Source organism: Chenopodium album, chromosome 16, assembly GCF_948465745.1.
Source record: "Chenopodium album chromosome 16, dcCheAlbu1.1, whole genome shotgun sequence".
Classification (NCBI taxonomy): Eukaryota; Viridiplantae; Streptophyta; class Magnoliopsida; order Caryophyllales; family Amaranthaceae; genus Chenopodium; species Chenopodium album.
In genome coordinates this window covers 33,391,287-33,463,375 of record NC_137849.1, presented here as the reverse complement: position 1 = coordinate 33,463,375, position 72,089 = coordinate 33,391,287, and the positions used below count along the sequence as shown (strand labels likewise).

General features: G+C 33.3%; 3 protein-coding genes across 3 annotated transcripts; 2 read left to right on the top strand and 1 right to left on the bottom strand.

Moving 5' to 3' along the window:
• The first annotated feature begins 29,092 nt into the window (after positions 1–29,092).
• LOC145586389 (protein VACUOLELESS1-like) lies at positions 29,093–40,013 on the top strand. Its single transcript, XM_081643222.1, has 15 exons — positions 29,093–30,011; positions 32,050–32,340; positions 32,925–33,064; positions 33,923–34,028; positions 34,124–34,216; positions 34,875–34,964; positions 35,042–35,155; positions 35,265–35,372; positions 35,508–35,581; positions 35,763–35,817; positions 37,437–37,618; positions 38,199–38,328; positions 38,457–38,559; positions 39,303–39,400; positions 39,543–40,013. Exons 1-15 carry the CDS (start codon positions 29,220–29,222, stop codon positions 39,696–39,698), a joined length of 2,532 nt encoding a protein of 843 aa, XP_081499348.1. The 5' UTR covers positions 29,093–29,219; the 3' UTR covers positions 39,699–40,013.
• A 1,523-nt stretch (positions 40,014–41,536) lies between these two features.
• Positions 41,537–45,699, top strand: LOC145585136 (ras-related protein Rab7). The gene is made up of 7 exons (XM_081641872.1): positions 41,537–41,731; positions 41,860–41,886; positions 42,070–42,169; positions 42,281–42,427; positions 43,964–44,044; positions 44,113–44,255; positions 45,495–45,699. The coding sequence occupies exons 1-7, from the start codon at positions 41,679–41,681 to the stop codon at positions 45,556–45,558; spliced, it is 615 nt and encodes a 204-aa protein (XP_081497998.1). The 5' UTR covers positions 41,537–41,678; the 3' UTR covers positions 45,559–45,699.
• A 15,225-nt stretch (positions 45,700–60,924) lies between these two features.
• LOC145584096 (protein FAR1-RELATED SEQUENCE 5-like) lies at positions 60,925–66,404 on the bottom strand. The gene is made up of 7 exons (XM_081641025.1): positions 66,206–66,404; positions 64,957–65,025; positions 63,839–64,353; positions 63,423–63,736; positions 62,387–62,950; positions 61,344–62,091; positions 60,925–60,966 (listed from the first exon to the last, which is right to left on the bottom strand). Exons 1-7 carry the CDS (start codon positions 66,402–66,404, stop codon positions 60,925–60,927), a joined length of 2,451 nt encoding a protein of 816 aa, XP_081497151.1.
• Positions 66,405–72,089: the final 5,685 nt, after the last annotated feature.

Genomic DNA, 72,089 nt, shown 5'->3' with positions numbered 1-72,089 from the left:
ACTACAAGAAATGAAACTGGCCTCCCAAGAATTTAATGTAGATATGTATCTTCTGTCCAATCCAAGTTTAGAGCCTGTTCAGCTCTCAGAGATAAATACTCCTTCAAGGGAAGCACTTCCAAGTTGGACTCAGCTTTCACGCAAACGTAGCCCACCAAAGAGCAAAGAACCTACTGCCTTCACTACAGAACCAACCAATGTTGTTGCTGGTGTTCCGCCTAGGAAGAAGGTTAAGACAACACTGTTTCAAGAAGCCAGTGTCAAGGACAATGCTGATGAATTTGCCTCTCCTACCAGTCAGCTTGACAAGCCATAATTGTTTTCAGGTTATATAATATATAGTCACCACCTTTTGCTTCTACTAATGGTAAATTATAAATGAAACTAGATAGTTCTATAAGTGTAAGTCATGTATTGCCTACTATATAGAAAGGCATAAATCTTTTGGGGGTTTAAAAGGAACAAAGTGCTGTGAAATTGTTCCCTATAAACACCAGTTATCTAAGTAGGAATGTTGGTAGAAAGTTAGGGATATATGTAAGTATTTTGGGTAAAAGCCAGTAGACATGCAATAGCAAATATGCATTGTACAGAGCAACATCAGTGTGTTCTGCCTTATGCTGTAGCACTGTTCTATGTACTGATATCCCTAAATCAGGATATTTATATATAATATAAGTAAGTTTTAGTACTTTGCCTATTTTGCTTATTCAAAATTCCAAGTTTATCTTTGAATGACTTATGTGCAGACTATTACAATAAACAGCCTAACAGTCACTCCTTAATTTATGTTACCACTTCAACCAATTTGGATTCAAGAACACATCTACACTACATTTAACATTGTCACCAGACATCTATGCTTGTCCTGTTCAAATTAGCTAGCATATCTTATAGCCTAAGTTTATATTATCATAACAGCTAAGTTCAGATTACAGATACATCTTTAATTAACTCATTTATGGATTCATACGTGATTCAAATTCGGTTGTCATACGAAGAGATGTTTAGCAACTGTGACCAGTTTAATGTCTAAAATATCAACACCTAAGCTTTAAAGCGATATCATAAATACATAAAGGACTCCCAATAGCATTGTATGATATAACTCATTTCACTTTTTACCATTAATGTTTACCACTTTTGTAACACTTGCATATTTTGTACTGTGAATATCTCAGAAAATGCAACTGAGCTTCAAACAATTAAGTTAAAAATGAGAGTACAAAAAGAAGGAAGTTCCTTACAAACTCAATAGCAAAACACGGATAGATTTTCCAACATGAAACAACTACAATAACTTAAATAGAAATACAATCTGGTGAAATTTGAACTTTTACTTCCTTTTCAACTTCCTAATCACATCTACATTGAACCAAAAAAACATCAAAGTGAAGCAAACTACATTATTAGCATTTCCACCAACGACATGCCAACTTATAATAAAGAAACAGAAGTAAGCCACCATTGCTTTCATACTCTGCTCCTTCGTTAATGGCTCCTATCTTGAAACCATTGCTACTTATCATTAACTGAATCTACACTTTGCTCTGACTCTTCTTGTATAGCGTTCTGACGACGGATCTGCCCATCCCTCCTAGCAGCATTCACAGCAGCCTGTACTTCTTCAAGCCTTCTACCTATCTGCAGGATATCCTCATCTACCTGCAGCATAGAATTCTGCATTTGAGCCATTTTGTTCTCCAACTCATTCTTCCGCGACTGAAGATTCTTTAATCTACGGCGTAACAAAGTTATTTGCATCCAATCAGCATAACCAAAGAAAGGGATACTTGTAGGAGTTCTAGATGAAGAACCTACCCTGTTGTTCTTACTTTCCATTCTAAATTGGAAACACCTTGAGACAAAATGCTATATAACAAGAACAAAAGCAAAAAAACAAGTATTCTGCAGCTCAGACAATATGAACAATTACATTACAAAGACCTTGTCTTTTAAAGAATCAGTAGCATTTATTGTTATAGAATTCGACCATGTACAAAGTAATGACAGCATTGCATTGGAAAAATGCAATAAATCTTTCACATTCTTGATGAAAACTATATTATATTCCATCTGTATACTGTGCAATAAATGTAGCTTACAACTGTATCTTTGCTCATGTAATTACAAAATACGATTCCTTTTTATTGGAAACATGCACACTAGATACTTCTATTACAAAGTATTTCTTCTTGCTAAGTTATTGAATTACATAGCATGTATCATAAGAACCAAGATTCATTGCAGCATTTCTTCTAAAAGATGTAAAGTCAGATCAAAACATGCAATGCACCTCTGTACAGATTACAAAATTTAAAACAAGTAAGACAAACATATAATGTGACTTAACCTACATCATTATGAAAAATCTAAGAATAGTTGCACAGTTTAATCAACAACTTAACTTATTTAATAATGCATACAGCCACTAATAATATCATAACTACGTTACATGTCAAGTGCTACCTTCTTCAGTGCGAAACCACCAATATCCTTCAATGAATTAAATCCAACAACAATTCAACACTCTATTACAATATAGAGCAGCATTGCTGATCCATCAATCTACTGTACCAGCCCCTGTGAATTATGGCTAACCCAGAAAACAAACAAACCCAAACACAAAAAAAAATCCAAAACAGCAATACAATGATCTACACCATATTTACAAATACACATGGTCCTAAGAAAGGCTTACAGCAGAGTAAATCACAAACAAAGACAATATATTCCATATCAAATTTCTTGCAAATAACTTAACAATATTCCATGAATCTTTTGAAAATTTGATACTAATATAGCCGATTACACATATTCTAAAACAATACCCCAATAGGTAATCACACTAAAACCAAATCCACGTCGAAAACTATAGGTTGACCTTCCCTATATTTGAAAAGTGCGGCTTCATCCACCTGAACATTGTAATAATCAATGAACTCTCTGACTCCATTCTTCAAAGAACACTGAATGATCTTGTTCTTCTTCTTCTTCACAACTTTCAATTGCACTTCAAAGTGCTTATCGAAATTCTGTAAAACTACATCAGTTGTTGGAGGGAATCCCATGAAGTGAGCTTTGACAAAAGGCAAAGGAATATTCTGTCAAACACAAAAATAAATCATTACAATCAGCAAACAACCACAAGTACACATCAAAAAAACATCAGTATACATAGACCCATGGAATAAGCTACTAAGGGTCTACAAATCACAATAATTAATTCAATGGCAAACTTACAATTATATTCTGCTCGAAGTACTTCTTAGTGAAAGAAATTTGAAGAAATCTTCACCACAAGCATCTGCAAGCTCATCAAGCCAAGCATTTGCCTCCATCATTTTGTCTGTCTTACTTTCAATAGCTGGCTTACGCCCACGCTTTTTACCAGTGTCACCAAATCCATGAACTTGCCCTGTTCCTACATTATGTGGGGCTCCAGTGCGGTAAATAATTCTAACCGCGAAAGTGTTGTTCCTGTGTACTTAAACATCAAAACATCCCCAACATTTAAAGCATTATCATCCATAAAATCTGAACACCCTATGTCGAGATACATCTTCCAACCATTGTCAGATTCCTCATGCAACAGAGTAACAAACCAAGAGTCATCAGTACCATCTACCACTAATTCAATATTGAGCAAGCCATCTTTTAGCACCTCTTCCAAAGCATCAGGGACACGCTGTTACATAACGACAACTGATCAACCAGACAACAACACACAAAACCAATCCAAAATTCCAAACCTTACATCTATTATACTAGACAGATCTACCAGCAACTCCCCTCCCCCATAAAACCTACTTGACGATTAGAATAGCACATATGCTCAATAACAGCCTCATCATCCATTCCGAATACAAAAGAACGGCTACAGTTTATACTACAATATTGCTCAAAATGCACATCATAGCGTCAAATATATCAATTCTCATTTCAATGCAATGAAACTCAACACCAGATTACACTATAAACAAACACAGTCAATCTATGTATTCTTAGCATAACTACTAAAGCTGATATATCCGTCAAACTCCTTTATCCTTCCTCCATCCCGCATAATTTATACATTACAAGACTAATCACTCAAATCATACTATACTATGCCCAATTTACAACAACAGGTTTATAAGAAATTCAATAAATCCTAAAATTCAGCATTAGAAAGCTTAATACATTTCCTCAAAAATACAATCACTACATAACCCTTTTAGATTGCAAACATTCAATGCATAACTAATCAAAAAACACAAATAACAGGTATGAAATATATCAAATTATAAAAAACCCTAAACTTTGCCTTACCAGTTTGTCTCGAATTTCTGTTTCCACACGAATTGTGAATGACAATGCAAACTCACCCATTTTTGCTAAAATGAAATAAAACAGCTACAATAACAAAGATATATATAAACTCATAGACCTTAAAAGTCTCAATATACAAGATCATTTAATGAGTAGCAACCTAAGCAAAGAAACGCACATATCTCAATGTGTATTTTTGTAAAGTTAGACTCATAATAAAACACTAATATTACAAAAGATTCTTTTACTCAAAGTTCAAATTCCACATGATTAATATTCCTTCTTAGCACTGATATGGAATAGTATTGCATGGTTCCCAATAAAATGTATACAATTATCAATGATAAGATGCATCTCTATTCTGCAATATTCCAAGTTGAAACTTCTTCACATATAGCCCTTGTTTCGTCATATCATTCTAAGCTTCCAGAACCCTTATCCCTTTGTGCTCATTACAAATGTCATATACAAGAGGTACATCTAACAACTGATATAACCTTCGGTCACACCATCTATATACACCAAACCTGTTCTACCACACGTGACCCTCCATACAAATGAACTATAGTGTAGCCTCGATATTAGAGTACTACAATGCCTTTAACTCAAAACTACATTGCATAAACGTATACTCAGCAATTGTATTGTTATACTATAGTGTGCTAATATACACATAGTAACACCCCTTAAATCAATACATCCAAACATCACACACGAAAATCTTAGCATAGCGTTGGGGGGGGGGCGCAGCGCGCGCACCAATAACTAGTTTTTTCTAAAAAAATGGAAGTTATACCACTAAAAACTTGACTTTTTGCCCAAAAAGGGGCATCAATGAATAGAAATATGGAGTAAAGTATGAAAAAAAATGGTACCATCCTGGTGATAATCAATACTTCACCTGGTACCATTCTGGTGATAGATGGTACCATCCTGATGATAATCTACTTCACCATCCCTGGTGATAATCAAGAATTAATACCAGGATGGTATCAGATGGTACCATCTTGGGAATAGATGGTACTGTCATTATACCACCTAGGACATACTAATACCATCGTATGTACATATGATTATTGGTACCATCCTGGTGAAGTTCGTTGATTAATATTTATGATTAATTATACCGTCATGGGAAGTACTTGTTTACACCTTCATGGGAAGTACTTCTAATAAATATATAAAATAGAGCATACCAACCTGGTACGCTAAGTATACCATTCAGACTATGAATCGTACTTTATTTACACTATTTAGGTACAGATCGTCTTTGAATAATTACACCATCATATTTGTACTTTAACTACAACCGACATTAGATCACACCCTAGATTTTATTTTCGAAAAGTTTTTTGTTACATCATGGTGTCGTTGGTATTATAGATGCTAAAAAGTGGTACCTTGTTGGTCCTATTCAAGGTTTTGTTGATTTTTTGTTTTGGTTTCATGGATGTACACGTTCGACCATAATGACTTTGCCTTTTAGACGTTAGAATTGCATTTAATGCGACTTAAGGTTGTATAAATAAGAAGTGAAGGAAGGAGGTTGTACACTTGAACTTGTTAATTGCATTTATAACTCCCAATTTTTCAAATGGCAAATTCACCAAATATTTGTACTAAATTAAAATCAACCAAATTATCCCTATCTGCACGAATTTCTTACCATCCACCTTATGTTATGTATCTGAAGCCTGTACAGACTTGTGAGGCCGAGTTTAATATAAACAACACATTTTATTACAAGAAGTACGATGATGTTGAAGTTAGTGTTGCGGTAGGAGAAGTTGAGTTAAGGGTATCTTTGTTCTTGTCTACGGTGTACTGGGAGCCTTTTCCGGGAAGGTTCATGTTGATACCCTTAGGTGAGAAAATCCTCCCTAGTCACTTACCTTTGTTGTGCGATTCTTATGGTATGCATAGGGGTTGGTGGGATTATCTTGAGTGGGAACTACAAAAGTTGGAACATGGGGTGATTCCTGAAAATTTATTACCTATTTTTGATCCAAAACCATAATACCAATTTGATGACTTACCTGTATATGTCGTACCAACAAAGACATCTCCCGTCTTTGTTGGTTCTTTCACTAATTCTATTCATGTGATGGAATTGGCCACCGTGGTTGTGGTTTTGCATGTCCAAGTGTATTACTCATATTTCAAAAATCAACAAATGCATTTTCATGTCCACAAAATTAGGGCCGCCCCCACTTCCTACTATAGCTCTGCTCCTATCATACCGAAAGGTAAAAAAATTGTTTATTGGAATGCGAGAGGAATGAACCGCCCTTGTTTTGTCTGGCATTTCTATGAACTTCACCAACGTCACCAACCTTCTATTTTGGTGGTTATGGAGAGCCGTAACCGTCATGAAGATCTACTACTAATTAGGCTAGCACTCCCCTTAAGTTATGAAATGGAAGTGTTTGGTCCCATTGCTTCACCGGGTGGTGTTGTTGTGTTTTGGTGCAAAGGTGAAGTTATCCCTACGGCTAATCCACTTAAACAACAGGATGAACCCGGGATGGTTCGGCATATTGTTGATCTTTCATTCCACGTAAGTTTGGTTGATAATTATTTAATTATGTACAGTAAAACTTCAGCGTCATTTTGTTGAAACCATCCGAAGGTGTCTGATATTAAGAAGGGTTGTATTAGTGTCAATTTTGGGTGTCTGAATGTCATTTATGGTGGTGCTTTTGATGGAACCTCGTGGTGCATCACCGACTTGCAGGAGGTTTCTTAAAAAATTATTGGGCTACCCAGTGAAAGGGAAAAAGACTTTAAAAAATGTCTAAGAGGAAGACCTTTCTTTATCTAATATTAGTTTTTGGGATTTTCAGATTTACGATACACCCCTTCATATTATCAAAACCTTTGTATATAAGTTTGACCTGTTATTTATAGACTGTACCATTCAGTTGTTGGATGGTACCATCCTGACGCATGGTAGTATTTTTATTAGGTACAATGGTTTTTAACTATGGGTGTTTAATACTAATATGGTTTTTGTTGGTATTGCGTAATGTTTATTGGTAGTGATGTTAGTATTGAATAAACCTTCAGCATAATTTTTATGTTCGTGTTTATGTTATGTTAACAAAAATTTGAAGAAACTGTTACGTACATTTCCATAAATGAAATTAGTACAACCGTGTTTTTGATTACATTACAAGTCGATTTAATTGCCATAAATGAAATCAGCGGAACCAAAATAAGTGAATTACAATATTATTCTTTGAATAATACAAGCCGCGATCAATCTTTTTCATTCCCATAATCATAATTAGTAGATTCCCATAATTTAAATAAGTATCATTCAAATTATCAAACATAACCTAGTACGTAAATTAAAAAAACTATGATGAAGACCGCGATCATCTTTTTTATCACCCTTACACCGAAGTTCACTTCTGAAATAGTTCCAGTCATCTTGTCCAAGCCTAACCATACAAGCTTTCCCGGAACCATGTTGTCTGATCGAATTATGCCATCCTCTTCAACCCACTTGAAGAAAGAGCAGTGGCGACACTTGTAGTATAAACGTCCAGGGTTAGTCGAAGTGTCTGAAACACGAATTTCAACTACCATGGACTCGCAATTCGGACAAGTTACCATCTTAACCCACGATATGGGTGTTTGTTGTGGCTGGCGATTAGGTGCCCTAATCCCAGTACTTTCGGAATCCGAAATCCTAGACATTTGATCATATAGAGAGGGAGGGAAAATATGAAGGCCGGGTTTTGGGAAAGAAGTTGAATGTGCCTTATTTGGGAAAGGCTCTTCCTTTATATTAATTTCATAGTACCACCTTCAATGAATATCCAGTTTCAAACTTTTATTGGGAAGGGGAAACAAAGGGGTGGGAAAATTCCCTCTAAAAAATTCGAAGTCATGAATTGTCCATTACGAGATACTAACTATGAAGTAGTTGGTATAATTGTGCACTAAAATGGTATATTCCAAACCACTTTTGTTATTGTAATGTTATTAGTATAAAATAATTATTTTTAGGTCAACCTAAAAAGATTTGAAAAGATACAACAGTAAGACCTTCCTAAAAAGCTAGGATTAGCTGAAGAAAGAATAGAGGTAGGTGAACACGTAACCCTTGACAGTTGGGAAACAGTATTTGTAGTGTCCAAATTTCGATGGTATGTGTTCTACGCCAATAAATGGTAGGAAAGTATAACTTATTCTCCCCAAAAATACCATCTAGTATGTACTCTACACCAACAGATGCTAGGATAGTATAACTTACGTTAGGATACTAACCAAATAATGAAATGACTATGTGCGGATGTTATTTGACAACTACATAAGGTAGACGTGCTCAAAATAAATCAAATTCATAAACCCAAACTCAAATTCAAAAACTAAACAAAATCAAGGTTTCACACAATGTTAAGAAGAGTATTTGGTCACCATGGTAAAAACAAATCCATCACCTCACAAGCCTCTGTGAACGAACTTACATGGAGGCAAAAGATCATGTATCACCCACAAGCTATGATATACATCACACCTCAATCATCGATGACGAAGCCAGAAGTGGATTACAACGACATGTTTTGCTACAACGATGGCATCGATTACCAGCAAGGCAGACCAATCCCATCTGTGCATGTCAAAAAAGGCATACGGTCACAGGAGTATGACAGAGATGGATTTGAGTCGAAGTGGATGGCAAAACCAGGCAGCGGGAGGCCTGTTGTGGCACATCTCCTATATGCGCAAGATCATCCCAACATGCATCTTGCTTTCTGGGATTTTTTGGATGGTTGTCCTCGAAATTGAAAGAATCAAACTCCCCCAAGATGTTCCCCGATGAACTACTTGATGTTATAGATCCAACGCCCACTATTTGAAAATCACCTCATCTACAGCTTCCCGGATTTCCTCGCCCCTTTTTTTGTGGTCGAATACGCTGACTCCATTCATGTGATGCGTGTGGACTCACTTATACACTACTTATGCTTTAAAGTCACCTCCAAGTGATTTTGGTTCCGTAAAGGAAAATATCATGAGGTAGACATCCACTTCGAGCGAAGAAGCTATGAAGCGAACGACAATAGCTACATTCCAAGGGGAACGGTAGCGCTCCATTGGAATGCCCTTGGTGTAGATCGTCCTTCATTCATACCCCATTTCAAGGCCCTTTACAACACCTTCGAGCCGTGGGTTTGGGTTATCATTGAATCTCGAGTTAGTAGAAACACGTTGGTGAAAGTGGTGGCTGAACTTCCAGGTGATTATAGGGTTTTGGGTTTTGGGCCACAGGGATGCACTGGGGTTGCTGTTCTAATGTGGGATCCAAGACTAATCCCCCGTTTTGCTGCTTCGCTCTATTAACAATTTTGACATTTTTAGTTTTGATTTCAGACTAAGATAATACCATGCAGCTGTTGGATGGTAATTATTGATTAGCAAGTGTGACTTGAAATTATTTATTAGCAATTTAAGTTTATTTTTATTTAAGTTTAATTTTAATTTTAATCAATGCACGGTTGGTTAAAGTAATATTATGTTAGAGTTTAGTAAACAAGAAGCAGGTGTGTTGTTGTCCGATTATACTAGTTGTTTATTAATTACCATTACCGTCGTTTGCCACACGTTATATGTTTATATGTTTTTAACACATTAAATTGTCATCAAAAAGAAATAAAAAAATACATACTACTCCTCATTTACTTTAATGCAATAACTGTTGATGGGAATAAAAACATTTTACATCTCCTCATTCATTCACTTCCATTAAATGAAGACAAATAGAGAGGCTCGCTTTTTAATGCAATTATGGGATGACTAAATAATTGATTGTATATGAGAATTAGAATAATCACCAAGTGTGTTGGTGTATTTTAAACCCAACCTTAGCTACGATGGTATACATAAGACGGTAGTTGGTATTACATAAATTCCAATTATGCTAACGGATGATACTTTTGCTCATAAATGAAACTGCGCAAAATGAATTTTTTGATGCTTCAGCCGTACATAAAATTAATGAGTTACCACCAAACTTGAAACAAAACACCAAGTTCCTCTGAGTAAATTCATTTCAACTAAAATTCGTACTTCCATTACCTAATCAAAAACTCAACATCATTTTCAAGTGAGGGACTAAATATCAAACACCCATCAGCCTAAAGAAACACTCAACACCCCTTCAAAGAACAAACCTAGTGAAATTTGTTCCATATGGAAAACAAAAACAACAATCCTAGTTCATCCTCCAACAACAAGACCACAAGAAGCAAAACACGTCGTTACACGTACGCCGAAAAAGGGAAAGCAAAGGTTGAAGAGTTTGATATTTGAAAGGAGCTTGAAGAACCCAGAGAAAGAGATGTGAAGGACTCCATAGGCGCGATTGCTCTAGAAAAAGATCAAGGGCTCTAATTCGGCCATTCCAATTAGCCATTTATAGCGGAAAAGATCAACATCACATGTGAGTGGGTGAACTTCTCCCATGGCAATTTGAGGTACGAGCTTGAAGACGATGACAATAACTTCCTTACGTTCAAAAACATGATGATAGAGGCCAACGGGTTGGATGCCATGGTGAACATGGATATCCTACTGACTAATCCATACATCACTGATCTCTATCCTGAAGATTACAAGAACCAAATGGATTTGGCAGTGAAGAAGCTTGCGGACCGGCTGTTTTGGAATTTGGATATCAGTTCTGACTCGGACTACACCACAACAGACGCGGATGGAAGTAAAGAGATATGAAGCAGTTGGTTCTCCTGATTCGGCTGGTATCGTTCTAGTAATAACATTGATGTTGTTAGTGTTGACTGTATCGTAATTAAAATACCATAAATCTTTTAGATGGTATGTAATAGAAAAAAAAAGTATCAAATTCAGTTTTGATGGTATCAAAAACACTATATTATGGGTCCTTTTGGTAAGTTGTAGTGCTTTTAGTTATTCAATGTTTTAGTTTATTTATGAGAAGATTCGGTGTAAGTTTATTTGGTAAGTTGTAGTTTATTAATCTTTTGTGGATTAATATTAGTTTGTTTATGTAGTGTAACTAATTCCTAATGTTTTTCTCTTATTTCTTGAACAAACTAAAATGGTTGTTGTAAAGTAATCAAACAATATAATTACCGCATAATTATTAACCAACACTGCATTGGTAAAGACCGAATGCCTTCGGAACCTTGGTCACCTTTTTCGCATTGGTAAAGACCGAACGCCTTTATAACCTAACACCCCCCATACATAAATACTAACAAAAATACATATATGGAACCTAACCTAATTTAATAATAAGATACATAATACTAACAAACACTTTGATGGTATTTTAAAGACAATCATAACTGGTACCATCTACGGCAAGGATGGCATTCAATAATTGATATCATTCTCGGACTAGTAATAAATGGTACCATCCAATAGAAGAATAGTATTTAATCTGACAATCCCGCGGCTGTTATACTAAAAGCACATCGACGCCCTTGTAGGTGGGAAGTACTGCTCTTTATTACCATCCACTCCCGGTACCATGATTGACTGTCTCTATTGAATTGCTTCGAAATAAACATCTTATTCGGAATCAGACCTTCCCAAGTAGTCCCCAAGGATGCTTTCACCTCCCGGCCTGAAGTAAAGGTTTGGAAGGTGCTCCCTGAAGCATTTGGTGACTCAAATCGGTTACCTCGTTCACCACAATGAATGCAATTCTGTAACTCTCAGCGATGTGTTTCATTTTTCTCGCCACATCAACTAAGATCCGGTTACGTTCTAAATATCCTTTTGGTGTGTTGTCATGTTCATGCTAGAATAAATGTGCTATAGAATCAAGCACCACAACCCTCATGTGCCTACATCCTTCGTGAGAGTTCAACACCATTTGCTCTACTTGGTTCAACACTAAAAGAATTTGTTGAGGGTTGTCTATTTTTTTTACTTGAACCAAACTAAGTGGATTTTCATCAATAACATGATTTTAAAATAAATGTGTACTAAGCTGACTAAACCTGTTGACTGGAAACACGGGACATGCTTGTATTTAAATAGAGGATCCATGCAAGCCTCCATCTTCCGGAAGTAACGCACAAGCCAACAGCAACTGCAAACATATTTGTGTTTTACCCACCCCACTTTCACCGTAAATTTTAGTAACCTCACCGGTACGTAAACCACTGTCTAAGAGCAAGTCTAGTCTTTGACACTTGGTCATACATTTTTGATTCATTTTTGGTGAAATTTTTTCGTATTTTACTCTTTGGTGAAAATACACCTTTAGTAATTTCGTTTTTTTTTTTTTTGTGAAACTATCACCTAAACCACAAATATGTATTATATATATATATATGTATATATATATATGTATATATATATATATGTATATATATATATATATATATATATATATATATATATATATATGTGTATATATATGTATATATATATGTATATATATATATATATTATGTATATATATATGTATGTATTGTAAGGGCTAGTGGGGTAGATATATAGATAATGCCTTGGATTACATTATCCACAAGTACATGCAATACAAGATAAAACACACACGTGACTCCCTATTCCTTGGATGGTACGTCTTATTGTTTATCCATAACTATCTACCTCCTGATTGGTTTTCATGTTCACTATAGATAAATACAATCTATCCCTTGGGATGGTATGTGTTATTGTTTTGTTGCATACCATCCAAGGGATATATGGTATGTCTTCCATACCATGGGTAAGGTTGTTGCATACCATCCTGACTAACGTTTGTATTAAAAGCATACCACTGCTAGAAAAAAAGTCAGACCATATTATTTCAAGGGAGTCTATAAGTAAAAAATAATAACACGTTACACTAAATATTTACAAAACCCCATACTAAATCACAACCAACATGGTCACTAAGTCTATAATCAAGTATTAGTTAATGAAAATTTGGGATGTGGATTACGCATATGAGGATTTTGCATATGAGGATGCGTATTATGTTGTATGTTCATGTTGGGCACATATGTCGGGTTGAAAAAATGGCTACCATCCCCAAACTGCAGTTGACCATGGTACGCATTTTTGGCGGTGAAGTAACCAACTGCCTCACTATGCTGGCTCATATGAATCCCACCAGCTAGCACCCTTCTGTTAAACGCTGGGGAAGGGCCACTCCCAGTTCCGGTGAACACTACCGGGTCACCAGCGTAATATCCATGGTTGACGTATATACCAACATATGTGAATTCGGTATTCATTATCTCAAAACACCAAAAGTTAGACACTCAAAGTGCCACTCAAAAATTAAACGCAAAATTTGAACTCAAAATTTGAACTACGTATACCTGACTATTGGGAAACATATCCCCAATATGATTATGGTGAGCATGTACAACATTTGGGAAAGCAACCTGCACATATATATTTTTACTTAACAACTACTAAATAGTCAAAAAAACATATGTTGCCATATACATGAAACACTTAAATCAGAAAACCTTACTTGTTGTCGCAGGAACTCAGCTGGGTGTTGGGTATTCCCATGAGCATATTCTATTTCATTGTCATGTCCCTTGGCCTGTTTCTTCTTACCCCCTGTCTTCGCAACCTTAGCCATGGCCTTTTCCGCTAGGGATACGAACCGTGTTGCTCGAGGTCTAGCCTTCTTATTATTACCCCGAGGTTTAGGATCTTTCACACATGTAGAAGAATTTGGTGTGTTCGCAAAACCTACAACACTAGCTTTATTAACTGAGCTTGGGGTTTTGGGAATTGGAGGGACAGCATGTTTCACGGGCTCCAGTTCACCACTAGGCCTTTCATCCCCACCCGAACCTTGGCCTGATCCCTCAGCCAGCACATGTAATTCATCAACCTTTAAGCTCATTAGCTGAATCAAGTCCATTAACACTTCTACAACTTCATCCGATGCTGAAGCGCGCAGTACAACAAGTTCAAGGACTAACATCAACTTATCATATCTTCGAACCTCTTCTATTTTTGATGCGTCATGATACGCAACTTTAACAAGAGTGTGTTTCCTACTAATATCCTTTCTCCATCTGTCCAGAATGTACATGGAGGGAACTTTAGTGACTCCACTCATGTCTAAAACCTTAATTATATGCCTACAAATAATTCCATGACATTCAAAGTGTCGACAGTCACAGTTCGCCTCTTTTCTTTTTGTTATACAAAACAGTGTAGTCCTTCAACCGACCTTTGAGGGGAGTCTCCTTCCTCTTTTTCTTGTAGTAAATCCATACACAATCTGAAAACACATACTCCTCCTCGTTATGTGACACTGACTTTTTTGACACAAGGGTCACATATGCAACACGGTTGCACTGGTTTTGTACTTCCACAAACTTCGCATCCGTATACAGCTTCTGAAATTTACGTTCCAACGCAAATTCCGATATTAGAGGCCTAACGAAACGTGCACAGTTAGCATCCGCTACCTTCTCATCATTAGCTCAGCTTTCCATCGCCTTACAGTAATTAGGAGCAAACTCACACAACAGGGTGTGCTTGTTAATATAACCATCAAAAAAAACTATTTATGCTCTCAGCACGTTAAGTAGTCTGCATTCCTGCTCAAAATACACCTTTAACATATGCGGGGATCTACATCTCTCGCTCCTCGTATAGGCCTATCCAAATAAACAAGGAATTAGCCACAACAATAATAGCATGGGAGCATAGCACACCAGCATTAACAGCGGCAAAGCAGCAACAGGGGGGCAGGAACAACAACAGGGGACACACCAATAAATAAGCAACAAACCACAATCAATTGGAACCATAACAAACCAGCATATCAGACATGGTTTTAATATTATATAAATCACCATTAATCTTCCTAATCTTCGTCAATTATACTAATCACCTAATAAAGAACATAAATTCAATTCATCATACATGCACATTTTTGCCACTTTAAACTTCATTCACATAATTCAGTTTCTACTTCATGATCTCCCCCACTCCTTGTAACAATGGCTATTCATTATAAGAAATACTAAAATAATTGAGTACGTTCTATTTAGTTCAGAGCTATGGCCAAGATCCTGTCATGGAGCAGTAAAATTAATGATAGAGGATCATTAAAAAAATGAAGGTTAGAAACATAGATGCATGGCATGGTTTTTTATGAACCTTATCACCAGTTATGATTTAAGTAGGTGGTTCAGCTATGAGCAACAGCAATAGCGAGTTTGAATTGGCTTAGTTATGACCAACAGCAACACAAATAACAGCAACAAACCAGCATCAATTGCAACCAAAACAAATCACCATTAACCTTCCTAACCAGAATTATGAGATTGTTATCCATTAGTCGATGTAAATGCTTATGCTAAATACAAAAGCAGTCCAAATACTCAGTCAACAGTACATAATTAAGAATATGCTAGAATTAATTTTATCAAGTTGTCTACAATTATTTCCTTAACTAAAAAAATTCAGGTTATCTCCCCAAATTAATAAGAAACTAGAATTAAGAATATGTTAGGATTAAGAATATGCTAGGATTAATTTTACCTGTTCATTTCAGCAACAGATAAAATGAACAGATATAAATTTTATCCAGCATATTCTAGCATATTCTTAGTACAGACAAAAATCACAGCAACAAACCAGATACTAACTCAACTACTCACATGCTATTACATAACCCAAAGCTACTCACCTTCCAGCCACTCGTAGCATTCATACTGTTCTAGCTTGAACTTATTCACTACTTCCTACCAAGATTCAACAAACTTATCTGGTGTAATGCTGTTGTTGATCACATGCTACAATGCATCTTTTACATCTTGGTAATCAGATAGAGCACCCAATTTCTGACCAAACTTCTTCATGATGTGCCACATACACCACTAATGGCGTGTTTCCAGCATTGGGAATACGGCTCTTATTGCCTTCCTCATCGCAGCATGTTGATCTGTCTGGCCATGGTGGTTGACCCCAACAAAGTTTGAGAAGGGAAGTTCGTATTAGTTTGACAGGTAAGTGGAGTCAAAGCAGACAACATCTCCAAAATACCGGTACGCCTCCCTGTTGTGAGCATCAACCCACATGATGTCTTTCAATCAGCCCTTGTGATCAAGCCGATGCATGTGAAAAAAAATTTGATTATCGGCAGTCATTCTATCAAAATACTCCAGCATAGCCGAGGCATCACCATTTTTAACTTCAATCTCCTCTTCCTATTCACCAAATTATGAATATCTTTTTTGGTAAAACCAACATTCTCCACACCGTGTCTTTGGCCCACCATGTTGTTGAAAATCTGACCAACCGAGGCGCCAGATGCATGGTCAGTTTCAATCCTATGCTCCAAATGCTTGGTAATTTTTTGCTTCCTATACATTACAATGTGCCTTGACAGCTCAGGAGTCACATTGTGATTGTGCTCATTAACAGCTTTCTTAATCTGCCACACACCTTCACTGTTGCCTTGCCCATACAACATAACTGGACAGTCACATTTTTTACTCTTCTTCTTCTTGGATGGCTCATCATAAACCATAACCCTCTTCCCATTATCCCTCCTCCTGTATGCTGTAATTTCGTAACACTCGCACTTCCAAACATAAGTGCTATATGCCGCTTTGTTGAAAACATCATTATTTCTCCCACCTTTACACACAACCCCAAATCCCTCTTGCTCTCCATATCTACGATAGTAATTATTCATGTCATCCCAAGTACTAAACTCCATTCCTACTTCTGGATGAGGTACTGCAGCTGCCCCTATACATCTACCTGTCCTGAACTATATAAGTGTACACAGTCGTCGTTCAACTCAACACCATCCCCTGGAATGCTACATTCAGCAGGGTCATTATTCAATTGGGGAATGCTACAATCAGCAGGGTCCTTATTCAAGTCAAAACTCTCCCCAACATTAATTCAAATCATCATTCAAATCAAACTGCAAACTATCATCACTATCTGAACAGCTATCTGAACTGCAGTTAACATATGTGCTCCCCTCCATAACCTGGTTCTGGTTCTCAACATTATAATCCTACCCATACCATCCAAATATGAATCAAAACAAAGTCTTCTCCTCGCATTATAATAAAGTACAGCAACAATACAAGAAAATAACAACACTTCTTCCAACACATAATTCACACAACTACAAGATGAAATACTTGTAATCAATTCAAGTTATTAGACAATCTTTAATCATTTTCAAATTTCACCAAACAAAAACAGAACAAGTTCATATCAATTTAAAACTTCCCCAAACAAAAACACCCCAACTATCAGACATAACAAAACAAAACAAGTTCATATAATTCACTATTATCCACCTTCTCAAATTCAATAATTCGGTTCAATTACACCTAGTCTTTTAAGTGTAACATAGGAAGAGAACCATATATAACTAAAACATGCACTTCCATCTCACAAGTTCAATTGTGCTTTGCCTTGGTTTCGGTGGGTTAAATACCAAAGACAGTGAATTTTTAGTAATTCATGCAAAGCTATAATTCAGTTCAATTAGCCCCAATCACCCACTACCAATAATTCAGTTCAACCACTAACAACATTTACTAAACCAATCCCTCAACAACAGCTACCTCAATCATCTCAATTTCATTGTTCGCCACGTTATCATAATTCATTTCGCCTACAGCAAAGCTTCTTCAATTCAGAGATTAATTGATGAAAGCTGACTAAAATTACATGAATTAATTTATCGCAAAACTAGGGTTTCTCACAAAATCGGGATTTCAACTCTTGCAAATACAACTCCTCCCAGCTCTTTAATACTGGTTTGTTCGTTTTTGTTGCTCGGTCGGGTCTTCAAAATGAATTGGGGGGACTCCATTAATTTTTTCCCAAAATTTTAAGAGGGAAAAATTTGGGGATTTTAGAGCCCGCTATGTTTTGAGGGGAAAATTTGGGATTGGAATATCTGGTACAAAGGAAAAGAAAGAAGGGTCCCCTTCTGTTGTACTTATTTCAGTTATTTTGTTTGTAGTAAGCTTTTTCAATTTTTATTGTTTTTTTTTAATTTTTTTAAATTGTGGTTGAGTCCAACTTGGTCTCAAGTAGGTAGAGACCAAGAAATTCTGGAAAGAAAATGTGATTGGAAAAGATGGAGAGAAAAGGTGTTAGAAATTGATGTCAAAAAGTAAAAAAAAATAAATAAATAAATAAAATGATGACAAATCATCAAAAAGAGGGTAATATTTTTAAAAACCTATAAATAGAAATAGGCTTGTGATTTTGGTTACCCAATAAGGAATATTGGATTATAATAAAAGAACGGAGAAAGTACATTAAAGAAAATGAGTAGTAGTCAGGTTCTAGAAGAAAAAAGTTATTATTCCCAAAAGCTGAGAAGAATGGACAAAGGCAAGATACAGGACATTGAGATACCTCATAAAAGAGTTAAATATTTCTATAAAATTGTCATATTACTTATTCCGAAAAAATACTTTTTTCGTTTCTTTGTAGACACATTTCTTTAGTCACATTTTCCAATGCACAAATTCAACTATTAATATCTTTATTTACTGATAAGCAAAAATTATAAAAGTTGATATTTTGAAAATATGTATTTCATGATGCATCTAACAAGATTCTCTATATGAATATAAATTCATTGCGTATAAATCACAAAATACGGTGAACAGTGCTATAGTTAACACGTGTCAACCACAAAATAAAAAATAAAAAATGTTATTTTGGATGATATACTACAAGAGGGGGTTAATTGTAGTATTTTTCTAGTGCTTACTTTTTGCAGAATATAAAACTGATTGCTGTTAGGAACTTAGACAATGCAAAGAGGATTTTACTAGGAAACCATCCAATGCCTACTTGAAAGTAAAACCTCGACCTTCCAAGGGATTTCAAGCCAAACCAATCCACTATAATAGGCCAAACACTCCTAGTTACAACCTATTACAATAAGACCTTTGAAGGAGTTATGTTTTCGATAAGTGCAATTACTAGATATATCAAGGATCACTATTATGGAGATAATAAGTTCGTTCTTTTGGGTCGTCATTATCTGTTGCTAGACTATGGTCAATGATCTTTGGGCTAGTCAAATAGTTCAAAGCCCGCTAGAATGGATCCTATGTAGTCACACACAAGAGTATTGGTTCAAACAAGTTAGAGGCCCATTATTGGGTCTCATGAGTTTATGACATGCTACATTGATTGTTGGGCTAGAATAGTTAGAAGGGTTTAATGTGTTTTGGGCTTGATGTGGATTTATTTAGAGATGTGATCTATAAATATAATCCATGCCTAGGGTTGTATGATATAACAATTAACAGTTAATTGTGAATCAAGCAACCAAGACCAAAACCCTAATTCTCTCTCTCTATTCGGCCCTCTCTCTCTCCTCCCTGTCCGTACGGCCCTCCTCCTTAGGTGGCGAGTGTGGTGGTGTCGTGGGTGGTTTGTGGTGTGCTCGTGACTCACATCTCTTTCAAAGGTTGATTGAAGTGTTCGATCACGACTAACTAGCATTAGTGGAGGTTTGATCCGTGCTCGTGGACCAAGTAGAGGAATCACGCTTGGGGTTCTTTATCTCCCTTTGTTCTTGCTTGATCGCACGTGGAATCACGCTACAAAGGTATTAATTCTAATTCTTTATGTGTTATGCATGATCTTGGGATTAGGTGCTGTATGAATATGATTCATGTTTTCCGCATTCGTACCTATAAACTCCTACAACCTTTACTCACAAGTTCCTAACTAAACTTGCTACTCGATAGGACCCTATCCTACCCAACCTAAATCCCGGACTTAGATTCTACTCAATACTCAGAGTACTATTCACTCGGCCTCTCACTAGAAGCTCACTCGGCTTCACCCTAGAAGCTCACATTTTGCACTCATACAATTATGATAACAAGACTTCTCACAAACTCTCACACCCCAATACATAAAACACTCAAAACCCTTTTTTCCAATTACAAGATCTCAAAGAATAACTCTAAATACATATAAATGAATAAAGAGATAAAACTAATATGATGGACACTCAAAATCTGTCTGGAACTTACTGGATGAACTGAAACCAAATCCTGACTGGAACTTTAACCTGGAGGTTTGACTTAGCTTCGTGGTGAAGGATTAAACCATTAAGCACGACCACTGCACTTCGTCAACCTCGACTTTGAATGAATACATATGAGCATATTTATAGTACACTCAAATCATTCTTTTCGTAAAAGATAAGTTTTATCAAAAGATATGTTTAAAAGATATTTTCCAAATATAAATTTTTCAAAAATATATCTTTTTTTTAAGAATATATTCAATCAATAATAATAGGATATATTTACTATAAAATCATATTTTATTTCAAACTTATACTTTCCAAACATACTAGCTTATCTTTTTCAAAAGATATACTTATCATAAAATCAGATTTTATTCCAACTTATATTTTCCAAATATACTAGCTTATCTTTTTCAAAGATATACTTATCATAAAATCAGATTTTATTCTAAACTTATTTTTGCTTAAAATACTTTCCAAAAATAACTTATCTTTTTCCAAAAGAGATTTATTAGAAAATAAATATCTTTATTCTGGAAAACCAAATCCTTAAAAGATATGCATGTATTAGGTAAATATTTATATCATTGAACCGACCTTTAAAGACGTGAAGACTTAAGTTCCTATTAGGTTTCGGAACTCTTACAGTCTCTGAGTTCCTTACAAGTCAGTAACTCCAATTTCATTGACTATTAGGAGTTCACCTTGGTTTTATAGACTTGTTTTAGACTGACTTTTATGTCCAACATACTTACATGAATCCTAGAGCAATATACTTCGATTTCTCAGTCTTCATGTTGTTTCTTTGAAACTCTTGTTCTGGAATCTTGTATTATTGACGTATTCTAGATCTCGGGGCAATATTCCACATCTGGAATCGCAGTCCAAGTTCCTAACTGGAACTTGCTGTCACTATTGTTCATTCCTTATTGGAACTCGCAGACCAGGTTCCTTTCTGGAACTTGTTGTCATCTTCGCAGTCCAAGCTTCACTCTTTAGCTTGCTGTCATGCTTCTGTTAGGAAGCTCCTTGTGTGTACCTATTAGGGAACACCTCATGTACTTGTTAGGGAACATGCTCAGACTCTCGTGGGAAAGCCTGCCGAAGGTTCCTTCTGCATCTCATTGGAGAATATCTTCAGGTTCCTTCGTGGTTTAGTTCTCGTGTGAGAACCTGCTTTAGGTTCATTCATTCTCTCTTGTTCCTCTTCAAGTCTTCTATGTTCCAACCCATTAACTTCACCTAAGTCAGTTCATGTCTTCACATAAACACTTAAGAGAACATTAGATTGAAGTTTGTTTGTCATAAGCAAACTTCAAGTGTGAGAACTAGTTAAACATAAAGCATCATAAATACTCCTACACATATACAACTCATGTATGCATGGAGTACTTACCTCATGAAGCTAACATATGCAAACACCTACTTACATATATAGTTATCTTCATGGTTCCTTCGCCATCATCATGCTTATCAACCATAACACTCATCATTGTTCTTGTTCCTCTATTGCTTATCCTATATTGCCCTAAGTTCCTTATATATATACTTGTCAATACTTTGGTTCCTTGTATCTTGTTCCAAGCATAACTTGTTCTTTCTATGCACAACTTAACAAACATGTTAGACAGATAATCATCATTAGTTTATAATCATCAAAACCTAATTAATCAACAAAAAAAAAAAGTAGTATAATTTAATAATCACTAGCAACTTAGTAAGGTACATTTAGAGAATATATCAGCAGAATTAGAAAAGCTTACGGTGCTAAAAGTTCCTTCGTGAAAGGTGAACCATTAGTCATAAGAAAGCAAACCAAGGTTCCAAGTAGGGATGTCAGTAGAGTGGGGCGGGGCGGATGTTGACATTCTCATCCCCATCCCCACCTAACATTTTCAACCCCATCCCCATCCCTGCGACGGATCTAAAATTCATCTCCATCCCCGCCTTGGCGGGTACAATTCCAAAACCATCCCGCGCCTACCCCCCACTTGGATATCCACCCCCACCTAATCCCCGCCAAAGACCCACCTAGTCCCCACCCAAGACCCACCTAACCTCCACCTTTCAAATACACAATCCTGCATAATTTAACATAGATTACATTAATAAAAAATTAAAAAAAAAAAAAATCATTCTTAATATTACACATTTTTTTGTTTATAATATAAGTGTATTACAAAGTATTATAATTAATATTTTATTTTAGATAAATATTTTATAAAATAGTGTATAATTTTATTTTAAAAGATATACAGATGTGGGTATGAGGTGGGGATGAGGCGGGTACGAAGTGGGCTGGTGGGGCGAGGCGGGTACGAAGTGGGCTGGTGGGGCGGGGCGGGTACAACCTAAAATCCACCCCCGCCCCATCACCCATAGCGGATATGGTTTTCATCTCCATCCCCGCCCCACCATCCGCCAAACCCAGACCCATCCCCGTCCCACTGGGACGGGGATGGGGCGGGTCTCCTATTTGATCCGCCCTACTGACATCCCTAGTTCCAAGCATAAGGCAGCCACGAGCAGTGAAAATAACTTTTGCAGAGATCAAATGAAGCGCACTTCCGCTAAATGTATCTTTCCTATTGAGAAACATATATAGAGAATTAGTTGCTTAATTTCTTGAACACAGCCAATAGCTGAAATAAATAAATAAAATAAAAATACAAAAGCCACAACTTCACATATATAGGAGTATTAATAGCAATTCCACCTGTTCATAATGTATATTTCCCAGTAACATGTTTCGCAGAAATGTTATAAAAAGTATTCGACTGTTAGATACCTTAAGTGGGGATTAATATTGATTATTGAAGATGGAAAAAGATATAGAAAGGGGGTATAATAACAGAGAAAATGGAGAGGATGAAGAATAAGAACAGATTTAACACAAAAAGTACAAAGAGATATGAATGAATTGAGGAGCAGATAGGAAGAAGCCACACTAATACGGTGATACTTGATGTCCATATCCAATCTAAAGCGGAGTACTAGCTGCCTGGAAATAACATTTTACATGAATTCAAATAGGGCCAATAACTACAGGCCAAGTCCATAATAAAATTCAATATCCTAAAAGAATAATCTAAATTTTAGCCAGAGCCAAGGTTAATATTAGTGGCTGCAGGATAGAAAACCATACATATTTCCATGGATTCTGGCAATGAAAATAAAAATAAAACCCTCAAAGTAAAAAAATGAAAAATAAAAATAATAATACTATTTTCTTTATAGATAATAATAAAAAAAAATAATAAAAAAGAATTAGCTCACTTATCTTGTTGTCGCAATAAAAGATGATACGTGTATTTTTTTTTTTTTTTTTTTTTTTAGAGAGTAATATAATATTGTGAATGATTGAATAAATTATTATAGTAAAAGTAAGATAGGGATCATGAAAAAGAAAATATGTGAGAGAGGATAAATATTTTAAGCAAAATGATAAACATAGCGCTTAGGGCTATGTATAAGGAGCTAAAAAAGAAAATATTAAGGTTAAATTTACATTAATCACACCGATTTGCGCGTGATTTTGTCATGAACTCCCAACTTAATTCCATTTTAGGAAGTTTATTTAATGCTTATATATAGGCCTTAGCCCTAAGGGCTATTTATATTATTACCTATATTTTAATTATTTTAGTGGGGACCATAGAAGAGAAAGAAATGATAAAATAAGTTGAGTGGGGTTTAAAGTAAGAAAGAGAAATGATAACATATAGTATAAAGTTACCAAATATAGAAGTGATGTATTTAAAAAAAAAAAAAAAACACCCAAAAAGAAAAGTGATGCAAATAAAAAAAAATTAAAAAAAAAAAAAAAAAAAAAAAGGAGTACATAGGATCATGAGGAGATTCTTCAGCTGAAAGCTTGAATAATTGAATGGCAATGTATGTGCAAGTAGTAATACTGAAAGGAAAAAAAATAACACAATAGCCGCATATTAGAATATTTGTGTATATATCATATCGCTAAATATATAAAGTCGGTCTCGTGGCTAGACGACACTTGGCATTCCAGTTTTTTGCCTAGTGTTGCGCCACGTAGGTGAAAAAATAGGTATTATTGTGACATATATGATACTAAATAAGTGATTTTTGGATAGATTTTTTAAGATAAAATTGTTGTATAGAGTTTTATTATCGATAGAATTATAATATTCCATATATACAAAATTAATCATTACTTTTAATAAATATCCTATAACTCTGTTCTATTTCCATCATCAAATTCATTTTAAAAAGTTCTTTAAAATAAAATCCATTTATAATATATTTAATCACAAACATTTATAAGTAGCTGGCCAAACCGTGTCACTAACTATTATAAGAGTTACTTTGTTAGTGTTACAGCGGTTACTTGGTCAGTGTTATAGCGGTTACTCAATCAGCGTTATAGATGGTTACTTAGTCAGTGTTAGAGGTTACTCAATTAGTATTATATGGGTTACTCAGACAGTTTTATATGTATTACTTTGTTCGGCCAGATGGTGTGGTTAGCCGTATACAAAATGCATTGTTATTTAATTTATCTAAGAAAACATTAGAGATAATATAAAATAAGTTTTAATTAGTAAAAAATAATTTTAGTTTGGTGAAAATGCTTTCAGTTAAGTGAAAATAATTTAAGTTCAATAAGTACAATTTCATGTTAATAATGACATAAATATCTATTTACAAACAAAACCACAAAAAATACACTATTATATAAATATAAGTCATATAATATCGTAATTCAAGGATTATGAGACAACTTCACAAAAAGAATTGAAGCTACATTATAAAGAGAAACATAAAGTAGTCAAACTTAGTAGTTAACATAAAAGCCAAATATTGTTTCACAGGGTTCTAAGTGGACTTAAAATAAGGGTTGAAGGGAGTAATGAATTTTCAGCCAAATTGAATGTTTTACAGATTAACACTATGTTTGGAAAAGAATATGTGGAGGGAAAGAGAGAAAAGAGATCGAAAATGAGGAATATAATCTCCCTTATTTATTATAAGACATGGGGCAAGGGAAGGAAAAGGAACCGAAAGGATCTGCTTACCTTTCCCTTCAATAAATTAAATCCCTTTATTGTTGGAGACAATAGGAAAGAAAATGGAAGGTGAGAAGGTCACTCTCTCCCAACCTTTGCCTCCCTTTCTCTTCCCTATTTTCCTTCCCCTCTCTTTCCTTTTACTATTGTTATCCAAACATAGTGTAAATCCAACAACAATTTACTCCTTCATTCAAATCACTCTCATGGAGAAAATTGTTAGATAAAAGTATAAAATACTAGAGTTTCACTCCAGTCAAATGCATCTTATTATAGCAAACAACACAAGTCATTGTAAAAAAACTATGGGTACATATATTTCCTAACAAGTTAATTATATAGTAAGGCCCATGGAAATTCATATTGGTTCAAGATATTTGAAGTTGGATGGAAGGCGTGGACGTTTGAAATTTATTCAAAAGTTTCTTTTGAAATTTTTTGTTAAACATAAGAGAAGAACAGATCAACCAAGATATACCTTCCAAAACAAATCAGGAGAATAACCCAGATAATTGATATAAGCCAACTTGATTCCTTGTAGATAATCCATACCTAATTCAACAAAGACATGGAGCTTTAGCAGCTGTCAATCTAAATGAAAAGGAAAATAAAGTTACACAGATGTCAAGCCGAAACGAAAAGCAGGTTACACAACAGTCACACTTAGATCAAGGTGAAATTTAGAATAAGAAGTGCATTGACAAGAAAAATCTAGTTACATAGATGTTAAACTTGCCTAAAATTTGTATAATGTTGCTTTTAAGTGTAGAATATTGGGGGGGGGGGGGTGTTTCAATGTGAAAGAAAAAAAATCTTTTTTTGTAGATAATATAGAGGCTTGCTGAGAATGGGCTAGACGATCAGAATGAGAGAACACCACCCCAACACATAAAACAGTAAAAAGGTTCCTCTAAGAATAAAAAGTATGTTGCCATTCATAAGCATGTGTACAATCTGCCACAAATTAATGTTAATGTAGAGTACACTAATAGTAAACACCCCAAATCCCAATGCAAACTGTCATACAACCTTTGCATATTAGTTGAGAAAAATATCATATCCTTTGAAGTAATCTAGAATTTTCACATGTATTTTAGATTAAATTATTAACGGATGATGGAAAACCCAAACTCTAGATACCACCAAAATCTTATCACTTTTTTGTTACAGCAATCAAGCCCCTTTCAACACAGAAGCATTAAAACCAAAAGTAACACTGGTACCATCTGGTTGAAAGATTGACTAAATATGACAATAAACTAACTAGAAGATCTCATCTGCAATTCTAATATTTAATGAAGAATGGCTTGGGGTTTAAGCCTAATTAACAGTAAATAATGATTACATATTGTACCGCCAAAACAAAAATATTGATATAAAAGTCCACTAAATTTGCTTCAATCCATCTGCAGAAGGTCACAGAAATGATTATTGGCAACTATCACCAGTTGCCTGCCAAAGTTTATTCAACTGGTAAATAAAGGGAAAAAAAGTATACAACAACACAAAATTTTTAAACAAAAACAATGAAGTAAAGGCAGGGAAATCACCAACAACAATTGGCTCAAGTGGTAAGTAGCTTGATGTCGCTTAAGGGAGGTCTCGGGTTCGAGCCTCACCGTATGCAGAAACTCTTGTTGGGAGACTCACCCACCATAAGCTAGGTGTGCTACCCGAGTCGGATCCGGATATAGTCGGAGCTAAGCTCCGGTGAACCGGGTGGGCATCCTAAAAAAAAAAAGGCAGGGAAATCAAGCATCTGAGGTAAATGCCTACCTTCTGTAACACATTCGTTGTGATGCATCTGATAAAAAGCTAACAACAATATTAATTCAACAAATCTATAAAATCTGACCCTAGGCATGGGAAATGCAAGAGGATGAAGTTTATGCATAACTTATTACTCAACACGAGAGAGCTATTGTAACGAACGAACCTTAGCGATTTAGCATATGAAATGAAGAATTATGAGTACAAACTAGTAAAGTTACACTAGAACCTTCAATACTATACCCCCAACCTTTGATTTTTGGCTGAAAAAGGCCAATTACAAAGTCGCCCGCAAGCTTTCAATTTGGATTCCTAAGCCATTTACGGGACATACTTTTCAGCAATTTGATTACACATTTACACCAATAAGCTAAAATCCCAAACCTAATAAAAAACAATTGAACAAAAGCCACTTTCCAAATTAAACAATGCCAATGATTCTGCAAAAATTAACCACTCAATTGAACTACTCAATTACGAGTACATCCCTATTGAAGATGCTACTGGTCATTGTTGCTACACAATACAACACGTCTCAATTCAGTTGTCATATTACTAGTTCAAATTACATGAACATCATCATAACAATCATTATTTTTTCCAATACAATAAAAAATACCAAAATTTGTAGTAAAATTTGTCATCAAAATTGCTGGAAAACTAAATAATCAGAAAAATACACAGAAATAAAAAGTATCATCATGAAAAACAAAGTGTGAATTGCAATCACAAATTGAAATTTATATATAAGACCCTCTCCAATTGTGAGATTTAGTGAGTTTTTTCAGGAGAGAGAGTATTTTTTGTAAAAGATACCAATAAGCTGGTATCTAAACTTAGCAACTTTCTTAACTTAGCAACTCCAAAAGAAAGTTGTTAAATTTAGATACTCAATTTTGAGTCTCATTTAACAAAAAAGTACGACCCTTATCAATATTATAATATGTTTTGTAATTTATTTAAGTTTTAACTTTATTTTTTTCTAAAAAAATTAAAATATGATTTGGTGGGCCATAAATTGAAAGTGACATTAGTATACTTTAGAAAGTCTCACCGTTGAGAAATTAGACCCTCTCCAATGGTGAGACTTAAGTGAGTATTTTTAGAAGAGAGAGAGTTTTTTTTTTTTGCAATGTATACTAATAAGTTGGTATCTAAACTTAGCAACTTCAAAAGAAAGTTGAAAAGTTTAGATACTCAACTTTGAGTCTCATTTGACAAAAAGTGTAAGCCCCTTATCAATATTCTAATATATTTTGTAATTTATTTAAGTTTTATCTTTTTTTTTAATCTTACAATATTTGATATTTAAAAAAAAAAAATTTGGTGAGCCATAAATTAAAAGTGATATTTGTATTCTTTAGAGAGTCTCGCCATTGAGAAATTAGGCTTCACATGAGTTACTAAATTGAAAAGTGAGTATGGTATCACCATTGGAGGTTAAAAACAACTCATTTTGCATTTCAATACTCAAATTTGAGTCTCACAATTGGAGATGGTCTTATACACATAAGTTGCTAAATTGAGAAGTGGATTGTATATCGCCATTAGATGTACAAAATAAATCATTTTGTATTTCAATAGTTAAAGTTGAGTCTCACCATTAAAGATAGTCTAAGTAAAAAAGAAAATTACGGATAAAGGACGTCTTTACGAAATGGATGACCATGAATGGCGATAGTATAGATAAGAGTAGCAACCATAAAGCTTGGCAATGCCATGATGACTGCTTTCAACAACGTGACTGTAGAATTCGCCATTGTTGAAGCTCAAGGAAGTTTGCGGTACTATATAGTTTAGTAATGAGTGTTGTACATCGTTTGAAGTACGACTGGTACGAGAGGATATGGTTTATGCCAGGCTTGCTAATTTATTCCACTGTCAAAAATCAATCATCTATTAGTACGGAGTATATCGTTTTTAACGTGTCAATTATATTTATCTATTTTCTCATCGCATATATCACGAAATCCAAGTTTCTAACCGCGAGAAAATCCAATAAAAATAACACGACGATGGCAGAAAGTCAAAAACTTGAATATTGAAGCATTTCTCTCTCCTCTTCATCAATGGCGGCGGCAGTCTCCATTGCAGCAGAATGGCAGCTCCTCTACAATCGCTTCTACCGGAAACCCGAGATCTATTCCATGAAATGGAAGCACATTGATCTCAATCGTAACAAGGTAGCTTGCGCTCCTTTCGGCGGTCCAATCGCCGTAATTCGCGACGATTCAAAGATTGTCCAGCTTTACGCCGAATCAGCTCTTCGGAAACTCCGAATCTTCAATTCCGCCGGCAATCAGATTGCAGAAACTGTCTGGAGAAACCCTGGTGGTCGATTGATTGGTATGTCGTGGACCGAAGATCAAACCCTAATTTGTATTGTTCAAGATGGTACTGTTTATAGGTATAATGTTCATGCTGAGTTGATTGAACCTAGTTTTTCGTTAGGGAAGGAGTGTTTTGAGCAGAGTGTGGTGGATTGTGTGTTTTGGGGGAATGGAGTTGTGTGTATGAATGAAGGGTTTCACTTCTTTTGTGTGCCGGATTTCTCGAGTTTCGATTCGGAAAAGGGTGTGGTTAAGATGGCTGATCCTGGCCTCGAGGATCCACCGTTGTGTGTGGCCGTGATCGACCCAAAATATACCATGTCTGGGAATGTGGAGGTGTTGCTTGGTGTTGGTGATCATGTATTGTTGGTTGATGAAGATGGGGTGCAACAGTTGGGTGTTGGAGTTGGCCCGCTTCAGAAGATGGTGGTTTCGAGGGATGGCAAGTATTTGGCTTCCTTTACTCATGATGGGAGGCTCTTGGTTATTACCTCTGACTTTGCTAGCATCATTTTCGAGTATAGTTGCGAGGTTAGTTTTATTGTTTTCATAAAATTCGAGCTTTCAGTATGTTTATTGTAAGTGTTATCTATCTGCAGACTTTATTGTTCCTGATGACTCAGTGCTCTTTTGTTTGACAAAAAATTACTCGATGTAAGTTGTTTGGTTAGCAAAAACGTAGGAAGTTAAGACTTAATTGGAAGTTTTAGAAAAATGGGTGAACTTGCTTGGTTGACAAAAGTGTTGGAAGTTGCACTTCTCTGGAAGTTATAGTGAATATGGTGAGATTGCTTAACTAGTTGAATTGCATGTGTTGAAATAAAACAACCTTATCTTTGTGCAACCACCATTTAGTTGATTTGTGGAAATGATGCTTTAGGAATGAGGTCTTAGGCTATGGAGAATATAGTGTGTAATTCGTTAGGTTGCTGAGAATATAGTGAAGGATGTTTTGAGAGTTTAAGCTTTGTTGGCAAGCTGAATACATTGTTACAAACCAATTGTTGATTTATGATTGCTGGGTCCATAAATGATAATTCAACTTATTCTCCCCACATCCCCCTTTTTCTTGGTTTCAGTTCCATTTCATAGAGTAGAGTCGATTCAGAGATATTATCTCATTGGTTTGATGAAGTGCATCCCGTCTTGGACCTTGTTATTTAGTCTCTTAATTGATTTAGCTAAGGTGTTAAATGCTTTCTTTTTGCCACTTTAAGGAGCATAGCTTCATAAGGATTTAGTTCTCCAGTTTAACTTCACAGAAGAGATACTAGGTGTTACTGAAAAATGTACATGCCTTATCCATCATTAAAGTTGTTAATTTGCATAAGCTCCTTTAGTAAAGATCTTATCTAAGGTGTAATAATGAGAATAGCAGAGGTTGAACTTGGCTGATAACATTACTCAAAACAACTTTGACCAAGCTTAAGTTGAGCTTGAAAATTTTTTGGGCTGAATTGTAACTTATGCTTGACTCTGAATTTATAGTGAAGCAGATAAAAAGTTTTGAGATTTCAGAAAATGCTTGCAACTATTTTGTATTGCATGGCTTATGTAGAAATAGAGCTTTAATACTTGTCATAACATTTTGATATTATATGAGAAATAGATATGATACCAGAACACACTTTTTTTTTCTCTGCTGATTTGTATTAAGTCTCTTTGATTAGATTTCCTTGCCTTATGTGTTACAATTTGAAATATTTAGGATAAAAGTGAATGATACTTGTGCAAAACTTTGCTTTTGCATAAAGTTTTGGCAGAGTTGTTTTGTGAGTCATTTCTTGCGCTATTTTATTTTAGAATTATTGGAAGTTGATGTGAAAGGAGATGGTGGAGGATTAATTTTATTGATGGAAAGAACAGGTGGGAAATATATGTCATTTTGTATTTTGTACTTTGTTCATTGGAAAACTGGATGAGAAAGGAGATAGTTGGGGATCACCATGAGGGATAAATGATAACTTACTAAGTGTGTTAGTGAAAGAAAAATTGGAGAGATAGTAAAGGACATAATAAGGAACAGAAATCAATATTAATTTTACACAATATCAAAGATGAAGTTATGTCATAGGGCTTAAAAAGTGACAGAGTAATGCACAGACTGGTTGTTCCTGCGTTATGAGGCTGCTAGTTAGTTGAATGTATTCAATGTTAGTGGAGGGAAATTCAATGGTGTAAAATGTTATACGTTCTGCGTTGTTTTGAAGTGAGACATGTTGGATTTAGGGTAGACAAGGAGTTGATATTATTTCTGGATGGATCATGCTTTTCTTGCTGCTAAGCAGTTTCTGGTTGGATAGGGATATATGGTTTGAAACCATGTTGCTAAGTTATGTAGTTATGTGCACAATACTTCCCCCTCCCTCTATTCTCTGTTGGGACATTGTGTCCTAAATATGTGTACTATTCACTTGATAATCAAGTTAATTGCATTGTTTTCTCTTTATATTGGCGAAGATGGGAAATACTTATATATGCTCCTTGGCCCTCGCTCTTAAGTTTGACTTTCCAAATTTGGCTCTTGGTCCCCACATTGATGTCTTTTTCTATCTGCCCTTCTATGCAGTCTGCTCTTCCTCCAGAACAACTGGCTTGGTGTGGACTGGACAGTGTATTGTTGTATTGGGATGATGCTCTTGTGATGGTGGGCCCATATGGAGATCCAGTACGCTACTATTATGATGAACCAATAATATTGATATCAGAATGTGATGGTGTAAGGGTTCTTTCCAACACGAATATGGAATTTCTCCAGCGTGTTCCTGATTCTACGGTGTCTATCTTTAAAATAGGAAGCACAACCCCCGCAGCTTTGCTGTATGATGCTTTGGATCATTTTGATAGGCGTAGTGCCAAGGTATCTAACTAGATTTTTATACCTTCAGAACTGCTTTTAGTGACGCTGGTTTCATTTTCATCTCTATGGGAAATTTCTGTTAGATGTATCATCTTTTGCTCCGATTAGCTTGTCTACATACATATATTTGGCTTAACTTTGCTACTCCGTATTTTACTCTATGTTAATTCAAATATACGTCATATACGAATTCTGCATATCAAAGTGTAATATATAAAGCTCATTTAATGCCTAAGTGACATTTTAATATTCACAACAAATCTATTTTATAGGTTATATAAGCATGTGCCATAAGGATCCAATTTTAAAGCACAATTCAAATAGATTTTACTTGCATGAAAATTAAAATAATTTAAATTTGTAATTGTAATTGAAATTACAATCACGATATGTAATTATAATTTGACTATCGATGATTTACGATCATCATATATTAGTCTTGTGCTATAGTACTCGGATCTAAAAGCTTATGAATACTTGCCATTGAGAAGCAAAGAGGAGTGGTTATTATGTGGGTGTCTTGTATGTCAAGTTACCTTAATCTTTTCCGCTTTTCACCTTCTAAAATTTTCACCATTTGACAGGCTGATGAAAATTTGAGAATGATTAGATCATCATTGCCAGAGGCAATCGAAGCATGCATTGATGCCGCAGGTTATGAATTTGATGTTTCACGTCAACGTACGCTGCTGAGAGCTGCTAGTTATGGGCAAGCTTTTTGTTGGTGAGTTTATGAATCTCTGGGTGCATAAAGTTTTATTTAGCTAATACTCTGAATGGTTTGCGAATATATTTTCTTGTTCTCAAATTCTAATCCGTGATGCTTTGGTGAAAGAAAATCTTTAATCCAGTGTAGTATTTGTTTGTCTTGATTTCCTCTGATGTACACTGTAGACCTGTAGGGTCTAGAATCTACTTGCACCTGCCATCCCCTCCTTTGTTCTCTCTTATAGATGCTCCCTCTGTCCCATTATGTTAATCACATTACCCTTAAATAGATGTCCCAATTAGTTTTCTTCTTCTTTTGATTATGAGATCCTCTCTCTCTTTCTCTCTCTCTCTCTCTGGATTCGACTTTAATTAGTTCTCTTTTTGATGGACATATCACAACCTCTTTTTAATTTGAGATGGGGAAAGAACCCTATAAGCATGATGAAAGACCTGAAAAATTAAAATATTATATACAAGGACGATTGGGCAGCTTTAACTCATTGCCACTTCTCTGTGGAGTTCATTTTCAGTCTTTCTGGAGGAACTCATTTATCTCCTTGGCCGATTATGACTTATTGGGAAATAAGGTCTAAATTTCTCTTTATTCCTGCATGTTGTAACTGTGCCTAAGTAATTGGAATATCCCTTCTATTTTCCCTGACAAGCTATCCTCTTGTTCTTATCCAGTTCTGTGGTTTAATTCTTTTAAAAATTTTGGTGACTGGGATAATGTCATGTTACTGGTTGACAATGCAGAGAGATTTGTTTTGTGTATGTATAAGTTAAAGGCATGTTGTGTGCTATCACCTAGAGACAATGTTCTTATCTTTCTGATTGTTTCTCGGTAATGATATCCAGTTGGCTTTGACAGCAATGTTCCTCGTGATCGTTTTCAAGAAATGTGTAAAACCTTGCGTGTATTGAATGCTGTGCGCAGCCCTGAGATTGGAATCCCTCTAAGTATACAACAATACAAGGTAATGTCTTTATTAGTAATACCTGTACTTGTTACTATTCATGAAGTCAGGCATAGTTGTGTTGAAGTCCTGTTGAATATAATTATCCACTGCAGGAGCTAACAGCACCAGTTTTGATTTCTCGCTTGATTAATGCCCACCATCACCTTTTGGCTCTGAAATTGTCCGAGTACCTCAGCCTGAATCAGGTGCCATATGCAATCTTTTAAGGTTCTTTTTTTTTTTTTTTTTTTTTTTTTTTTTTTTTTTTTTTTTTTTGTAGAATGAATGGCAAGCATTATGACTAAACTATTATGGGTTTTTGTGTGGTGAGTATTACCTTTCCTGTTGGGGATTTAAATGGTTGCATGTAACTCCTTTTGGTATAAGGCATACAAACAAATACTTCGTACAATATTATTAGAGGTTGATAATTATCTCGAGCTTCAAAATTGAAAGGGAAGTGTGAATTGGGCGTAAGATTTTCTGATTAAAAACAGTGAAATTTGGATGTTTGTTGATGGGCCTCCAGCTGTGTATGTTGCTGCCCCTACAAAGGTTTTTTTTTTTTTTTTTTTTTGTTATAAATAAGTTATTAGGGTGTTATTTTTCCTATATCTGACAATAGATGTGAGCAAAAGTAGGCTTTATAGCCAAAATTAAATAGTCCTTTGAGGCACTATCACATTAAATACACTGAGTGATGATTTTCTGATGTCTAATCTTTTGGTCATTGGTGAATCAGGCTAAAATTATAGATCATATCCTCCGGGTATATAAAAGCTTTTGTAGGCTAAATCTTAGATTGTTCTCATCAAGCACTTGAAGGTTTGTCTTCCTGATTTGTTCTGATTCCAATTCTATTAGGAGCTGGTTATAATGCATTGGGCATGTACAAAGATAACAAGTTCGTTTGCAATGCCTGATTCAGCTCTCCTCAGTTTATTACTTGACAAGGTTTGTTTCTTCATAGCTTCCTATCTTTAATGTTGAGCTCTTGAGCAACTCCTAATCAGTGCTTGTACAACTTTCAGTTGAAGATATGCAAAGGCATAGACTATGCAAGAGTAGCTGAGCATGCAGATAAAAGTGGCCGCAGAAAGTTGGCTGCTGCTCTTGTTGAGCATGAGCCTTGTTCATCTAAACAGGTTTTTGCTTTTCAAATGTTATCATGGGTTTGCGTTTGTGATTTTCTATTTATTTTTCTTATCCAAAAAAATAGCTATAAAAATACTTAATTTATATTTTCCTGTTTAGGTTCCACTGCTATTAAGCATCGGAGAGGAAGACTCAGCTTTGACCAAATCTACTGAAAGTGGGGATACTGACCTTGTTTATTTTGTTCTATTCCACATTTGGCACAAGGTAACTTATAGATGTTAAAGTATGTGATACAGTATTAACTATCAAGTTTATTCTAGTGCCTTTTCTGATGAGGCTTCAGTTGTGTGGCATATTTTGTGTGAATTTTATGGTTGGTTTTGCTCATCTTTGTTACAGAGGCCAGCATTGGAGTTCTTTGGAACAATACAAGCTAAACCTCTGGCAAGGGATTTATTTATAGTGTACTCAAGGTACTGCATAATGTTATCTATTACGAAGTATTCTCTTTTGATTTTTCTGCAACTATTAGTATAAGACTTTTTTCTGCAACTATCTAATATATGACTTTTGTCTCTCTGCCTTCCTGTCAAGAAATTTCTTGCCCAGAATTGTGTATATTTTTATTAAAATTTGCTTCTCTATGCTTTGCAGGTGTTATAATCATGAATTCTTGAAGGATTTTTTTCTATCAGCTGGACAGCTGCAGGTACGTTTTGTTTATGAACATGTTGATGTTTTAATGCTGTTGGTTAAAAGAGTAGACGAGATTAATGATGATATTTGGATTATGATTAAGCCCTGCATATATTATTTGAAACAATTTGTTGTATTATATAGTAATCTTCATTCCGAACAGAGTAAAAGATTCAATGTTCTTTGACTATTAGATTGCTATGGTCTAAATTAGCATGGCTTATTTACGGGAAATAGCAGATAGCTGCTGTATATTTACTTAAAGCCAATTGGAAACTTCTAAGGCTGCATCTTCAATATTCTTATACTTCGTTCAAGGCAGGAGTTTCTTCAAAGGCAGTGTGGTGATACTATTGTTTTTTTTTTTTTTTTTTTTTTCACTAATAGATTCCGTATCTCTCTCATTATGGTGTTACCTGCCACAACCAACCCTCCCCCCCCCCCCCCCCCCCCCGAGACCAAAAAAAAGGATAATGGAAATGTCAATTCATCACATTTGAACAGAGGTATTATATAGTAATCTTCATTCCGAACAGAGTAAAAGATTCAATGTTCTTTGACTATTAGATTGCTATGGTCTAAATTAGCATGGCTTATTTACGGGAAATAGCAGATAGCTGCTGTATATTTACTTAAAGCCAATTGGAAACTTCTAAGGCTGCATCTTCAATATTCTTATACTTCGTTCAAGGCAGGAGTTTCTTCAAAGGCAGTGTGGTGATACTATTGTTTTTTTTTTTTTTTTTTTTTTTTTCACTAATAGATTCCGTATCTCTCTCATTATGGTGTTACCTGCCACAACCAACCCCCCCCCCCCCCCCCCCCCCCCCCCCCCCGAGACCAAAAAAAAGGATAATGGAAATGTCAATTCATCACATTTGAACAGAGGTAACCACACATATCTAGCAATGTCTGACAATGTCCTTAAGAGTTATAAAAATTATCATGTACGTAGTATAACGAGTCCTTTAAGTTGCAGGTTAATAATATCAAGTGGTCATTGAAAAGACTTTGAATGCGGTACTAATGAGAACTTACTGCTTATTCATGCATGAGAAATTGAATACCTCCTTTTCTCTGTTTCATTGGACTAATATTTTAAATTAAACAACTCATAATTTTATACACTATGTAGGTTTGAATGCGTAGAACACTATGGGCTGTTTGGTTGACCAAATTTACAGTGTTTGCCAGTCTGACTTTCTTAAAAAAACTGGAAATAGCTTACCTATTTACAATTTTACATTGAGTGGGGAAAGATGTGATGACCCTTTTCACTTTACACGCATGTCTAGATTAGTCTTCTGTTTCTTTTTAAGTACTTATGATTTTTGGTGTATCACTTAAAACTTTCACTTTACCTTAATGCTCTTGTAGCACTGGGATAATATTTTCTATGGTGTACTCCAATCATTTTAAATTTATATGGTGGATACTGGTGCTGATGCTTATGTGCACAATATTGAAAATTGGGCTGTTAGTACTCATTTACAATGCAGTGCAGTCCATCCCAACTGTACTATACTGTACTTTAGGCTCACAAAATTCTGACATTATGTATGGGAATCCATAGGACATTTGTATCATCCATAATCTAAGTTATAAAGCTCTAGAATGTGTCTGTTTTTGCAGGAAGTTGCATTTCTTTTATGGAAGGAATCTTGGGAAGTAAGCAAGAATCCTATGGCGAGCAAGGGCTCTCCACTTCATGGGCCACGCATTAAACTTATTGAGAAGGCCCGTGATCTTTTTGCTGAAACTAAGGAACACAATTTTGAATCAAAAGCTGCTGAAGAACATGCAAAATTATTGAGGTATATGTCAGTTTTCAATTTGCCCTTATTTTTACCCATTTATCATTATTTCTTCTTCAGTTGATGCCTGTAGAAAGGGCTATTAGATTTTTAGCATGTGAGAACAAGAAGAGGGAGTGTTAAGATGTGTTCCTACTCTTGGTGATGAGGGCGATTTTACTTATATCTTTTCTGGCAGCTGTCTCTAATATGTGGAAATGAGGGATTAACTAGCCAAATTGATGTATAGTTAATCAGTTTTACCCTGTAACTTTTCTAGCTTCCCTTCGTGAGACAGCTAATGAAAACTGTACTTCTACAAGTGGGAGTATATTAACTGAGTGTGCTAAATCCACTGCCTAAGCAACTGTTTCCTGCTCTTTATGTTCTCAGCTATTTATATTCTCTTTTTGTATCTTAAGAAAGCCATCTACAAACCCACACAGCTAAAAATTGAGATATCTTTTTAAGCGCTTACCTTGTGTATTTTTTTTTTAAAACTTAATTTATAACTGAATGATACTATTGGTGAATGCATGGTGATTGATTATTGTTTTAGATGTTTATCCTTGCATTTATGTATTTTTTGCAATTGCAATAGAATACAACATGAGCTTGAGGTATCCACAAAGCAAGCAGTATTTGTAGATTCAAGTATCAGTGACACCATTCGGACATGCATTGTGCTTGGAAATCATCGAGCTGCTATGAAGGTGAAAACTGAATTCAAGGTGTGTAGTCTTATCATCTGTTTCACCCTCTATGTTAACAGGAATAGATATGTGCTCAATCTTTTTCCCTATATTTTGTTGGCTTATAGCTTTAATTTATTTGTTTTCTTGTCATGGCTACTTGGTAGGTTTCTGAGAAAAGATGGTATTGGCTCAAAGTTTTTGCGTTAGCTACAATAAGAGATTGGGATGCCTTGGAGAAGTTCTCAAAGGAGAAGAAACCACCAATTGGTAGGCATTTTAGCTTTCACTATATGTTTTAATATGTGCTAATGTTCCATTGAGTAACCTGTTTAAAACCCTGGAGACTAATAGTTGTCAATGGTTCTATTTTACTTTCTTCCTATTAGAATGCTACATGATCCATTTTATCAATATGCTCACTTGATTCTGAAGAAAATCCTTGGGAAGGTGGATAAAAACGTAAATTTATACTTGATATTTGGAATAATATATAACTATGCCAATAATCAGCTCATTAATGTGCTCAGTTGCAACGATTTTTGTGATGTTCTTCTGCTGCCTCAATGAGCGTCCAGTTTAATTAAAATGTGTCTTCTTTTTGAAATAGGGGCTGGTTATAGGTTGAAACGCAGGTCGTGTTTATTTAGAGTATAGGTGTTCTGTGGTAAATTTTTGTGAGGTATATGCTACCTTTTTCTTGGTTTGTGGCTAAAGTTTTCATTCATTCCTTCTGGCTAGCCGCATTCACAAAACATCCTTTTTCTTTTTATTTTTTTTATTTTGGCATGCTCTTTCTTGTGCAGTTGTGCCAATTTTATTGCGTTTTTCTTTAGAATTTTGTTCTTCCTGAACTTGTTTCTTAAGTCGTCAGTAAATAATCATTTTATTATTTAAGGGATAAGAAAATTGAGACCTGAAGTTGTACTTGCACCATTCAAGCAGTAAATTTAACCAATCGCCTATTTCTCTTTATGTTAAACTTAGCTTTGCGTTGTGCTTGCACCTTTCAGGTTATAAACCCTTTGTTGAGGCCTGCATTGATGCAGATGAAAAAGGTGAAGCTTTGAAATATATTCCAAAACTTATTGATCTTCGAGAAAGAGCTGAGGTAAACTGAATTGTGTTTTTGCTATTCTTCCATACTATTTTGTTAAAAGCTTGGACATTCAGCAAATGCTCATTTTTGTGAAGTGATCTGAAACCAGTGTCAACTTTAAAAGTATCTTCTGATTCATTTCTATGCTCCTCAGGCTTATGCTCAGATTGGAATGGCAAAAGAAGCTGCAGATGCTGCTTCTCAGTCGAAAGATAGTGAGCTGCTTGGTCGGTTGAGGTTGAGTTTCTCACAAAATACGGCAGCTACATCAATTTTTGACACTATCCGTGAGAGGTTGGGTGTTTCATAAGGGTCTTGCTTCCCTTTTTTTTTTTTAATTAATTTGAAGATGCCCTTTTCCTTTTTTTTTTAGGGGTGAGGGATCGGTGTTTGTGTTTGCGTGTGTGAATTTGCTGTAGAGAAGATGTTGGGGGTCTTGGGGGTAACATCTATTCTGAGTGTAAAGTTTTCCTAAATAAAATATTCAGCCATTGGTGTGGTTTTTTCTTTGCCATCATGTGAACAGTTGTGATCATTTTGTAAGATATGACTGAAGGAATGTACATTTAAACCAACATTCTGTTTCTTCACAGTTTGACAGTTTTATTTGAACCAATTTAGTGCCTTTTGGTGTCAAGCTTGCAGTAGGTTTTATACCTCCTAAAAAGTGCCTCAAATCTTCAATACCAAACCATCAACGACAAAAGTGTCACTTAAAGTACTTGTGGACCAATATCTGGGCATTTGAGAAAACACACATCGATCGGGCTAAGCTCCGTGCAATCGGGTGAGGAAGGTCGATCAAGCTTTTGCTAAATTTCTGGAGCCTCCTTGAGGCCTTGACTTCTTTGGTCCAGGGAGGTCGATCAAGCTTTTGCTAAATTTCTGGAGCCTCCTTGAGGCCTTGACTTCTTTGGTCCAGGGCTTCTTCGATTGGGCTTCAACTCTCAAGCCCACATCTTGCGCAACTTTGGCCTTGAATGACAATGGACCCGTGGCTTTCTTCTTGAGGGTCTCAAGTGATGAGCCTTTGTCTCTAGAATTGAACCCTTGATCACCAAACTCGAAATCTACTCTTGAAATGAATTCTAATACTTGGTCATATAACACTATCTATCTCTAATGCCTTGTAGAAAACACACATTAGTAACAAAAATAGCTCCAAAGAACTCAAATAAGCACAAATATGACTTTGTGACGGGACAAAATTATACATAAAATAGACACATAGACTCGATGAAACAATATTCTTCTAGGTCTTACTCAAAATTTCTTCTTCTGGAGGTTGAACTTCCATTCGCCTTAGATCAAGACATAACGTGATTCCCTTTCTTTGCAATAACAACTTGTTTATTCCCCTTTCCTCATCTATGGAGTTTGGTGCATGATAAGACTCTATTGTTATCCTGTGCCCCTAAAGAGAGAAAATTTTGGTAGATTTTTTGTTTTTAAAATATAAAGCATCACATTGGTCAAATCATCAAGTGATGTGTGTAAATAGAGCAAAAGGCAAGATGAACACATAAAAAAACAAAAGAAGTACTATACATATTGTATTCAAAGGCCATTATTTTTTTTTTTTTTTTTTTTTTTTGACGGGGTTCAAAGTCCATCTTTATTCTTCGTAAATCGATAAACCAAACAACCCCCCTCTCCTAAACATTGATCTAAGAACGAAAGTATCAAGGCCAAACAACACTTGACTCATGCTTAATTTCAAGTAGCATTATAAGCCAAGCCTAACCAACTCTAAAGCTCCCAACCCGTGATCTTGATTCCAGCTCAACTGGTTAACACCTCTAATCAGGTTGACGATCGAAAAGTTAAAAAAAAAAAAAAAAAAAAAAAACTCCTAATCTTTGATTCCAGCTCAACTACTTAAGACCCCTATTACGTCGACGATTAGAAAGTAAAATAAAAAAAACTTCTAATCCTGATTCCGGATCAACTCATTAACACCCCTTAGATGTCGACGATCGGAAAAGTGAAAAGGGGAGGTGGGGGCCATAGGGGATATCGGATATTACAAAAAAACGAAAGCACATGACCTCACGCACCTACGCTGACCTGTCGTTTGAAGTGGGTGGGGTTATTTTGTCGGCTCTTCTCCCCGTTTTTATTTTCATTATTAAAATTAAATAAATAAAATTAATCTTCTACACAGCTCAGATCGAAATTGGCGCCCCTTTCTCTCTCTAAAAATACTTCAATTATTTTCGAAAAAATTGAAATTAATCCCCAATTTTTTTGCTGAACATTCTTTCAAATTCTCTGTTAATCCGTATCAACAATGTCTACTCGTCGTCGTACCCTGCTCAAAGTCATCGTTCTTGGTGATAGTGGGTAATTTTTCTTCTCAATTTTATGTTTTTCTTGATTTTCTGCATTTTCAGCTTCAATTTTTTGTGATTTTGGTAAATAAAAAAAATTAGGGTTTTGTTTTGTTGTTATTGATTTTGAATTAATTGCAGGGTTGGGAAGACCTCGTTGATGAATCAGTATCCTTGATCTTTGTATTATTTGATTTTTATTACGTTTTTTATTTTAATTTTTTTTGCCAATTTTATTGAATTTTATGATGTATAATTGAAGGATTTGGTCAATTGAGCTTATTCAATTTTATTTGTGATTTGAAGAAATGCGAGAAAAATGCTAGTTGTGGCCGTTTAACAGCTAATTAGATATGTACATAAGAAATTTAGTCAACAATACAAGGCAACAATTGGGGCGGATTTTGTGACTAAAGAGCTTCAAATTGATGACAGACTTGTTACACTACAAGTGGGTTTTCTTCTTATTTGATGGATTTTTCTTGTGTTAGGAACTTTTTGTTGTTGGTATATTTACTCCCATTAATCTTGAATTGAAGAGATTTGAATGATGTATTATCAGATTTGGGATACAGCTGGGCAGGAAAGGTTCCAGAGCCTCGGCGTTGCATTTTATAGAGGAGCGGATTGCTGTGTTCTTGTCTATGATGTTAATGTGATGAAATCTTTTGATACTCTCGATAATTGGCACGACGAGTTTCTCAAGCAGGTTAGGGATGCTGATTATTATTATGTTGCTTTCTAAACATGAGTGATGCTCCCTTTTCTTGCACAAATTAAACATGTGATTTAACTTTTGTGAAATTAGGAATTATTCTTTGCTGGATGCTATGATTACATGACATGCTTATTACCATAGTTGTAATGCTAGACTGTGATTCTCTTTGTCCTGCTTCAGACCTTTTGCTTTATATGTGACTGTTCTTATAAAAGGAGTTTATCTAGTTATTAAATCAAACTGAAATTTCATTGTGAGTATAATGGCTTGGGACAACAATTTGACTCAATGTGTTAAGATCCAAAGTTTGAGGGACATCCAAGGGTCATAGAATAAGCATTCCTTATTACTTTTGAGTTTTAACACTTTCCGTTTTTATCTGTGAGCTGGTTATACTTACTCTCTCTTCCATTTTAGGTGATGAATTTCCCTACCCCACACAAAAATACCCACATGCATATAATTAACTAAACTATAAATATTTTATGCTTTTTTTTCTCACTTCGACCCACATGCACCCAGTCCTATACCCTATGTGCTCCTTTTTTGATATGCGTGCAAATTGCAACTGTAACTAAACTTAAATGGAACAGAGGGAGTATAATTATCTGAATTGGTTTTGGAGCTAAGCATCACAGTCTGTAGGAGTAGAGTGTTGTTTTAAGGTTTTTGTAAATTATATCAGCCTTCTTATTTGTCTTAAAAAAATTTAATGTCTACTATCAATTATCTGTGAAGCTAAGAATATTTTCCTAATTTCCAACCAAGGGTCCATAAAATTCTTGGATTTGCATGCCCTGCTTTTTCTTTATGTGCCAGGGGAGGGGGTGATGAGGGAGTTGTGTGGGAGTAACTAATGAATGGTATGATACGTGGATTAGACATGGCTATGCTATGCTTTAATAAAGTGAGAAAAGAACATCTTCACATTAATGCACCTACAGCAGTTGGCATGTCAATCCAAATTAATGAAAAATTCTATGCCTTTATGAGTATTGTCATTACGCAGTATGGAATTATTAATAAGAACAGTAATATGGTCAAAAAATTGATAACAGGTCCTAAAGCTTTAGCCCCATGCTAAATTTTCAACAAAACCAGCTAGCTATTATTCGCCTTTTGTATGTGCAGTCTCATCTTTGTATTTTGGAAAGTGAGAAATATTGCATCAATTATGAGAATTATATTTGTTTCCTTAATATTATTCTTTTATATTTCTTCTAAGAGTTCTAACTAAAAAGAATTCATAGAAATAGGTTGGATGCCTTGAACTCTTGATCATGTTAGATTAGTTCTCAGCAACCCAGCAGGCCAGCACCCCCTACAAGATTTAAAGAGGGTTGCACAGCGTGAGTCTGTCACTTTAGGCATCTATCATTCCGCCTTATATTTTTCCTGTAGTTAATGGCTTCTTTTTGTTGTCTTCTGATTAAGCCTCCCTAAATACAGTTTTTTGTGCATATTTCCGAAGCTTTAGTTGCTAATGATTGAACAATTTTTTCTAATATGAATAGCTATCTTTTTCAGGCTAATCCTCCAGATCCAAAGGCGTTCCCTTTCATTTTACTGGGAAACAAGATTGACATAGATGGTGGAAACAGTAGAGTGGTAAGCTTTGTCATAAATTGTAAGAGTAAACATAAGGCTCTTTTTGTGGTTCTAACAGTGTATTGCAGGTCTCTGAGAAAAAAGCAAAGGATTGGTGTGCTTCAAAGGGAATACCTTATTATGAGACTTCAGCCAAAGAGGATATTAATGTTGATGCTGCTTTCCTATGTATTGCCAAAGCTGCATTAGCCAATGAGCGTGAGCAGGACATGTAAGCTATATTAAAACTGGTTTTTTGCTCATGGCACCTGCATCTGACATTGTATTTCCCTTTGAATATAGTAATGTAAGCTTAGGAGAAGGCCCATACTTATCTTTACTATCAATGTTGTTAGAATATATGATTTTGTTTACTCCCTCCATCCCAAAACTGCTGGCCCCATATCTATCTGTATTCATCCCAAAATGATAAGCCACTTTTTTTAACTTGGTGAAAATTTGAACTTTGTTATATTACCCTTAATGATACCCTTTTAGGAGTTCCAAATTCTGAAGAAAGACTTATACTAGTATGGTTGAGATGAGAAAACATGGTCCTGTACTCCTGGAAGAAACATTTTTATAAATCCAAAATTTATTCTTTTTTTTCTAACTGCTTAGTAATTATTACTAAATTGATTATGCACTACAGTATGGAATAAAGATTTGTGAAAGAAAACATGAAATGTTGGATCTCTTAGTGTAGGATGATTGATTATGAATTCTTGGATATGCAAAAGCCTTCCTTTTCTAATCCTAATTTTTTATATATATAAATTTATCGCATCTTGTATGCTGTGCTGTTGCTCTTTTGCTTTTATCTGATATATCTGTTGCCAAATAATGACCATTTTCATTTGTTGAGTAATTTAGTAGAAAATGATTAATATTAATACAAGTATAATGATGAACATAAATGGTCAATTTTGAAAATAGGCAAAAATATTGATTGTAAGAGCGTGTAGGATTTGGCTGAGTATCTGCACAATAGCCCATGTCAGGTATCTGTTGTCTAAAGAAAGGGGAAGGGGGTGGGGGGTGTGGGGTGTGGGGGGAGTTTTTCTCTAGCTTTCATGAACAATTAGGCTTTCTGGACAGGAACGTGGACAACAAATGTCATTAGCTTTACCATTGAGTTTTAGCTGCTGGTGTAGCTGTGTGTAGAAGTGAATCTTGATTAGCACTCTGCCATCTGATAAGCTTATTGAGAATCCAAGAATAACGAACAAGTTGTTGAAAGCCTAAAAACGTTGACCTTAAGAGGTGAAACATGAAGATTTGCCAACATTTAGGGATACTGGGAAGAGGAAAAAAAAATTGTAGGGTTGTGTCTAAAATTAATAATCAGCTATGAACTTATTGTCCTCGAATCTGTAAAAACTATTTCACGTCACACAGTATAAATATCTTCTCCTGTCCCCTTTTAATGATCTATCAACCTTTCTGATCCTCGTGTCCATCTTGTCTGCAGATATTTCCAAGGCATTCCTGAAGCAGCTCCTGAAACTGAGCAAAGAGGTGGATGTGCATGCTGAGCTTGTGGGCTGTATTGAGAGGCTATGTTTGTAAAATTCATCATTCTTTATGACAAACCACAACCTTATTTTTTGTTGGGTTCTTGTACACTATGTTGTGATTCACCTGTAAAAGTAAAATAATTTCCTTCTGTTGGCATTTTGGTTTAGGTAATCTTTTTCTGGGGTCAATTGCAATTTTTCATGCAATTGTTTTTAGACCCAGAACCATTGGCAGTTGCGGTTTTATTGTCAAGTGACTAAAGTTACGGGACGTGAGTTGCAGCTCTGAATATCCCCATATATTGCTCTTAGTAATTCATGCAAAATATTTTGTTAGCTTGCATATAAACTTAAGGAAGATGAAATGTATATTCAGTGGTACATTTAATCCATTTATTTATATTTTTGTTTGTTTTGAATATCTTGCAGGTCTCTGTTAGCATTTTGCAAATGAATTTTTAATTTGCCATGTTATCTGCATTTGATGAATTTTGGATATTAAAAATACTTGATTTTTTAAATAAGTTCAATAACGAAAGTAAATTCATAGCGTTGCAAATACTAAGGCTCGTTAAAATTTGTGATATGATTTGCTAATTATATCAACAAATGTACATAATAGGCTTTCAAGGCTCGTTAGTTATCTCACACCATTATTCATTCACTAGTAATTCAAGTTTTTGAAACATTTGTTCTCGTCACAAGGGTCAAAATAATTAGGCCAGAGCGTGTTGGGCTAATTTGTAGGTCAGCAACGGTCCAATGAAAGACGTGCTGATAAATGATCAAGAAAAAAGTATTGAAGAGAGCCAAATTAGGAAATTGATTTTGACACACCCTTAATTGATATTGTCATACCTCTATGTGAGAAGAGTATAAAGTGTGCTCTCACATAGAATGTGCCAAAATCATTTCTAAAAAATTATCAGCGAGTATTGTGCCAATGTGAGTGTAAGACTGTGAGTAGGGCTGTGCACGGTGCGGTTTGGATCTCAAACAGCACCGAACCGCAAAATTGCGATTTGTGATTTTTTCAAGCTGCAATTCCATATAAACCGCACCGCAAAATACGATTTGGTGCGGTGCAGTTTACGGTTTTTCCACAATTTTTTTTACCTCACAAATAATGATTAAAAAGAAGTAATTTTATTTTGTGATTATGAAGTTATAATGCAAATATTAAAACTCATTTTTTTAATTCTTAATTAACTTATACTCAAATATTATTTCATATTGACTCTAAGTCTCTAAGAAGAAACAAAACATGTCCACCTTCAAAAGTGATTAACAATTCTAGTAAAGTCAAAAGTCCTACTTACATCCAACATCAAAATAAACTAATAATGTTTAATATCTAACACACAACATAAAACACTTGCATCCTACATCAACTTACTGTATGATGTCTTGAATTATAATACAATTATTTTCACTAATTGCGGTTTTGTGGTGCGGTTTGGTTTGAAAGTTTTTTGAAACCACACCAAACCGCAAAATCAGGGTTTGGTCAAATTTGAAAACTGGACCGTAATTTTCAAACAGCAAATCGCACTAAATCGCAGAATTGCGGTTTGGTGCGGCTCTCCACAGCCCTAAGTGTGAGCATTACTATGAAAATATACATAATTATTTTTATTTTATGTTATTAATTTCTTCTTCTGCTAAATCAGGAAAACATTACTAAATATCAACCGCCTAACCTTGGCTCAAACCTATACTCATTAGGCTACCTTGTCTAATCACCAGGTCCTACTTGTTAAAATTTTACTACTCCGTTAAATGTTATGTGCACCTTTGGAGTATCATTTGTGAGATATAAAATATTTCAAAATTGCATATAACATTTAACAGGGGTAGTATAATTTTGAATGATCAACTCGTTAACAATTTTAGATATCATTAGTCATAATTTGGTATACTATCTCTGTTCCATATTATATGGAACAAATGAGCTTGCACGGACTTTTAGATGAAATATGTTTGTGAGTGTTAAATGGAGAGAGAAAGATAGTGGTGCATATGTTGAGGGGAGAAATAAAAATACTTTGTAATTGACAATTTAAAAAGAAAAGAAAACATTTGTTATACATAATGTGGAACTTTTTTTTTATTTGATCATTTGGGATTACACGGAGTTTTAGGAGAGTAATGTAGTATTGTGAGTGGGTGAATAAATTATTGTAATAAAAGTAATATGGGGGCAATATGTGAAAGAAGATATATATTTTTATTATTTAAGTGGAGACCATGAAAGAGAGAAAATTAATAAAATAATTTGAGTGAGGTTTAAAGTAAGAGAGGGAATTAATAAAGGGGTCGTTTGGTTACCGTGGGAATTAAATTACCGTAGGAATTAAATTATCGTAGGAAGTTTTAATTCATGGGAAATAAATTCCCTTAGCTGAATCCGTAGGAAGTGTGAAATATCTGTTTGGTTGACACAATGGGAAATAGATTCCCATGGTCAAATACTCCGTAATTAACCCCAAAATCACCATCCTCTATATCCTCTCCTTTTCTCTCTCTCACTCCTCCCTTACTCACCATCAGAAAATTTCATCATCTCCCCTCATCCCTCACCTCCACGGCTCCACCACTACAACCACCACTCAAAAAAAGAAAAAAAAATCATAAATTTCCATCCACAACTTATACTTCTTTCTTTATGAATCTCACAATATATTAAATACCCACTTGATTAAATCAAAGTTTGAAGCTTTAGAATCAAAATTATAAAATTGAATTTGGATGTTAAACTTCAATTGGGTACCTCAAAGTTTCGATTTTCATCAAGGTATTTGCAAAAAGTTTTGATTTTTATGATTTTTGGGGAAAGTATTGATTTTTATGATGAGTTTTGGAGGAAGTTTTGGTTTTTATGATGATTTTTGGAGTAAGTTTTGGTTTTTATGATGATTTTTGGGGTAAGTTTCATGATATGATTTTAGCAGAAAATTTTGATTTTTATGAAGGTGGATGGCGATGATAACGGTGATGGTTGATAATGAAGGTGATGGTGATGATTAAGGCAAAATGATGATGATTATGGTGGATATTAGGAGCAAATAAGTACAGGAATTTTGATTCACTGTGGGGAGGGTCGGTGAATCAATTCCTCCATGTTGTGGGAATTTCCATTTCCCAGGAAATCATTTCCTACATCTAAAGGCAACCAAATAACAAGTTATAATAGCATTTCCTAGGAATTATGATTTCCACCGAATTCACTTGCAACCAAACGACCCCAAAATATAGTATAAAGTTACCAATAATAGAAGCGATGCATTTTAAAAAAAAAAACGCCCATAAAAAAAGTGATGCAAATAAAAAAAGCGGAGGGAGTAATAAACATTGCATATAATATACTTCCCACGCCAAAACATACTATTGTCTAATATGAGGATTTATATGCCGGTTATATTAGGACAATTATTATACAGAAAAGATATTGTTATCAAAATTGTCCGTGCAAGCTCATTTGTTGCATATAATATTGTGGACCCGTTGGATGATAGGATCGTTGGCGGAAAATGGCAATCATAGGTATGACGGAGAAGAAGTCCTAGTGATGGTTGTTGATTCTGGTATCCTGTGAAAGGAAGGGAGAGGATAAGAAATTTAGGTCGATCAAAATGAAATAAAATCAAATAAAATAAAATAAACTGAGAGCATTATGTAGCAGCGGAGAATCTAACATCTTTTATAAGTGGGTTTAAAATATTAAAATTAATTTTGAATCAAATAATATAAATTTATTGATATGAAAAAAAACATTTAAATGCATTTTTCTAATGATTTACAAGATAAATATAATTCAATGAGAAATAACAATGTATTTTGCTATGAAAATAATTATGAGTATAATTTTGTATTGTAAATCATTACTTAAGTGTAATATATATACTACATTCGTTCCCAAAAGTTCGACTTACTTACTATTCATGTGGCCAAAATAAAATACTTTTGACCACATGTTATGATTTATACAATAAAAATAAATTAGCACGAAGGATCTTATTAGATTCCCCTTATTATAAAATTTTTAAATATCAACTTTTATAATTTTCACTTATAGATAGCCGAATATATTCATGGTCAAAGATGTTCATTGGAGACCCCGCAAATACGAAGTGAGTATATATATATATATATATATATATATATATATATATAGGGGAGGGATCCGGTAAGAACCCCTAGATATATAAGAACCCTAGATATATAAGAACCCATCTTAACCGTAGGATCAAGTTGTTTTAGACGGCTAAGATTAAAACACCTGTCCAACTTTTTCAACCCCCTTACCCACCTCCCAACCTTTTCTCTCTCCTCTAACTTTCTCTCTCTACTTCCCGATTTTCTCATTTTCTCTCTCCTAAAACCCCCAAAAATCTGATAGAAGTTGCAATTTTGAATGATTTCGCTTCAGGTATGTTTTTGTTTTCGATTTTGTTCAAATTTTAATGAAATTAGCATGATGTTCAAGTGAATTTGAAGTTTTAATTGGTGATTTTTGCAATTTTTAGGGTTCGGATTTAGGGTTCTATTTTTGCAATTTTATGAGTCGATTTTTGCAGTTTATTTTGTGCGATTTTGAGTTGGATTTTTCTTATGGAGTTTGATTATTTTGAGTTCGGTTTAGCAAATTTAGGGTTCGGATTTTTGTGAATTATTTTGTTTGATTTTTGCGATTATTTCGATCGATTTTTGTTCGATTATTTCGATTTTTGTTCGATTATTTCGATTTTTGTTCGATCGATTTTTGTTCGATCGATTTTTGTTCGATTTTTGTTCGATTTTTGTTCGATTATTTCAAATTTAGGGTTCATTATTTCGATCGATTTTTGTTCGATTTTTGTTCATTATTTCGTTCGATTATTGTTCATTATTTTTTTATTCAACTTTTTAATGTCATGTGTAGAACTTAGAACAAAGTTACACTGTGTCTTTGGAGTTGCTAATGTGGTGTAGCAGGGAGATTGGTTAAAATTGTGTTGGTTCCAGGACAAATGAGTTATTTAGTGCCATAATTCTAAGCTGCAGTAGTAGGCGTCTAGGGTCCTGCCTTAATTAGAAAATTGACAATCTGTGTCATGGTTTTCGTTTGGCATAAGCTGGCCAGAATGCATATCTGGAAGATTGCTATACACACAGATCAACCAGATAAATATTATTGCCTAATGGCAGGATGCCCCTTCTTACTTGCTTACTTCTACCTCATTGATGCTGAATTGTGCTCCAACTTAGGAAACACAGTAAGGGCCTCTTATAAATTGCTATCCGATCCCATGTTTGGCTTGTTCATGTCCAAGATACAACATAACATGTTGGCTGGTGTTGCTTGTTGAATGTGTCTTATCCGTGTAACTGTTGTACAATATCAGAAATCTTATTCTGAATCTAGGCACTTCGTAAAATCCTGTATTGCCTCAACTTTTCAGGAGCAGCACCCACCTTCCATGGAACATGATTATGAATCGATATGCTGGGGCTGTGGATTAGGAGAAAGGATTGGGTTGAGTTTAGACTAGATAATTGATTAATTATGGTACCCTTGTTCTTGTAAATAGAGTTGGTGGCAATGTAAACTTTTGGAATGATGAAATCGCCACTCTGAATGATGGCATCTGAACACTCACTTTTATGTTTACAAAGATTAGCGCTACCACTAGGTATGCTATGATAAGTTCTCAGTATCCAAGTTGGAAATAATTCTTATTCTTCGTTTCTTGGACCACTTCTTTGCAATCTGATAAATTGTTGGCCTTGTTGCTAGCCCATTTGTATCAGCTGATTCGGTTCCTTGATCAAATTGAGGATAGCCAGTGCGTCACAGTCTGAGGCTAAGTTGCCACATACTGGAGTTCCACTCTAAAATGAGATTCTGCCTTATTCTTGATTCGTTTTCAGCATGTTCTAAACTCGTTTTCAGCATGTTCTGAACTCCTTCCCAATGCAATTTCTGGCTTTTAATCTTTTGATCTGCTGACATGTGTAAGATAGTCCGAATATGTATGGTGCCTTAGCTATGGTGTTCCACTAATGAGGCTTGTAGCTGCATTCTCTTACTCTTGTTGTGTTCTTAATTGTTAGTGATATAATTATGATAACATGTTCTAAACTATTTTTCAGCATGTTCTAAACTATTCCTATGTTTAAAATATATTACTAATGTTGGAATGTTACTAATATTTTTTTATATTTTAAAATTGCAGCAAAATGCAAGGCCAAAATGAAGAAAATTCAGAAGAACTTACTATTACTATTATACCAGATGAAAAAATTACTTATGGAAGAAAAAGGTAATTAAAGTATTTTTATTATGTTCTAAGGTTTTCTACTATGTTCTAAAGTATTTCTATTATGATCTAAAGTTTTCTATTATGTTCTAAAGATTATCATATATGTTCTAAATTATTTATATTTGATTTTAAAGGAAAGTTGTTGAAAATGAAGCGGAAGTAATTGACAAAGATGAATTTGAGAAACATGTGCAAAGTCTAAAACGAAAAAGAGGTAGCAAGCTTCCAACAAGGATTCAACCACCTAGAAAAATGCAAAAAAAGGAAGAAGGAGATGATGACAAGGATGAGAATGATGATGGACAAAAGTTGGAGGAAAAAGATGATACTAATGAAGAGATGGATGGACCAAAGTTAGAGGAAAAAGATGATTCAAAAGAGGATGTGAAGGATGATAAGAAAAAGGTTCTAAATTATTTGTTGATGTTCTAAATTATATGCTAATGTTATAAATTGCATGTTTATATTCTATATTCATACTTATGTTCTAAAGTAAATAATATGTAACTTTATTTTTGTAAGTTACATTCTTTCATTTCCAAGTTTATGTTTTAAAGTATATACATGTGTTCTAAATAATCAGCTTATGTTCTAAAGTTCATGTTCTAATTTAAATTTTTTTTCTCCTAATTTGAATTATGTTCTAAACTATGTGATTATGTTCTAAAGTATATGCTTTTAACAAGTACTTGTATTCTAAATTATATGCTAATGTTCTATACTTTGTGCTAATGTTCTAAAGTTCATGTTTTTATTATGTTAAAATTCTTTCTAATGTTCTACTTTATTCAGGTGGTTCAGAAAAAAAATGTGAAAAGAAAGATTGAAAAAGAAAATGATGGTGAGGATGTCAAAGTAATCAAAGAGGAAAAAAATAAGCAAACAGCTTATCAAAGAGTTACAACTAAGGAATTGATGAAACAAGTGTTGGTAAATCTTTCTAAAAAGCATAAGCAAGCAATTAAGAACATTGGATTTGGAGCTTTTTTGAAATTGAATGCACCACATCATGCCGATTCTTGGTAAGCACTAGCACTAAGTTTTATTTTTATGATTTTAAGATCGACTCTTATGTTCTAAAATTAAATTATATTGTTTATTTTTATTTTTATTTCTATTCTAATTTATATGTATTTTGTATTCTAAACCTTTAATTTGAATCTAGGTTGACAAAACAACTTCTTACGAATTTTGATCCCAAAAGATGTTGCTTGATGCTACCGGGGAGAGAAGAAGAAATATTCTTTGATGAAATTGATGTTCACATGACATATGGATTGCCAATGGGAGATATTCCAATTGTTGATAGCTCGGAAAATAAGGAGAATGTGGAATGTGCAAATTTTATGCAAAAATGGAGAAAAAACTTAGACCTTAAAGTGGTATGAATATTTTTATGTGTGCTTGTATCCTAAACTTGTTATTTGGCTTATGTTCTAAATTACTTGTGTATGTTATAAAGTAATTCCGAATATGTTCTAAAAGTAATTCTTATTATGTTTTAAGTTCTAAAGTATTTCTAATGATGTTCTAATGTATATATTTATGTTCTAAATTAAATGTCAATGTTCTAAAGTATTTCTAATCATGTTCTAAATTACTTTTATGATCTTCTAAAGTATTTCTGATTATGTTCTAAAGTATATAAGTTCATGTTCTAAAGTATTTCTGATTATGTTCTAAAGTATATAAGTTCATGTTCTAAAGTATTTCTGATTATGTTCTAAAGTATATAAGTTCATGTTCTAAAGTACTTGTCCATGTTCTAAATTACTTGTCCATGTTCTAAATTACTTACAGGGTGCTCCAACAAATGGACAATTGATTAGTAGGATCGAAAAGGTGAAAGCGATAGATAAAGAAAGAGATCAAGTTTCTGATGAATTCATTTACAACTTCATTGTATGTGTAGTTAATAGTTGCATTCGTTCAACGAATAGCAACCAACTATACGTAAAGTATTTGTATAGTTGCAAGGATATAAAGAATATAGTGAAGTTGGATTGGTGTAAATTTGTGAAGGAGCACTTGATTGAAACTTGTAAAAAATGGCAAGATGGAGAATCATACTTCGTGGGGCCTTTAATCTTTCTTATGGTAATTTTTAATTTTTTTAACATTCATTATATATGTTACTAATATTTTGATTATGTTGTAATGTACATATCTATGTTCTAAATTACTTGTCTATGTTCTAAAGTAATTTTGATTATGTTCTAAGTTACATGTCTATGTTCTAAAGTATTTATAATGATGTTCTAAATTATATATCTATGTTCTAATTTATATATCAATGTTCTAATTTATATATCAATGTTCTAAAGTAATTCTAATGATGTTCTTGTAGGTATCCTATTTTGATCGGGTACAAAGAAAGGGGTTAGAGATACCACGTGGTGTTCCACTACTTTCATTCTGGAACCAAGAAAGGTTTTATACAAGATTGAAGTTTGAGAAAGACCTAGGATTTGGAAAGGGAAAAGTACTAGAAAGAATGAAATTGAATTTGGTATGATTTTTGTATATACTTATGTTTTAAAGTTTATACTATATGTTTTAAACTTTATAATATATGTTCTAAAGTTTATTGTACATGTGTTTTTAAGAGTATTATGCATGTTTATTTTATGTTCTAAAGTTTATTATCGATGTTCTAAAGTTTATTACGGATGTTCTAAAGTTTGTAATCTATTCATATTATGATTTGTAGGGTCGAATCAAGAAGAAACAATCGGAGGATAAGGAAAAGAAAGAAAGTGAAGGTCCATCAATGGTAATTACCGTTTTATATTTATCTATCATTATGTTTATGCATGTATTCTAAAATTTGCAAGTTATATTTAAAAAGGAATTGGAAAAAAGGCAAGGGAAAGACAAAGGCAAGAAGAAAGTGCAACCCTTGACAATTGAAGAAAAGCAAGGGAAAGACAAAGGCGACAAGAAAGAGCAACCCTTGACAATTAGTGAAAATCAAGGGGAGAAGAAAGTAATGAAAAAAAAACTCATGCCATTGTCAAAGAAGCAAGGAAAAGACAAAAGAAAGGAGAAAGTTATGGAAAAAGAATCCATGCCTTGTAATTCTATCACATCTACAAATGACATGATGGTATAATGTTTTAATATTTTTTTCATATTTATTTAATAACTTTTCTATAATGTTTTAAATACTCATTACTTAATGTTTTAAATTGTTAGGGCTTTTTAAGCAAATTTGGAGATTTGGCAAAGAGTCTTGCATCGAATGTGAAAGAGATGTATAGCATGTTGGACCAAGCAAAAGATTTCTTTGTTGAAGAAGAAACAAGTGGGAAAATGCATCATCTGATAGACAACATTTGGGGCAAGTATACCACAAAGGTATTATAATCATGTTCTAAATTACTTATGATCTAAATTACTTATGTTCTAAACTATTTTCAGCCTATGTTCTAAAGTGTAATTTATATATATAAATGCCATATTGGACTCTAACTTATATATTCTTATATATATAGCCATTGGAAAATCAAGAAGAAAAAAACCAACCGAAGAAAAGTCCTTCTATGCTTAGTCAAGATCAACATTTCTTCGATGAGCCGGCATTCATAGAAGAATTGGATATGTTGATGAACATAGCATGGAAGAAATTCAATGATGAAAAGACATTGGGACATGGTAATTATATGCTTAATTTCTAAATTATACGTATGTTCTAAATGATGCTCTTAAATCAAGTGTTTATGTTCCAAATCAAATCTATATTATATAGTTATGTTCTAAAATTGTGTCTTATAATTATAATGAAGATTTGACATCAAATGAAGGAGAAAGAGAAAAGAACAACAATGAAAGAAAAAGCAATGACAAGAAAGATGATAGTATCTCCTCACCCATTGTTGGTAATTTCACATTATTTTCAAGCTCATTTCTTATTAATGTTCTTTGAATATAATGATTTGGATAAGAAAAAGTACTAAAAAAATGAAATAGAATATTCGTGTATGATTATGTTCTAAAGTTTAAGCTATATGTTCTAAAGTTTACGTTATATGTTCTAAAGTTTATACTATATGTTCTAAAGTTTATGTTTATGTTCCAAATCAAATCCTTATGATATTATCATGTTCTAATATTGTGTTTTATAATTATTTTGAAGACTTAACATCAAATGAAGGAGAAAAAGAAGAGAACAACAAAGAAGAGAACAACAAAGAAGAAAAAAGCAAGGAGAATGAAGAGAATAGCTTGTTGCTCTCTCCACAAATTGGTAACTTGTCATTTATTTAAATTACATGTTTTAGTTATAAGGTATTTTATACTTATTTTTCAAAGTTCTTATGTTCCATGTATTTCTTATATTCTTTTTCATTCACAATTGCTCTAGATGATCAAATCATTGAAGATGTTATTAAATGTGATTTTCTAAATCCCGAAAGTGATCACAAAGAGAAGCAACAAGAAGAGAAGGAGAAAAACCAAGAAGAACAAGAAAAGAAGAAAGAAGAAGAAGAAAAAGAAGAGAAGAAAGAAAAAGAAAAAGAAGAGAAGAAAGAAGAACAAAAAGAAGAGAAGAAAGAAGAAGAACAAGAGGAGAAGCAAGAAAAAAAACAAGAGGAGAAGCAAGATGAACCCAAAGAAAAAGAAAAGGAGGAAAAAATGTTGAACAAGAAAGTTGAAGCAAAGGAAGGGTAATCAATGTAACTTAGTAATAGGAATATTTAAACGATGGTTTTGGTTTAGAACATATGTTGGATAATTTAGTAAAACTTTAATATTTAAACTTTAATGGTTTGTGTGTTCTAGTTATATATATTTGTTTGTGTGTTACAAGTTTGTTTGGTGTGGTTTGATGTGTTTTTTACAACTTTGGTTAAAAACTAGGAATAGAATAACAAATACATAATTATTTGGTTATGAAGGTTTTGATGTTTGACTTAGATTAATTATTTTTATTTTTATAATGTTTTAAAGTATTTCTGATTATGTTCTAAACTATTTAAGCTTATGTTCTAAATTATTTCTGATTATGTTCTAAATTACTTGTCCATGTTCTAAAGTAATTTTGATTATGTTTAGACAAAAGAATAAGCTTAAAATTTTCTTGCGTACAACGAAGAAGAAAGAGAAAAGGAATGAGGACACACCAAAGACACCAATTCCTCCAAAAAAGACATGCAAAGATATTTCTCCTCCAAACTTCAATTTGTTGTCGCCCTCACCAATAGTTGGTAATTTCAACTTATTTAAATTTTATTTTTCTTATATGTATATTGGATATTAATACTATTTAATTTGTATATTTGTAATTTTTTATAATGTCAAAAATTGTTTTAATGTTCTAAATTTTGTTTTGTTATGTTCTAAATTAATTATGTGATGTTTTTTTTGAATTAAGCTCTTCCAGCTACATTGAATGAAGAAAAGGAGGATAAAACAACCAAAAAAGAAAAGAAGAAGCATGATGAAGAAAAGAACAACAAAGAAAATAAGCAACGGTAATCATTATGAAAACATTAGAAATTAGGTTTAAACTATGATGGTTGTTTGATTATTATTTGATTATAATTGTTCATTGTTTTTTTTTTTTGTTTTTTTTAATTCAATTATATAGGAAGCAAGAAGAAGAAGAAGACGAAGCAAGAAAAAAAAGAGGAAAGGATAAGCTTCCAGTGTTCTTGCGTTCACCTTTTATGGTTAATCATGAAAAACTTTTCAACAATGTAGATCATAAAATGATAGCTGAGTATGCTTTTGCTCAAGGAGATAACGCGTAAGATTTCATCAATTTATATTTATATGCTTATAATAATTATATATGCTTATAATAATTATATATACTTATGTTCTAAACATTGTAGTTACCTTATAATAATTATATATTATAAGGTAGATACTTATGTTCTAAAGTACATGTTTCCCTAAATTTAAATGCGGTTTTTATTTAATATATTTTTTTGTTCTCATTTTAGGGAGGTTTTGTATGCTGACAAAGCGGCAATTGTGATTAGGAGAGATGAGATGGATAGTCTTTCAGCATGTAGTCACATGTTCAACAACATTGCAGATGCTTTTGTTTCCATATTAAATTGTGAAAACAAAAGGCGGGGTGTAGACAAGAAGAGTAGATTTTTTTTCTCAACTGAACGCTATGTATGTTCTAATTATGTCTATTTTCTAAAGTAATTCTGATTATGTTCTAATATTCATATCAATGTTCTAAATTATTTCTAATAATGCTCTAAAGTAGTTCTAATTGAGTTCTAAATTACATGTCAATGTTCTAAAGTATTTTGAATTATGTTCTAAATCTAATTATGTTCTAATTACATGTCAAAATTTTAAAGTATTTTTAATTTTTTTTTCAGCTCATTCTTTGCACTGAAAAATACATCAAAAATACAGAAAGTTTGGAAGATAGAAAGAAAGCTTTGTTTCATCAAATGAGAAAAGAAATGACAAATGCCGAAATAACAACATTTAACAACTTCCAATTGGTAACAAATTTTTTTTTTCAATTTTTATTGTGTTCTAATTATTTTTATTTATGTTCTAAAGTATCTAATTATGTTTTAACACATGTTTGATTATGTTATAAATGTATGTTTGTTTATGTTCTAAAGTATCTGATTATGTTCTAAACACATGTTTGTTTATGTTCTAAAGTTTCTGATTATGTTCTAAACGTAGGTTTTCTTTCCGGCTGTTTTACCGGATCACTATTATTTGTTGTGCTTCAACTTTTTGGAAGGAACTCTCGATGTCATTGATAATAGATTTCTTCCACCGAATGTTTCTATCGAGGATAAATATGGAGATGATTTTACAAAGATGGTAAGGTTTAGAGTTTTGACTTGGTTAATTATTATTTTCTTATTATGTTCTAATGTACATATCTATGTTCTAAATTACTTGTATATGTTCTAAAGTAATTTCTGATTATGTTCTAAAGTACATATCATTAATTTTGTAGTTGAAGGCATTTGGTGAATTTTATGAAGAAATTGATAACAAGAGTGCCGTTTTCTCCACTTTCGAAACAAGAAATATTGAGATGAAATGGAAGAGCAATGCAAACAATCATGATTGTGGAGTATTTTTGTTGAAGCACATGGAAACCTATGAAGGACAATGTCAAAAACAATGGAACTCGGGGCTAGAGAAGGATAATGTAAGTGTCAAGACAGATGATTAGGTTCTAATTACATCTCCATATTCTGATTATGTTCTAAGCTAAATGTCTATGTTCCAAAGTTAATCTGATTATGTTCTAAAGTGTTCTAAGTTAAATGTCTATGTTCCAAAGTAAATCTGATTATGTTCTAAAGTAATTCTGATTATGTTCTAATTTTAATAACTATGTTCTAAATTACTTGATTATGTTCTAAAGTAATTCTGATTATGTTCTAAAGTAATTCTGATTATCTTCTAAAGTAATTCTGATTATGTTCTAAGTTAGATGTCTATGTTCTAAAGTTAATCTGATAATGTTCTAAAGTAATTCTGATTATGTTCTAAGTTAGATAGATTATGTTCTAAAGTAAATCTGATTATGTTCTAAAGTAATTGTGATTATGTTCTAAGTTTAATGCCTATGTTCTAAAGATTACTTGATAATGTTCTAAAGTAATTTTGATTATGTTCTAAGTTAGATAGATTATGTTCTAAAGTAAATCTGATTATGTTCTAAAGTAATTATGATTATGTTCTAAAGTAATTCTGATTATGTTCTAAAGTAATTCTGATTATGTTATAAGTTAGATTTCTATGTTCTAAAGTAATTCTTATTATGTTCTAAATTACATGGAAATGTTCTAAAGTATTTTTTATTATATTCTGAATTACATGTGTATTTTAAGTTTAATGCCTTTGTATTTTTTTTGTTTGCAGTTTGAGCAAATGAAAAAGTTACGAGTGGAGTATTGTGGGAAGATTATAACATCAGAAGTAAATGAAGAACGGAAAAGAGTGATGAAGATGGCTAGAAAGTGGTCAAAGTTGAACAAAAATTGATATATGATTGTGTAAATCTTGAGTTTATATCTTTAGACATATATTTAAAACAATATATAGTACATTTTTTGTATAAATATGGAGATGACTATTTTGAACATGGGTATCATTAGGAATATTAATATCATTTGAAACATTAACCTAATTTGAAACATTATTTTTATAATGTTCTAAAGTATTTCTAATTTGGAATAAGTTGAAGTTTTTCTTTTGTACAATAAAGAAGGAAGAGGATAGGAATGAGGTCACACTAAAGACACAAACTCCTCCAAAAACGACACAAAGATATTTCCACTCTAAGCTTCAATTAGTTGTCGCTCTCACCAACTTTTTTTTTGATATATATATATATATATACACATTATACTACCTCCGGTCCACTTTAGTTGCAACTATTTCATTTTTGGGCTGGTCCATATTACTTTCAACTTTCCTATTTTTTTCCTTTTTTAGTAACTTTTTAGTGATAAAATTACCATTTTAACTTTACTTTTTTTTAAACACCCTAAATACAAAACTGATGGGTTTCAAATCGGTGGGTTTCGGGGTTGATGTTTTGGTTTTGGTGGTTCCGGTGTCGGTGGTTTCGAGGGTAATTGGGTTTCTAGGGTCATTGGGTTCGAGGGTCGGTGGGTTTCTGATGGTCGTAGCTGGTGGAATCGATGAGTTGGGGTCGTTGGGTTTTTGGGGTCGGTGGTTAAGTGGTCGTAACTGGGTTGGTGGTGGTGGTGGGTTGGTAGTCATGGCTGGATTGGTGGTGGTTGATTAATTTGGTTGAATTTCTTTTTTTTATTCCTTATTAATACTTAATTTTATACCCTTATCTTTCATTAAACATGCTTAGGAAATTTTGCCAATGGTGATATGTTCACATCGTAGGTGTTTGTCAATGGTAGATTGGTGGGTTGAAATCGGTGGGTTCAAATTGGTGGTTTGTGGATCAATCTATGGGTTGCATACAATTTTTAAAGAATAATTGGACAAAAAAATAATATGATATTATGTTAATAAATTGAAGAATACAAAAAAAAATATATAAAAAAATTACACAAATTTTTTTTCATGTACAAGTAAATGTGATTATTTCTATAAATTAAATGTTTGAGGTGGTTGTACTTATAGCATATCCATCAACCTGCAAAAAAATTTTTAAAAAAAATTAGAACATAAACACATTAAAAAAAAGTTAGAACATATTTGATGAAGTTTAGAACATATAATAATTTTAATTTATCACTAATTAGAACATAAGAAAATTAAAAAATGTTTACTTACATATCACTTGACTTTCCCTGGACAATTACGACTATCATGATGACCAAGCTCTCCACATGCTCTACATAATCTTTTCTTCTTTTGACTTTGTTCAACAGCTTTTTCTCTGTCACTCTTCATTCTCTTGTCACTATTTGGAACATGGGTATCATTTGGAACATGGGTATCATTTGGAACATTGGTATCATTTGGAACATGGGTATCATTTGGAACATTGATATCATTTGGAACATTAACCTGATTTGGAACATGAACCCCCGTACCTTTGTTTTTTGAAATTTTAGGAGGTTTGATCAAAACTTCAGAAGGTAAACTAGCTCCAATAAGCATTTCAATGTCTTTAACTTTGCTAGAAAGATTGTTACTTCCATTTGTTGTTTTCTTATGTTCCAAATCTATTCTCATGGCTCGAAGTTTTTTGACAAGATCACTTAGTTCATCTTCATTGTTTTGCACTAAACTCACACAAGCATGAATTTCAGTCCACAAATCATTTAATAGCATCTTCTTATCTACTGCATTAAGACATTCCTCCAACACATTACCCTCTAAATCAAAAATGGGCTTCTTATAAGCCATTGTACACCATCTATTTAGAACATAGGTCTTGGGAATTTTCTCTAACATCCTTGCCTTCCACACCCAAATCATATGCCTACAAGGCACACCATCACGTTCAAATTTTTTACAAAAACACTTGGTATCTAAGGTAGTTGGATCAAAAACAACATCAAAAGTCCTCCTCCTAGATCCTTCCCTTAATTTAAAAATATAAATCTCATTGTCCTTCTTCATCTCCTCAACACCACAATTAAAACATCCAATTTCAAGCTCATATTGAAAATCATAGAAAATTGTTGTTGTAAACAACTCGGAAGCATCTTTTTCTAAAGGAATTGGTGTTTTACACTCTGGACGCTTATTCTTCGAATCATTATCCATTTTATTTTGAGTGTGCCTTTGAGCATCCAATGCACATTCAAACCTATAGAAAATATAAATTAACTTTAGAACATAGAAGATAACTTTAGAACATAAAGTGAACTACATTAGAACATATTAAAATAATACACATGAAATAATTATTGTGATCTAAATACTATTAAAACATTAAACTAAAAATTTTCAACATATAAGAAAAAATGTAGAACATAAAAGAGAGTCTAATAAAATAAAAATAAAACTATAAAACATAAATAGAAAAAACTTTAGAGCATTGAAGAAAAACTTTTGAACATAAAAGATTAACTTTAGAACATATTTAGGCATTTACATATTACCTCATGTAGAACTCAATCAAAGTGAGATGGGGATTTGTGAACATAGTGAAAAAATTATTTTCACTTTCTGATCTAGATGTGGTCCTCATGATGCCACCTAAAAATAAATCTCTGAAATACGCTGGAATCCACATATCACGTATGTCGTACATGTTTGCCAACCATCCATGATTGTTCAAATTGAATTCTGAAATAACTTTGTTCCACTTTTCTTCAAATTCTGCCGGCTCAATCTCTAAATGCCAAACACATGCACAAAGCTTTTTCAAAAAATCAGTTTCTTGGGTAATTGCTCGACCTACTTTTTCAGGCACCTTTTTCATAATATGCCACATACAAAACCTGTGTTCTGTAGTTTGAAAAACATTACGAACAGCAAGTTTCATTGCTGGATCTTGATCGGTTATCAAACACACAGGCTCATTATTTCCCATTGCTTTAAGAAAAGTTTTGAAAACCCATTCAAAAGATGATATATCTTCATGAGCTACAAAAGAAGCCGCAAAAGTAACACATTTCTTATGATGATCAACTCCAGTAAATGGACCAAAGATCATATTATATCTGTTACATACACAAATTATATATGCAGAAAATATTAGAACATAAGGGTAAACTTTAGAACATAACGGTAAACTTTAGAACATTAAAAATAAACATAGAGCACAATAATTTATTTTAATTATTAGACTTGTCAATATTATACTTGTTTAAAAACATAACGAATTATCTAAAACTTAAATAATAAACTATAGACATAATGTTTAGAACATTAGAACATGATAGATATTAGTTTAGAAAACAAGACATAAAGTGTAAAACACAAAAGCATAATGTTTATTACATAAAAACATGATATACATATTGTAGAACATAAGGCATATATGTTCAAAACATCAGTATATTTAGAACATAAGGCATATATATATGTTCAGAACATCAGTATATTTAGAACATAAGGAATATATGTTTAGAACATCAAAACATGATAGATAGTAATATAAGAACATAAAAAATTCTACATTTAGAACATCACCTGTTTGTTTGGAATGTGGTATCAAAGGAAACCATATCGCCAAAAAGTGCATAATTTTTTCGACAAATAGGATCAGCCCATAAAGCTCTACAAAGTCTATCATCTTCATCAACATCATAGTCAAAAAAAAATGCAGTCCAAAGCAATTTCTTATTTTGAAAGTTATCCACAAACATTTGGGCATCTGATCCAGCAATATAAGCTTTCAAATCTCTATAAAAGTTTTTGAAATCTTGTTTAGATGCACCAACATTATCATGTGATCCGGCAAATTCTTTCATCATAGTATAAGACCTTACGGGACCAACATTTACCTGTGTACAAAAAAACAAAAAAATGCTACGATTAAGGATCAACTTTAGAACATAATAAATCATAACAATTAAAACAATATTTGACACATAAAAATAAATTACCTTTGAATTATCAACAATCAATTTTTTATGCATAATATGCATATTCCTATTATTCTTTTGAAATTTAGCACAACTTGGAGTATATAAACAATGATTATGTTCTTCTTTGAAATGACTAACAACATACTTTCCACCATCATATCTCATACATATGTGAGCATTGCATCCTACACGAGTGACTAAACGTTTCCTAGTAATACGAACTTTTCCTTTCTCATCAACGGTTTGTTGAGCAATAGGTTTTTTTGTTGCCCTGAAACCTTCCTTATTGCAAACTCCATATTGAAAAGCAATTATATCTTTGTTATTCTTCTTCCTTGAAGTAGTAGATTTCCTAGAAGTAAACCCAGCGGCATTTGCATATGCTTTGTAAAAACTAAGACCCTCTTCGGGATCTTTGAATACCATCCCCAAACGGGGTTTTAACTCCTCGGGAACACTTGGAATCCATTCCTTAGTGGTACCACCCGGGCTAAATGATCCAACAACATCAGGAGTACGATAAATAACGCCAACTGCATTAGAACATAAAAAGTAAAATTTAAAACTAGAAGGTAAACTTTAGAACTTACTATAGAAGTCATAGAATATGAAGAGAAAGATACATAGAAAACTTTAGAACATACAAAAAAATGTTTAGAACATTAAGAATAAACTTTAGAACATAGTGAATTACTTTATAACATACATAATAAAATTTAGAATAAAGTGAAAAAATTTAGAAAATAATGAATTACTTTAGAACATAACCAGAATTAATTTTGAACATTAAACAACTTTTGAACATAATCAACAAATTCACAAAATTACTTTAAAACATGTAAATAAGTAAAGTTTAGAACATGTAAGTAAAGTTTAGAACATGTAAGTAAAGTTTAGAACATGTAAGTAAATTGAAATTAAAGAATTAAAACAAGGGTTTAAACATATTAAATCACATACTTATAACATATTCCTTTAGAATATAGTGAATTACTATATATCATACATAATGAATTACTTTAGAACATAACCAGAAATAATTTAGAACATTAAAACAACTTTTGAACATAATCAACAAGTAAAGTTTAGAACATGTAAGTAAATTGAAATTAAAGTACTAAAACAATGAAAATTACCTGAATGAGTGATAGAGGAAGAAGGAGAATTATCTTCAACATCATCTAAATCCATGAATATGCAAAAACCTAATTATCAAAAATACAAATTGTAGCAAAAAAACAATTTGAAATTAAAATCCAAAAAACTTCAAGCAAATAGGAAAACTCAATCAAATAAAAAAGTCGAAAAAAAAATCTGGAAAAACAATTGAATAAAAAATGAAATCTGGAATTCGAACAAAAAAACTATGGAATTCGAAAATATGGAATTCGAAAAAACTATGGAATTCGAACAAAAAAAATAAAAAAATCATGGAATTCGAACAAAAAAACGAAAATATGGAATTCGAACAAAAAAAATAAAAAAACTATGGAATTCGAACAAAAAAAATCAAAAAAATAGTTCTAAAAAATCGCACAAAAAAAACAAACAAATCTAATGAAAAATCAAATAAAAAATCTGGAAATACATCAAAGCAATCAAGTAATAAAGTTAAATCATAATTTTTTAACAATTGATAAACTTACCAATTCTTGAAGAAGCTCGTTGATGTAGAAGAGAGTGAGGAGAGAGAAAATGCTGAGGAGAGAGAAAGTGCTGAGGAGAGAGAAAGTGTTGAGGTGAGAGAAAGAATAACATAAGATTTAGGGTATTTTATCAAAAGTGTAAAAAAAATTATAAAGAATTACAGAAATGCCATTACTAATGGAGTATTTTAGATGGTTAGATTAAAACCAATGAACGGCTGAGATGGGTTCTTATATAAGATTAGGTTCTTATATAGAGGAGGGTTCTTACATGAGCCTTCCTCTATATATATATATATATATATATATATATATATATATATATATATATATATATATAGATTTAGGGTCAAATAAGAAGGGGCTTAAAAATAAGAAAGATGAGAAGGAATCCTCACCATTCATTTTTTATCCAATGGCTACGATTAAAATCAGACCCCAACAATCAAATGTGCATATTTCTTAAACTATATGTGCATATTTTTATGGTTAAATGTGCATATTTTTACGATTCAAATAATATGCATAAATCATATGCAAAATTTTTAAATTCAATGTGCATAACTTAATAAATAAATGTGCAATATTAATTACATGAATGTCCATTTCTATTTTTTTTTACTACTGGACAACTAAAACTAAAAAAATGATCTAATATCAATCATTCGATATTGAATTCTGGAACATTGAAAGATTAAGAGAGAGGAGAGAGAAACGGTTGTTTGCCACCATTGAAGACCTGGTGATCGAACGAGCATCTTTCGACCAAAACAGCGACGAAAATAGATGCTTAGGAAAAAAATCTCAGGAGGAGAAACATGAGCAGGTCTTGTTATCACCTTCAATTCATCGTTTAACGAAGACGAAGAATAATCTTCGTGAGTTTGGTGATTGTAATCATGGTGTTCTTGAGAATTATCTAACAAATTAAAGATCATGGTGCTCTTGAGGAAGGTCAGACATAGCTGCTTCAAATGGCAGAAGGACTAAAGAAAAGGAGGAGAGAGAAAATGGAGAATAGGAGAATGTAAAGTGGGTATGAAGAATGGAATGATTGTGAACGTAAGATTATTTAAAAATTCTAATGTGGTCATTCTTCTTTATGACCATCACTATTCTTAAATTTGATTGGCTAATCTTATCTCTCCTAAAAGAGGAAATTTATGTTCATCAGGCTGAGTTACAAGCCTTGCAAATCTAGGGGCAATTTCGTACATTCGCACATTTAATGAAGGGTAGTGTCGTAACTACATGCGTATGAAGGGAAAACGGCAATGTAACATGGCAAAGGCGGAAGAGTCAACATTTTTTCCATCTGTTACCCTCCGTTACTTGGAACTCGGAAGTTCGCATTCGTCAGTTTCCCCAATTTGAAACATAACCTCCACATTTGTCAATTCCCCCAAATTTGGAACACTAATCTGAAACCATGTTCGAAAATGCCTGAAATTGAACCTTGCTGCACAAATTGGAGGAGTTGTTAACAATTCCCCCAATTTCGAAACCCTAATCTGAAGCCATGTTTGAAAACGCCTGAAATCGAACTTTGCTGCACAAATTGGAGGCCGAGGATGTTCGAAATTACGAATTTTGAGTCGTCTGAGCGTAGCGGCAATCGTAGTGGTGGGGATGGAACGTTAGTTTAGAATGTAATGACGTTACTAACAGCCTTTCTAACGTTAAAAATTGACCGTCATCTTAGCCATTTCACCATCAGTACATTTCAATATAAAAGTAATTTCTTTGGTGAGATGGGGCCCACAAATGCAGCTGATTAACAAGATTTTGTTGATCAGGCTGATCAACTGGGACGGCCCCCTCCTAAAATAGTTGGTCAAACCCCTTTTTTTATTTTTCCTATTTTAAATTCTTTTATATTTTCTGAAAATTACTTTTTCTTTTTTCGAAAATCTATTTTTTTTTCGAAATTATTTTACAAAAAACAACTTTTAATTAAATCCAAAAATAAAATTAAATTAAAAAAAATCAAAAAGTGTTCTTCATTGTTATTCGTGTTCTTCATTCTTATTCAATATCCTTCATCTATGGTTCAATCTAACATGTAATTAATGTTCTGTTTCCTTTAGTCGTGATTGCGCAATGATTGACATCAAAGACATGGCCGAATTCAAACAGCAAATTCGAAATCTACATTTTCTCGAATTTCGATATTGAGCGCAAATGGGGTTGATTTTTAATCCTTGAATAATTGGTTTTTATTGTACAAAGTCCAACAATTGATGCGAAATCACTGGTTTTATGCAATCGAAATCAAAATTTTAAAGTTTTCCGTAATCTGGGTTCTATAGGAAGTTCTAAGAAGAAATCAATGCAATTTGTTTAAGCAACCAGTTTGATCCAGAAAAAAAGGCATTTGTTAATTTAAATCTGTTTGTGTATATGTAATTACCAGAATTGCATATTGGACATTACCTGTAGGGAAACATCTCCATAAGTTATTGGTTATGACCACACGTTATTTTTGACATTATCAAATATTGCTTTTTAATTCATTAATATTTTGTAATATTATTAATTGATAGTAAATATGACTTTGGTTTTAACTACACAAATCACATTTTATGTGCTACCAAACTAAGGTTTGATATGAATGATTACTTATACACCTACTTTAGCGGTTTTAATTCTATAAGCATATACTTCAATATAAGTAATTAAAACATCCACTTATCTTCAACTATAAGTAATCAAAAAATCAACCTTTAGAAAATTCCAAGGGCATAATTTATGAGATTTAGTCATACTTTATGACTAAATAATTAAAACATCAAACTTTAGAATTGTAAATAAGAATTTAGTCATACTTTATGCGATTTAACATTATGGGTTACAATTGATATATTTTCCATATATGAATTATACCTAATGATAATGTTATGTTCCAATGTCTAAGTACTAAATTGTTATTCAAATGAACCTTAGCTATAAAAAAAAAAGACATATAAAACACGGGTAATGACACAACAATGTTTAGGAGAAAGCATATTATATATTCATAAAAAAAACAGCAGTGACGCGGTATCTTTTTCAATTAATTTATGCGTTGAAATTTTCAAATTAAATTCAAATTTCAAAATTTTCAACTGACCGCCCTTTGTTTTCGGAGGTTAGTTTCCAATATATTTGTCATAAATGTAATGACCAGAACTACATATTGGACACTACCTGTAAGTAACATTGTTATAAGTTATTAGATACGACCATTTGTTACTTTGGACATTACCAAATACTGTTTATTCATTTATTAATATTTTGTTATATTATTAATTGATGGTTAATATGACTTTGGCCTTCCCTAGACAAATCACATTTTATATGTTACCCAGATAAGGTTTGATATCAAAGGTGAATTATACATCTAATTTAGCTGTTTTAATTATGTAGGCATATACTTCAATATAAGTAATTAAAACATCCACCTTTCCTCAATATAAGTAATTAAAACATCAACCTTTAGAAAATTCCATGGGCATAATCGTTTAAGAACCGTAACTAAGAATTTAATCATACTTTATGCAAGTTAACATTATGGGTTACATTGATATATTTTCCACATATGATTTATACCCAATGATAATGTTATATTGTTTAAGGCCCAATGTCTAAGTACTAAATTCTTATTCAAATGAACCTTAGCTGTAGAAAAAAAGACATATAAAACACGGGTAATAACACAAAAATGTTTAGGATAAATCATATTATATGTTTATTAAAAGACATCAGTGACGCGGTATCCTTTTTAATTAATTTATTCGTTGAATTATTAAAATTAAATTCAAAATTTTCAATTGACCGCCCTTGTTTTTCGGAGGTTAGTTTTAAAAACTCAATTATATCCTTGACCTACTCTCAACCTTGTAATTAACACAAAAAAAACACACACACACACCCAAAAAAAAAAATGGGGGATTCACAAAATTCCATTTCTCGAGGTTCATCTTCTAGTTTTGGAGGGGGCATGGTGAAATGTGGATGTGGCGTTCCCTCTAAGATTCGAACTGTGAACAAGCCTAACCATGATAACGGAAGGAAATTTCGTGGTTGTGGTAAATATCTGGTACTTTATTCTAAACCCATTTGTAATTTACGGTTCAATTTCAATGTATATGAGTAAATATAATAATCTGTCATTAAAGTTCCAAGTAATTATTAGGGTTTATTTAATTTTTATAAATTGCAGGAGGCGGACTGTGAATTTTTCAAATGGTTGTATGATGGTGTCGGTGGATGCATCGAGTGTGAGATGATGTCAAAGAGATTGGATGCAACTGAGAAAGAAGTTGAATCTCTAACTATGAAGTTAAACAAATTGAAGATAAAAAAATCACAGTTTCAGTAACAAATATGGGACTTGAAAAGCCAATTATGTCAATCAACCATGGAGAAGAACAGATATATTGCACACACATCTATGACTTTGTTTGCACTGGTTATTTCATGGGCTATGTTTGTGGTCTAGTATTAGAAGATTATTGAATAAAATACATTACAGAATTACTAGTTGAGGATTTGGTTAATTCTAAATATCATTTATTTTAATTTTTATATTTATGTTATAATATTAAACAAAAATACTCCGTATCATTTGATACATCAATTCAAATTCATGACAATTTTTAAAAAATATGCCTTGATTGCCTTGAATACATTGAGTTATCAAAGGAAAAATGCCTTATTATGTATCAATACTTGTATTATTACTAACCTAATATATTTTGTAGATATAATGGAATATTTACATATCCTAATTGAACTCATATAAAATGGGGATATCAATTGATATGTTTCCAATTGTAACACATGTTAATTAAATTTAATTGGTAACTAACTTTTCAAAATTAACTATTTAAAAAAATTTACAAGGAATACTAAATTCATGTATAGATAGAGATCCTTTAATATTTAGAATAATCCCCTAATATAGACCCTTTAATACTGTAAAGGTTGTGAAAATAGGGAGCTTTCTAATTCAAAATTCAATGTATTAACATAAAGTACTTTAACATAAAATGAAATTAGTTACGTAGAAATTAGTTACCATACATTACAAAAGACTAAATATGTGACATGCCACCATTACAGTTTCACCACATTGGGCCAAAATACATGCTAGTACCCACATTATAATTTACTACTTAAAACGTCTTAGGATCATAGTTGAGAAAACAAAAATACAACAATAATAGTATATAGCTCCCTGGAATACATAGATACATAGATGAAGCCTAAGTATCATAGAAGTATTCATTTCCGGAATCATAATCTTCATCAACAGGTGCAGCAGAAGCCTTTTGTACTCTCTTAGAGTTGTCACCCTCACTTTCATCTTCAGCGTCACCAACACCTTCATCTTCCCAAAAAAGAACAAATGTAATTCAGTTAAATGTCTTTAATTGATACTGTAAACTAAAATGGGTAATAACACGAAACACATAGGGTTATTACCCATTAATATATAAAAAAGACTTGTTATGTAGAATTTAGCAATATAAGTACACTACAAAATGCACTTGTTCAATTATATAAATGACAAAATAGGTGTACACTACAACTATTTTTTTTTGAAGGATACAATATACAACTATGTATAAGGTCATTACGTGAGATTAAATTAAAAATAAAAAATACCAAAATGTCTCTGGAACTGAATTTAACATCAAAAACTTTCAAGTAATGACCCGAATAATAATTAGTCATTGCCCTTTTAATATTAAAACTGAGAATTTTTATCATGCATTCATCAATATAGTTAATTTCCAAAATCAGGTAATCACCAGTGACAAAACAGAGAACAACCAGATCACAACATAATAGGCAATGTAATATAACATATGAGGTCATTACATATAGGATCATATATGATTTTAAGGTCAACATTACCAGAATGTCCATAGAAAATTAAGCATAAGGACAATATAAAAAGGCTACAACTTGAAATATAGTTAGTCATTACCCATGGTTTTACAAAATAGAAATGTAACATGCATTCATCAATATAGGTTATATCCCAACATTACAAAATATATTACTAATGAAAAAACAGAGAAAACCTTAACATCACAATACATAATTGGCAATGTACAACAGCATAAAATGTAATTACATTGTAATTAGACATGAAATTAAGGTTAACAATGCCAGAAATTCAACAGAAAATGAAACATAGGACAGTAAATACCTGAGTTCTCATTAAGGGCATCTATTCAAGACTGTACAGTCTCTTGGACCCCAAGCATAACAGCATCAGTGAAGATATCCGGCCTAATGCGCTTAAGCATTTCTTGCACAGTCATGCTCTCACGCATGACAACTTCAAAGGATGCCGCATAACGGTTTCCTTTACCATCTTCCTCAAAATCATCTTTACTAGGGGTGCTAATCGGGCGAGCCGAGCCCGAACTATGGTCAGCTCGGCTCGTGATCGTTTAAATTTGTTCGAACTCGAACCGAGTTCAAACCTTTAAGAGTCGAGCTTTGACCGAGCCGAGCTTTGACTAAGCGTTGACCGAGCCGAACTCGAACTGTTCACGAACAAACTTGATTTATTCTTATCCCTAGTTTACTTGTCTTCTTTATTGTTTATTATTAATTTTTTTTTATTT

Coding starts and splice junctions, on each gene's coding strand:
- LOC145585136 (XM_081641872.1), top strand. CDS start 41,679: ATGTCTACTCGTCGTCGTACCCTGCTCAAAGTCATCGTTCTTGGTGAT. Junction 41,732..41,859: donor ATCGTTCTTGGTGATAGTGG/GTAATTTTTCTT, acceptor AATTAATTGCAG/GGTTGGGAAGACCTCGTTGA. Junction 41,887..42,069: donor AAGACCTCGTTGATGAATCA/GTATCCTTGATC, acceptor ACAGCTAATTAG/ATATGTACATAAGAAATTTA.
- LOC145586389 (XM_081643222.1), top strand. CDS start 29,220: ATGGCGGCGGCAGTCTCCATTGCAGCAGAATGGCAGCTCCTCTACAAT. Junction 34,965..35,041: donor TCAGTTTATTACTTGACAAG/GTTTGTTTCTTC, acceptor TACAACTTTCAG/TTGAAGATATGCAAAGGCAT. Junction 35,373..35,507: donor TATTCCACATTTGGCACAAG/GTAACTTATAGA, acceptor TCTTTGTTACAG/AGGCCAGCATTGGAGTTCTT.
- LOC145584096 (XM_081641025.1), bottom strand. CDS start 66,404: ATGATCTTTAATTTGTTAGATAATTCTCAAGAACACCATGATTACAAT. Junction 62,951..63,422: donor ACCACATTCCAAACAAACAG/GTGATGTTCTAA, acceptor TGTATGTAACAG/ATATAATATGATCTTTGGTC. Junction 62,092..62,386: donor TTGATTGAGTTCTACATGAG/GTAATATGTAAA, acceptor TATTTTCTATAG/GTTTGAATGTGCATTGGATG.